This window comes from Papio anubis, chromosome 7 (genome assembly GCF_008728515.1).
Source record: "Papio anubis isolate 15944 chromosome 7, Panubis1.0, whole genome shotgun sequence".
Taxonomy (NCBI): Eukaryota; Metazoa; Chordata; class Mammalia; order Primates; family Cercopithecidae; genus Papio; species Papio anubis.
This window is the reverse complement of record NC_044982.1, coordinates 123,985,365-124,056,790: the sequence shown is the minus strand read 5'-3', so window position 1 is coordinate 124,056,790 and position 71,426 is coordinate 123,985,365. Positions and strand designations below refer to the sequence as shown.

Genomic DNA, 71,426 nt, shown 5'->3' with positions numbered 1-71,426 from the left:
AAAAACAGGCCAGGCACAGTGGCTCGCGCCTATAATCCCAGCACTTTGGGAGGCCGAGGCGGATGGATCACCTGAGGTCAGGAGTTCTAGACCAGCCTGGCCAACGTGGCAAAACCCAATCTCTACTAAAAATACACAAAATTAGCCGGGCATGGTGGCATGTGCCTATAATCCCAGCTACTCAGGATGCTGAGGCAGGAGAATTACTTTTTTTTTTTTTTTTTGAGACAGAGTTTCACTGAGTCACCCAGGCTAAAGTGCATTGGCCTGATCTTGGCTCACAGCAACCTCTGCCTCCTGGGTTCAAGTGATTCTTGTGCCTCGCCCTCCCAAGTAGCTGGGACTACAGGCCCACCACCACTCCCAGCTAATACTTGTATTTTTAGTAGAGACAGAGTTTCACCATGTTGGCCAGGCTGGTCTCGAACTCCTGACCTCAAGTGATCTGCCCATCTCAGCCTCCCAAAGTGCTGGGATTACAGGCATGAGCCACCACACCTGGCCTGTGTTTTTAAGCCCGTAAGACATTGTTATTAATGTTAATACAACATTTGTGTAGACTTACCCACGCATGTACCACTTTGTTCTATGTTCCTTCTTGTCTCTCATTTTTTCCATCTAGGATCACTTTTTATTTCTGTCTGCTGGTGGGCGAATACAGTTTTTGTTTGTATCATGTCATTATTTTTTCTTACTCTTAAGATATCTTTTCACTGATTTTAGAATTCTCTTAAACAAATTTTAGTGCCAATGAATTCTTACTTATTGTTTGTACCTACATTTGTATCCTCCAGCTGCTGTGCCAGTTTACACTACACCGTCACCTACCTCCTAAAGCACATAGCAAAAGAGGGCAAGGCGGATGTGCATGGTGGCTCAACACTGGTAATCCCAGCACTTTGGGAGTGACATTTTTCTCTTAAGGATAGGGAAATTGAGATAGGCATTTTCCTTTTCAGTCTGTTAGGAGGTAATGGTGTTTATATGTAGCTCACACATTCACTGGAGTCCCAATTTTAGGTTTTTTAGACTTCCCACCTCAGAGGAGCCCTGAGTTTCTCTCAGTAGTGTGTGTTGGAGTTTGCTCCTATCAGCTCACAAGAACCAAATATTTTTTGTGCCTGTTCTTCGTACCACTAATGGCTTGAAATCTATGGTGGGAACATTTACTTAATGGAAATCAACAAAAACTAAAACACTAAAAAATATGTGTACAATATTGTGCTTATAGTTAATACTGAACCGTACACAAAACAGTGCTTTGTTTTGTTGGAGAGCCAGTCACTGTCACACCACTGTGTGGTTCTCTCTAATCACTGACTCCCATGAGACCATGAAAATTCAAGTTCAAGTTTACTGAGTTAAAAGTTACTCACCGGACCAGGTTCAGTGGCTCACACCTATAATCCCTACACTTAGGGAGGCAGAGGCAGAAGGTTAGCTTGAGCCCAAGAGTTAGAGAACTGCCTGGACAACATAGCAAGACCCCATTCTCCACAAAAAGAAAACACAAACAGATAAATAAATAAATAATGGGCTGGGTGCAGTGGGTCACACCTGTAACTACAGCACTTTGGAAGGCTGAGGAGGGAAGATCACGTGAGAACTAGAAGTTCAAGACTAACCTAGCCAACATAGTAAGATGGGGAAACCCACCTGCCATGCTGTGAGGACACCCAGGCCACAGACAGAGAGTAAAGCCACATGTAGGTGTTGCAGCCAAAAGCCCACTGAAAACCAAGCCTGCAACCAGCATCAACTGCCAAACACGTACTGAAGAGGCTGAGATGATTCCAGCACTTGTGGATGACTGCAACCATAAGACAGACCCGGAGCAAGAGCTACCTATCTGGGGTTTTTTTTTTTGTCTCTACAAAAACAAAAACAAAAACAAAAAAATAGTTGGGCATGGTGGTGCCACTGCACTCCAGCCTGGGCAACAGAGCAAAACCTTGTCTCAAACAAAAAAAATTTTTTAAGTTTAAAATTTACAAAAATTAAAATGATAAAGTTTCAGTCATGCAAGATGAATAAGTTCTAGAGATTTGCTGTACGTATTGTGTTTATAGTTAATACTGAACTGTACACTTAAAAACTTGTTAAGAGGAGCTGGGCACGGTGGCTCATGCCTGTAATCCCAGTACTTTGGGAGGCCAGGGCAGGCAGATCACTTGAGGCCAGTTCGAGACCAACGTGGCCAACATGGAAAATCCCATCTCTACAAAAAATACAAAAATGAGTGGGACATGGTGGCACGTGCCCGTATTCCCAGTTACTCAGGTGGCTGAGGCACGAGAATCGCTTGAGCCTGGGAGGTGGAGGTTGCAGTGAGCCGAGACTATGCCACTACACTCCAGCCTGGGTGACAGAGCAAGACTATATCACAAAAATTTTTTTAAAAAATTAAAATTGTGACTAGGTTAGACAATAAAAAATAAAAATAAAATAAAAATGTCCAAAAGGCAAAAGTCAGTTTCACTGCTCAACTTGCCTTTGAATTCGTGACTTGTTTGGCCTGAGTATTCCTTACTTTCTTGCCAGCTCATCAGTGCATCAAAAAATAAGTACATTTTTATTTTATCCATAATTGTTTTCAGAAGTTTATTCAGGGTACTTAGTCCACTTTAGTACATAAAATATCTTAGTATCTTAATGTAGATATTGAAATAGCTGGACTAGATCAGTAGTTCTTAACATTTTTTGGACACAGACTCAAGAATCTGATAACAGAGCTTGGATAACGTCTCCTCGGGAAAATGCACATATACACAGATAAAATGTTGTATGTTTTTACTCCCCTGAAACTATCCATGGGCCCAAGAATAAGAAGGTTGCCCAGGTTGGTCTTGAACATGGCCTCAAGAGATCCTCCCACGTCTGCCTCCAAAGCACTGAGATTACTGGTAAGTGTGAGCCACTGCATCAGGCTCAGAGCTAACTTCTGACAGCCTCTCCATGTTTCCTGTCCTGAGTTGAGAGTTTCTGGGAGTCTCTCCTTGGGTGAGCCTGAGTTTCTGAATTGGGCCTTCCAGAATCTCCAAGACTTCTTGGGGGAGAAGCTGAGAGTTGTCAATGAAACCTTTCACAAAGCTAAAATACATGCAATGTTCCTTCAACCAGACCTATCCACATTTATTCATTCAGTGTTTATTGGCTCCTGTTCCAGCTATCTACTGCTGCATAACACATTATATGTAAACTTAGTGGCTTATAGAGTAATAACAATCAATTACATATTTCTCTCATGATTCTGGGAGTAACTGGGCCCAGCTAGGTGGCTCTTGCTCCGGGTCTCTCTTGCGGTTGCAGTCAGCCACAAGTGCTGGAATCATCTCAGCCTCTTCAGTACATGTGTGGCAGTTGATGCTGGTTGCAGGCTTGGTTTTCAGTGGGGCTTTTGGCTGCAACACCTACATGTGGCCTTACTCTCTCTATGTATGTGGCCTGGGTGTCCTCACAGCATGGCAGGTGGGTTCTGAAAGGGAGCATCCAGAAAGAGTTTTAAAAAACTTAAAAAGGGGCCAGGTGCAGTGGCTCACGCCTATAATCCCAGCACTTTGGGAGGCCGAGGTGGGCGGATCATGAGGTCAGGAGATCGAGACCATCCTGGCTAACATGGTGAAACCCCATCTCTACTAAAAATACAAAAAAAAAAAAAAAATTAGCCAGGCATGGTGGTGGGTGCCTGTAGTCCCAGCTACTCGGGAGACCGAGGCAGGAGAACAGTGTGAACCTGAGAGGTGGAGTTTTCAGTGAGCGGAGATTGAGCCACTGCACTCCAACCTGGGCGACAGAATGAGACTCCATCCCCCTCAAAAAATTAAATTAAATTAAAATTTTAAAAGAGGGTGAGCCAGAAGGAAGCCATATTACCTCTTAGAACCTAGCCACGGATGTCACACAGCATTTCTGCCACATTCTGTTAATTAGATACAAGTCATTAGACCAGCCCGTATTTAAAGGAAAGTCAGTTAGATTCTACCTCTTGATGGAAAGAATGTCAAAAAATTGGCTGGTCAGGCATGGTGACTCATACCTGTAATCCCAGCACTTTGGGAGGATGAGGTGGGAGGTTTGTTTGAGTCCAGGAGTTCAACACCAGCCCAGGCAACATGATGAAATCCTATCTCTACCAAAAAAAAAAAAAAAAAAAAAAAAATATATATATATATATATATATATATATACACACACACACACACAAAAATTAGCTGGGCATGGTGGTATGTGCCTGTAGACCCAGCTACTTGGGAGGATGAGGTGGGAGGATCACCTGAGCCTGGAGTTGAGGGGGCAGTGAGCCATTTCATTGCTCAACTTACCTTTGATTCATGATGGCATCACTGTACTCAGCCTGGGCGACAGAGTGAGACCCTGTCTTAAAAAAAAAAAAAATGCAGACATGGTTGGTTTTTTTTTTTTGCTTTTGTTTTGTTTTGTTTTGTTTTGTTTTGTTTTTGAGACGGGGTCTCACTCCGTTGCCCAGGCTGGAGTGCAGTGGCACGATCTCGGCTCACTTCAACCTCCGCCTCCCAGGTTCAAGTGATTCTTCGGCCTCAGCCTCCTGAGTAGCTGGATTACAGGCATGCACCATCACGCCCAGCCACCTTTTTTGTATTTTTAGTAGAGACAGGGTTTCACCATGTTAGCCAAGCTGGTCTCAAACTCCTGACCTCAGGTGATTCACCCACCTTGGCCACCCAAAGTGCTGGGATTACAGGCACGAGCCACTGCGCCCAACCCTGCAGACATGTTTTAAACCCACCACATCCCTTTTCTGTTTGTCAAGCACTGGACAAGGCACTTAGAATAGAACAGTGAATACTACAAACCATGCCCCGTGGTGCTTACAGTCGAGTGGTAGAGCTAAACATTAATAAAATAACATTACAAATATGTACACAATTATGAACTTTGATGGAGCTATGGAAGATGAGTCCAGGGATCCATGAGAATTTATATCACACAGTTTATGACCTGGACCAGGGAACCAAGACAGAATTCTCTGCATAAGAGACATTTGGATTGAATCTGGAACACCATTGGATGCTAACTCAGTGAAGTGGGTTGAACAAGAGCCTTCCAGGCTGAGGGGACACCAGGCTAAGGCTCTAGGGTAGGAGAGACAGCAGCCTGAGAGGCAGCTAGTATGTCTTGAGACAGTTAGCAGGGACAGGAAGTATGAAACAAGACCGCAGTGGTGGGCTAGGGCCAGGCCCCTGGGCACTGTAGGCTGGGTAACGGTATTGATCTTCTGCATAAAAGTTGTGGGAAGCTGGTTGGGTGCTGTGGCTTATGCCTGTAATCCCAGCACTTTGGGAGGCTGAGGTGGGCAGATCACGAGGATCGAGACCATCCTGGCCAACATGGTGAAACCCCGTCTCTACTAAAAATACAAAAAATTAGCCAGGCATGGTGGCGGGCGCCTGTAGTCCCAGCTACTCGGGAGGCTGAGGCAGGAGAATCATTTGAATCCCGGAGGCAGAGGTTGCAGTGAGCCGAGATTGCGCCACTGCACTCCAACCTGGGCGACACAGCAAGATTCCATCTCAAAAAAAAAAGGTGTGGAAAGCTGTTGAAGGGTTACATACTGGAGAGTGATATGAATAGATTTACAACTTAAAGATCACTTTGGCTGCTGTGTAGATGGCCCCAGCCAGACGCTGAGTCAGGCCTGGGAGGGCTGAGAACCTCCTATCTGCAGTTCCTCCCCTCCCCATGAGACTCTCCCACACAGGCTGAAGCCAGCTGCAACCTTGGCCCTATACTTCCTTGCCTGAGATTTCAGGCTGAACACCCTACAGTTAATCTACTCAGTCCCTCCTCCCAGACACAGGAAGTCCTGCCATTTTGCCTTACTTGGTGAGTCACCCCTTATTTGTCAGTCAGTGGGAGTAATGGATTAAAAGGTGGTCCCAAAAGACGTGTCTACATCCTAATTCCCAGAACCTGTGAATGTAACCAAATTTGGAAAAAGGGTCATCATGGATGTAATTAAGGATTTTGAGAAGAGGAGGACATCCTGGATTATCTGGGTAGACCCTAAATTCTATGTGTCCTTAGGGTCTTATAAGGAGTGAGGCACAAGGGAGATTTGATTAGAACAGAAGAGGAGGAAGTAATGTGACCACAGAGAGGGAGATTGGAGTGATGTGGCTATAAGTCAAGGAAGGCCAACAGCTGCCAGAGCTGGAAGAGTCAAAGAACAACATCTCCCCGAGAGCCTCCAGAGGGAGTACAGCCCTGCCAACACCTTGATTTTGGCCCAGTGGTCTGATCTTGAACTTCTGGCCTCCAGAACTGTAAGAGAATAAATCTCTGGTTGTTCTAAGCTGCCCAGTCTGTGGTAATTTGTTACAGCAGTCACAGGAAATTAATGCAGTTGGGTGCTTCTCAAGCTGCTCCTTCCTGATGAGCTGTACAGGCTCCCTCTCCTTCAGGGGACCTCTAAATGTTGGGGTGCCCCAGGCTCAGTTCTCAGACTACTTTTTTCTCTATTCTCTGTCCCTACATTATCTCTTCCATTCACTTGGCTTTAAAATACCATTTATTGGCCGGACGCGGTGGCTCATGCCTGTAATCCCAGCACTTTGGGAGGCCGAGGCAGGTGGATCACCTGAGGTCAGGAGTTTGAGACCAACCTGGCCAACATGGTGAAACTGTGTCTCTACTAAAAATACAAAAATTAGCTGGGTGTGGTGGCTTGTGCCTGTAGTCCCAGCAATTCAGGAGGCTGAGGCAGGAGATTCGCTTGAACCCGGGAGGTGGAAGTTGCAGTGAGCCAAGATCACGCCACTGCACTCCAGCCTGGCAACAGAGCGAGATTCTGCCTCAAAAAAAAAAAAAAAAAAAAAAAAGAAAAAGAAAAGAAAAAGAAAAAGGAAAGGAAAAAAAGTAAAAGAAAGAAAAAATGAAAAAGCACTATACCTATGACCTCCAAAAGTTTTCTCATGCTCCTTTGAAATCCAACTTCCCTTCCCCACCTCCCATCCCCAGGCAATCACTGATATGCTTTCTGTCATTACAGACTAGTTTGCATCTTCTGAATTTTATGTGAGAGAAAATAGTATGTACTTTTTTTTTTTTTTTTTTTGAGACAGTCTTGCTCTGTCTTCTGTGCTGGAGCCAAAGAGTGGCTTGATCTTGGTTCTCACTGCAAGCTCTGCCTCCCTGGTTCACGCTCATTCTCCTGTCTCTAGCTCCTGAGTAGCTGGGATTACAGGCACCCACCACCACTTTGTTTCTAATTTTGTATTTTTAGTAGAGATGGATTTCACCCATGTTAGCCAGGATGGTCCTGGACCTGACCCTATGATCCACCTGGCCTCCTACTCCCAAAGTGCTGGGATTGAGCAAGCATGAGCCACCGCCTGGCCAATTTTTTTTTTGTATACCAGGGATGGGCTCTCACCATGTTGCCCAGGCTGGTCTCAACCCTGGACTCAAGCAATCAGCCCCCAATCTCTGAGAAGTGCTGGAAAGTACAGGCTGGCTTCACTGTGCCTGGCCCATGTAATTTTTTATATATTAATTGATTTGAAATGCTTCCATGTTCATTGCATTGCATTTTTACTGCTGGAGGCTAAGCATTTATTGTATGAATGTACCACAAGTTTTTACCCATTCACTTGATGATGAACACTCTATTGTCCAGTTTTAGTTATTATATGTAAGTACTGCTGTAATCCATTCATGGGTGGTCTTTGTATGAGCTTCTGCTGTCAAGCTTTTTCCTTGAGGGGGCCACTTAGGAGAGGAGGACTGGATCATGTGGTGGTTTTTTTTTTTGGTTTTTTTTTTTGAGAAATTCAAGCAATTTTTTTTTTTTTTTTTTTTGAGACGGAGTCTCAGCTTCTTCACTTCCAGGCTGGAGTGCAGTGGAAAAGATCTGGGCCACCAAGCTCTACCTCCCAGTTCACGACATTCTTTCCTGCCTCAGCCTCTTGAGTAGCTGGGAGTACAGGCACCCGCCACCACGCTCGGCTAATTTTTTTTGTATTTTTAGTAGAGACCGGGTTTCACCATGTTAGCCAGAATGGTCTTGGTCTCCTGACCTCGTGATCCACCCACCTCAGCCTCCCAAAGTGCTGGGATTACAGGTGTGAGCCACTGTGCCCGGCCTCTATTTTTATTTTTTTGAGACAGAGTCTCACTCTGTTGCCCAGCCTGGAGTGCAGTGGTGCAATCTCGGCTCACTGCAACTTCAGCCTCCTGGGTTCAAGCAATTCTCGTGCCTCAGCCTCCCAAGTAGCTGGGACTGCAGGCGCACACCACCACGCCTGGATAATTTTTTGTATATTTTTAGTAGAGGTAGGGTTTTGCCATGTTGGCCAGGCTGGTCTTGAACTCCTGACCTCAAGTGATCTACCTTCCTCAGCCTCCCAAAGTGCTGGGATTACAGGCATGAACCATTATGCCCATCCAAACTTTTTTTTTTTTTTTGAGATGGAGTCTTGCTCTGTTGCCCAGGCTGGAGTGCAGTGGTGTCACAATCTCAGCTCACTGCAACCTCTGCCTTCCAGGTTCAAGTGATTCTCCTGCCTCAGCCTCCTGAGTAGCTGGGATTACAGGTATGTGTCACTACACCCAGCTAATTTTTGTGTTTTTAGTAGAGATAGGGTTTTGCCATATTGGCCAGGCTGGTCTCGAACTCCTGACCTCAGGTGATCCACCCACCTTGGCCTCCCAAAGTGCTGGGATTACAAGCATGAGCCACCATGCCCGGCCAGTTTTCTAAAGTGCTTACACATTCCTACTACTAGTGTAGAACTGGTTATAGTTGTTTCACATTCTTGCCAACACTTCATATGGTCAGTCTTTTAATTTTAGCTTTTTAAGTGGGTGTGCAGTGGTATTTCATTGTGTTTTAGTTTACATTTCTTATAACCGAAGAGGATCCTTTCATGTGTTTATTTGCAATTTGTGTGTCTTCTTTAGCAAAGTGTCCATTGAAAACTTTTCATTTTTTCACATTTGTCTTTTGTATTGAGTGTGTATATTTTTATGTATTCTAGATACAAATCATTTATTCTTCATATATACTAAGTATATAAGGAAGCTTTTTAGAAAATATATTCTAGATACAAGTCCTTTCTTGGATATATGTTTTCTCCCACTGATAGCTGTCTTTTCATTTTTCTAGTGGTATCATTAGAGAGCAAAAGTTTTAAATTTTAGTGAAGTTTATAAACTTTGTCACTGATTATTAGTGTTTTGCCCAACCTAAGGTTATAAAGATTTTCTCCTACGTCTTCTTCTAGGAGTTGTATAGTTTTTGCTCTTGTATTTAGATTTGTGGCCTATTTGGATTAATTTTTGTGTATGGTGTGAAGTAAGGATAGAGGTTCATTTTTTTTTGCCACAAGATATCCAGTTGTTCTAGCACCATTTGTTGAAAATACTATCTTTTCCCCAAAGTACCTTGTCACCTTCACAAAAAAATCAATCGACCATATGTGTATATCTCTATTTCTGGATGGTCTTTTCTTTTTCAGTGATCTATATGTTTATCTTTACATCAATACCAACTGTCTTGATTATTGTAGCTTTATCTGTAGTCTTGAAGTCAATTAGAGCCAGTAATCTAATTTTATAATTCTTTAAAAAATTGTTTTGGCTATTCAAGGTCCTTTGCATTTCCACATACATTTAGAATTGGCTTCTTGTTTACTACAAAAAAAACAAAAGATTGCTGCAATTTTGATAGGAATTATTTTGAATTTATATGCCAATTTCGGAAAATTGTAATCTTGAAAATATCACGTTTGGCCAGGCGCAGTGGCTCACGCCTGTAATCCCAGCACTCTGGGAGGCTGAGGCAGGCGGATCACAAGGTCAGGAGATCGAGACCATCCTGGCTAACATGGTGAAACCCCATCTCTACTAAAAAATACAAAGAAAGTAGTCGGTCGCGGTGGCAGGCGCCTGTAGTACCAGCTACTCGGGAGGCTGAGGCAGGAGAATGGCGTGAACCTGGGAGGCGGAGCTTGCAGGGAGCAGAGATTGTGCCACTGCACTCCAGCCTGGGCAACAGAGCAAGACTCCGTCTCAAAAAAAAAAAAAAAGAAAATATCAGGTCTTCTGATCCATGAACAGAGTATCTCTCACCACTTATTTAGATCTTCTTTAACTGCTTGCACATGTTTTATCAGATTTATCCCTAAATATTTTGGAGTTCTGATGGTATTATAGATTGTTTTTATAATGTCAATTTCCAAGTGTTTGTTGCTCCTATAGAGAAACACAATTACTTTTCATATATTAATCTTGCATCCTGCAACTTTGCTAACCTCACTTGTTCATTTTATTTATTTATTTATTTTTTGAGATGGAGGCTTGCTCTGTTGGCCAGGCTGGAGTGCAGTGGCATGATCTTGGCTCACTGCAACCTCTGCCTCCTGGGTTCAAGCGATTCTCCTGCCTCAGCCTCCCAAGTAGCTGGGATTACAGGTGCCTGCCACCACTCCCAGCTAATTTTTGTATTTTTAGTAGAGACAGGGTTTCACCATGTTGGCCAGGCTGGTCTCTAACTCCTGACCTCAGGTGATCTGTCCACCTCAGCCTCCCGAAGTGCTGGGATTACAGGTGTGAGCCACTGCGCCTGGCCCCTCACTTACTCATTTTAGGCTTCCCAGATTACTTAAGATTTTCCATATAGGTGCCATTTATAAATAAAGACAGTTTTACTTTTTTCTTTCCAAACTATATGGTTTATATTTTTCTTCCTATATTGCATTGACTAGAACCCCCAGTATAATCTAGAATAGAAATGATAAGAACAGATATTTTCTACCTCATTCTCAATCTTAGAGTGAAAGCATTCAATCTTTAACCATTAAGTACGATTTTTTTGTTGTTTTTAGAGAGTAGGTCTGGCTCTATTGCCCAGGCTGGAGTGCAGTGGTGCGATCTCAGCTCTGCAACCTCTGCCTCCCCAGGTTCAAATGGTCCTCCCGCCTCAGCCTCCCAAGTCGCCAGGACTACAGGTATGCACCACCATACCTGGCTAATTTTCGTCTTTTTTGTAGAGATGAGGTTTCACCATGTTGCCCAGGCTGGCCTCGAAATCTTGAGCTCAAGTGATCCACCCTCCTTGACCTCCCAAAGTGCTGGGATTCTAGACATGAGCGGCCGTGCCTGCTTGGAATATCTCTGTCTGGTTTTGGTATCAGGGTAAGGCTGGCCTCAGAATGAGCTGGTAAGTATTCCCTCGTTTTCAATATTCTGGAAGATTTTATATAAAGTTGGTATTATTTCTTCCTTAAATGTTTAGTAGAGTTCACTAGTGAAGGCATTTGGGCCTGGAGGGTTTCATTTTATTTTTTTGTGGGAAGGTTTTTAACTATTACATAAATTCCATTATATATTTATTCTTGAATGTGTGTCACACTTTTGCATAAACCCTCAGGGCCTTCCCCTCACTCCTCCCTAAGTCCTTACTGTGGATCCCAAGGCCCCGTCTCCTGTTTGGTAGGCTCCTGCCCTCCTCTGCAGCCTTTCCACATGCTGCCTTCCCCTTAGGCAAGAACCACCAAGAAGCTTCTTTCATAATATATAATATACAGATCACACTCTATCATTGTTTACTTACTATATTAGTCTGTTCTCACACTGCTAATAAAGACATACCCAAGACTGGGTAATTTATAAAGGAAAGAGGTTTAATGCACTCACAGTTCCGCATGGCTCGGAGGCCTTACAATCATGGTGTAAGATGAAGGAAGAGCAAAGTCACATCTTACATGGCAGCAGGCAAGAGAGCGTGTGCAGGAGAACTCCCCTTTATAAAACCATCAGATCTCGTGAGACTTATTCCTATCATGAGACCAGCACAGGAAAGACCCACCCCCGTGACTCAGTGATCTCCCACCAGGTCCCTCCCACAACACGTGGGAACTATGGGAACTACAATTCAAGAGGAGATTTGGGTGGGGACACAGCCAAGCGGTATGGCTTACTCTCAGTGCCTTAAGAGCAGGGATCTTGTCTGTCTTGTTTTTGGCTGTATCCCTTGCACCCAGCACAAGATCTGGCACAAACTAAGTGTTCAATGACTATCTGTTGAATAAGTAGACTAACAGGATGGCCTATTGGTCAATCAGGCTGTACATCACAGAAGCAGTGAGTCTCCTGTGAGCCTGTTGGTTGGTCTGAGGATTTGGTCAGCCTGGAGTAGGTCAGGCAGCTGTGGAGTGGGCCACTTACTCTGTGGGGTTGGTCTGTGCGACTGACAAGTCACTTGCAAAACCAGGCCAGGATGCTGGGGGGATACAAGAAGGAAAAGGCCCAGACCTACCCCCAAGAAGATTCTTGCCCACCTCTCTATTTAGAGTCTTACTGCTCCCCATTCCCTGGCCAGGAGGTGACATGGGGATGGCCTGGGGGAGTGAGGAGGCTATAGAGCCTGACCCAAACTGGCAGCTGCTCCTCAGTAATTCTGCTGCAGGGCTTTCAAACCCCATGAACCTCAGCTCGTGGCTGCATGGCTCAGGAAGAGCCTGTGGAGGAGGCACAGAGAGGGCTTTGTGGCTTCCTCCCCACCCCAGCTCCTACCTCCCCTGACCTGGGCTCTCTGCTCATGGAAAGTCCCCCTCTGGACCTGGCTGCCTAGCCCCAGGAGACAGGCTGTAGGGCATGTTGCCACTATCTGCTCTCTGCAGGGGCAGAACATGAGCCTGTACCTCTAGGGGCCACTCCGTACAACTAAACCCCTTCTATGTGCCCTTCATAGACCAGGGGAAGCCCAGCTGTCTGGCTGAGGGAGAGGCTTTGGATAGAAGCTGGATATGGGACAGTTAAGCCCAGATCTCGCCAGGAACACCCCTGCTGTGGGGTCATGGATGTGGCTAGAGTCCCATGGAGTATGTGTAGGAGGGTGTCAGAGCTGCTTGTATGGAAGCAGCTGTTTGCAATAACTGGGTTGCAGCACCCAGGCCGCCAGCAATCACCGAGCTTCCATCCTGCTCACTGACAAACTGCATGACCAGGAGGCCCCACTCATGGTGACCTCATCCCCTCGCACGCTGCTGAGGGAAATGAGCTCAGGGCAGCCATCAGAGGCAGCCTGTTTACTTACAGGGACCCTGGCCATCAGCAGCTATTTGACCAGACATTCCCTGTCCTGGCCAGCATGAAGCAGAAATTTCCTTAAACACATTACTTTGGCCACAACCCATTGCTTGCTCTCTTGCTTTCAATTTTTTTCAAGAGGAAAATTCCTAGTTCTGGCCCCAAACAGAGCAGCCAGATATGGTGGGGGGCCATCACAATGACCCCCAGGGTGCATTTTGCGGTTTCAGTTACTCCCATCTCTAGGGTAATCCCTAGAGCTCAGAGACCATCAAACCAATTCTCTGTGACCCACGTTGGGGACGGTCATTGGGGTGATCAGCATGACCTCCAGGCAGACCCTCTCCCTGCTTCCCTCAGGGCCTCAGCCACCCTGAGCTCACTTCCAGAGAATTTCCCAACTCAGCAACCCTGGCTGCACCCTAAACCCCTCCCTCAGTCCCTCCAGGTCAGGGATATTTTGGGAGAGCACAAGAGCTGCCAGTTTTAACAGGCTCTAGGGGATTCCCGAGATAGTCACCCCCAGCAACCCTGGTTGAGAGGCACTATCTCCAGACCACCCCCAACTCTCCTTGTACCTGCTGGAACTCAGTCATTCCAGAGGCCTTGAGGGTACAGGGGTCATGGAGGTCTCCTTGGTCTGTCAGGTGTTCTATGATTCTCAGCCACCTGAGCCAGGACCAGAGCGATGCCCTCCCAGAAATATCAATCATGGGAGGCAGATGCCCTCCGCCTGTCTGGATGTGTCCATCCTGGGGCTGGGCAGGCAGGCACAGACATGTCAGGGAGCTTGAAGACTTAACTGACCCAGCTCTGCCCTGTGGCCTGATCCGATTTAGCTCAGCATCCTGCCTCACTGGGTAGGGGCTCAGGGGCAGAATCAGGTCGGAAGAGGGTGTTGAACCTGTGTTTCATCGTACTTATCTGTACATAAGACTGAGAAGATGTCAAGGATCCACATCAGAGAATGGGGTGCAGGGAGTGGCTCACACAGATCTCAGCTGGCAACTTCTTAGAAGGTACCGAAGAAAGGGCCAGATTTTCTCCCCCACTGTCCCCACTCCCAACCACCATAGGGCCAGAATTCCCTAAACATGTGGTTTACATGAATTCAATGTGTCAACGTGTCTACTGAATCCAACATTTGTAAGATATGAAAGCTGGAAAGTCTGTAGATAAGAACAGAAGCTATTATTTATTGAACATCTAGTGTGTGCCTGGCATCATGCTCAACAATTTTTTTTCTCCAAGACAGGGTCTCGCTCTGTTGCCCAGGCTGGAGTGCAGTGATGTGATCATGGCTAACTGCAGCCTCGACCTCCTGGGCTCAAGTGATCTTCCAGCCTTAGCCTCCTGAGTAGCCAGGACTACCAGCACAGGCCACCATGCTGGGCTAATTTTTAAAAAATTTGTTGTAGAGACAGGGGTCTGGCTATGTTGCCCAGGCTGGTCTTGAACTCCTGACCTCAAGTGATCCTCCTGACTTGGCCTCCCGAAATGCTGGGATTACAGGCATGAACCACCATGCCTGGCCCATGCTCAACACTTTACACACGTTATTTTATTTAATCCTCACAACTATCCTGATGAGGTTAAAGAACTCCAAAGGACACAAAATACATATGGCAGAGCTGCGATTCAAACTGAGTTCTGTCTGAACTCAGAGCTTCTACAATTAGGCATCTCCCAATTTGACCTCTAAAAAGTAATTAATTAACTCAGGAATCAATCATACTCCTGTAAACCAAACAAGGCCTATACAGTTAATGATGAGGTACTCTAACCCTTTCGTTCTACAGATGAGGAAACTGAGGCCAGCTCACAGTGAGTCTAAGCTGAGCATAGGCTAGTGTCTTGGACTCTTAGGTCACTGCCCTCTCACCACCCTAGCCTGTCTACCCAGGCAAGGGAATGGATGGCTGGAAAGCTGTGAGTTCTACGGAAACACACACATGAACAATCACGCAGACACACAGAGACATGTATATACAGGCGATAACACACACAGGCACTTAGACCAGTGGATCGTTCTTATCTTTCTACTTTCCACAGTTCCTTTCCATGAGGCCCTTGTCCTGGGCCCACCCTTTAGATGGCCACACTCTGGCTCTACTCTGGCCACAGACACCTCTTCAAATTCCCAGTGCCTAGTGTGGGGACAGTCATAGAATAAGCACTTTAAAAATATTTGTTGAGTAAATTAGTAAATCATAAATCAAGAATGAGTGAATGAATGCTTCTGCACAAATAGGCATATGTGCTTTCCGAGGCTCACTGACATATTATTTATACCAAAATAACCTCACTTGAGTACCCCCACAAACACACGTAGGCAGGTGGTAAACCAATTCAACTATGCAAGCAGCAGAGGCCCACACTTCCCTCAGAGATACTCACATTCATGGGCTTGCACAGATGTGAATACTTACACACTGGGAAACACACAAGTACATGCTTTCTACCGAGGAACCAGCTGCAACCAGCAATGCAGCCGCCTTCACACACAAACCCAGAAGTCACACAAACCCACACTGACCTGCTCAGCTAGACAAAGGCAAAGCTGTAGGCCCGAAACAGACTGGGAGTGAGGCATTTGTCCACAGAGACCCCCGGGCTGCCCCTGGTTCCCACACTGTCTGCCTCCTTCCCCTTCCTGTCTGCGGCCAGAGGGGGTTCCTAGAGGAATTCCTTTTGCAGACTGGCTAAAAAAGCGGCTCTTCCTCCTCCCCCACAGACCCAGGCCAGAGTCCTAGGTCAGGGAAGCAGATGTTATATGTTGGGGGGAACTCCGCCTTCCCAAGGACTCTGCCCTTGGTCCCCAGTTGCCTCCCAAAGCCTGGCTGAGGCCAGGCTGGATGCTGGACACTGGACTCTGGACGGTGGCAGAGTACACTCAGGTTGCACTGCCCCAGCTCTACTGCCGAATAGATGATTTAGGAGCATCTAGTGAACAGCGCTTTTCCAGAAGCCTTGCTTCCTCAGGAAACAGCTCGGCCACCAGCCTGATCTTCAAAACAGGCCTAGGATGAAAACACTCCCGCTTCTCTGCAAAAACATGGGCAGCTCCTCTTGCTCAAAGCCCCTAGTGTCATCCTAACCACAGCATTTCAAGGCTGTAGGAATTAAAGGCCGAGGTTCTAGTCCTGCTTCTGTCTCAACTCTGTGGACTGTATCCACTTTTGTAAAATGAGCCATTTCAGTGTGATGACTTCAGATCTAGCTGGAATGGTGTAGCAATCTAATTCCCCAGGCAACCCCTGGGCGGGGGTGAAGGGGCTCCCACCCCAGGGACAGTGGCCCAGTGGGGGCCTCCTCTTAAGTGACAGTCATATTACAAACACAGGACTTGAGCCTGGAGTGGCTTGAGGCTGAGGTGCCCAGTACTGGGGCAAAATGGGGACTCAGGAGAAATGTCCCGTTTAACTGGAGATAGACACCTACCTTCCTTCTCCCTCGTACCCACTCACCAGATACTCAAAGATACTCATATACATGGGCTGACACAGATGTGAATACTTACATACAGGGAAACACACAAGTACATGCTTTCTACCGAGGAACCAGCTGCAACCAGCAATGCGGCCGCCTTCACACACAAACCCAGAAGTCACACAAACCTACACTGATCTGCGCAGCTAGACAAAGGCAAAGCTGTAGGCCCAAAACAGACTGGGAGTGAGACATCTGTCCACAGAGATCCCTGGGCTGCCCCTGGCTCCCACACTGTCTGCCTCCTTCCCCCTCCTGTCTCCAGGCCTTTGCTGGAGGTGGACGAAGGGCTGCAGCCCCACCCAGCCAGGCAGGCCCGGAGACAGGAATGCTGCTTAGCCCAGCTGGCCAGACAGGGGTGACTGTTTATTCCCTGATGTGAGGAACATCTCAGGCAATCAGGGGGATTTGGCTGCCAGCAGCCCCTGGATGCAAGGTCTCAAAAATTTCAACTTAATCAGAGCAGGCTGATGGCTTGAGCAGGCAGTGGGGGTGGAAGGGAGGGGCCATCCCCTTCCTGCCCCACATTCAGTGCCATGTGTGCCTCTGGGCTCACCTCCTGGGTCTGCAATGATGGGGCTGGGAAGGTTACAGGAGATGAGCTCAGAGCTCTGATTGAGTGGGTGTCAGGGGACTTCCCATGGTATCCACTTCTGACATTGCAGGTGCTTTCTGCTCACAAAACGGAGCAGAGCTCACAACCCCAGCCTGGAAAGAGAACTCATTTTCTATCCACTAGGCCTGGTGTCAGCACTCTTGTCTTCCTATGCCACCAGCCTAGGTCTTCTTTGCTCAGACAGCCCCTCTAGCTGCAGTCTTGCACCTGCTTGCCTTTTTTTTTTTTTTTTTTTTTTTTGAGACAGAGTCTGTCTCTGTTACCCAGGCTGGAGTGCAATGGCGCGACCTCAGCTCGCTGCAACCCCCGCCTCCCAGGTTCAAGCGATTCTCCTGTCTCAGCCTATCCAGTAGCTGGGATTGTAGGTGCATACCATGTCCAGCTGATTTTTGTGTTTTTTTTTTTTGAGATGGAGTCTCGCTCTATCACCCAGGCTGGAGTGCAGTGGCACGATGTCGGCTCACTGTAAACTCCGCCTCCCGGGTTCACGCCATTCTCCTGGCTCAATTTTTTGTATTTTTAGTAGAGACGGGGTTTCACCGTGTTAGCCAGGATGGTCTCGATCTCCTGACCTTGTGATCCGCCCGCCTCGGCCTCCCAAAGTGCTGGGATTACAGGCGTGAGCCACCGCACCTGGCCGATTTTTGTGTTTTTAGTACAGATGGGGTTTCACCATGTTGGCCGGGCTGGTCTCGAACTCCTGACCTCAAGTGATCTGCCCGCCTCAGCCTCCCAAAGTGCTAGGATTACGGGCGTGACCCACTGCACCTGGCCATGCCTGTCTTTCTTATTCCTGCTCTAGAGTCAGCCCTGGCTCTGCCTGTTTTCACCTTGCACGAGTCACCTCCAAACCTGTTTCTTCTGTAAAATAAACAGAATAGTATCTGCCTTGCAGGGATATTGTGAAGATTAAATAATTCTTTTAATATGCACATCATGCAGGAGGCACTTGATACACAGTAGTGTCCTTTTCCCTCATCCCTTCTCCTACTGTTGCAGACTGCATCTCTGGTCTTCCTGAGGGCCAGGCCACTCCAAAGTAGTTTATAGCCACAGCCCTGGTCAGACCAACCCATTGCTGCTTCCGGACTTTGATGTGCCCTGGGGTTTCTGAGGCCAGAAGCCAGTCCAAGCTGACCGAAGGAGGCACCTTGAGACTGAGGCTGCAGAAGGCCCCAAAACACAGTGGCTTTTGTGTGTGTGTTTTTCCCATCTCTTATTTATTTATTTAGAGATGAAGTCTCACTCTGCTGCCCAGGCTGGAGTACTGTGGTGCGATATTGGCTCACTCAACCTCCGCCTTACTGCAACCTCTGCCTCCCAGGTTCAAGCGATTCTCGTGCCTCAGCCTCCCGAGTAGCTGGGATTACAGACGTGCACCACCATGCCTGGCTAATTTTTGTATTTTTAGTAGAGACGGGGTTTCACCATGTTGCCCAGGCTGGTCTCAAACTCCTGACCTCAAGTGATCCACAGGCTTCGGCCTCCCCAAGTGCTGGGATTACAGGCGTGAGTCACCATGCCCCTGCCTCCCATCTTTTATTTTGCACAGGTTTGATTGCCTTGTGGGAATAGTCCAGGGGTCAGGACAGTCAAACTTCATCAATCCAGACTCACTAGTTTGGAATTCATACCTTTCTATAGTTAACAAAGGATTTACATTAGATATAATGATGCTCCAGGATGGCAAAGGGTGCCAGTTAAGATCTACCCACGTTTATTCCCTCTAAGACCCAACTTACTCTGTTAAATAAAAAGGAATGTATTGGTCACCTAAGTGAAAATTCTGGCTTTAAGCACAACCAGATTCAGAACTCAACATCATCAGGGCAGCAGCTCTGCTTTCTACTGTGTTGGCATCAGTCTGAGACTTTGCATGGCAGCAAGATGGCAGCCTCTCACATTCAGGACCACTAGAGATGCAAGTCTCTTTTCCAGGAGCCCCAGCAAAACTTATGGTTCATTTTGATGAGATACTATTATCTCATTAAAATATATGAGATACTATTATTATATCAAAATGAGATACTATTATCTCAAAACTCATGGCTCATTTTGATGAGATACTAGTTGGGTCACAGGCCTAGGTCTGAAGCAATCACTGAGGCCGGGAGAAGGTAACTCACTAATTGGCTTGGGCCTGAGTCAATGCTCTACTTGTAGAGTGTGTGGGTGGCAGTCAGTCAGCTTTCCAAGACCAATGAGAGTGGGAAAGGGAGTTGGTTCCCCAGAGAGGAAATTGAGGTATGGTACCAGGAGGGTGAATGAACCCTGGGTGACAAGAACAACAGATGGCCTTATCCAAAGGAAATCGATGGCCAAAGAACTAATAGGACAAATATTTTTCTAGCCCTTTAAAAATATAATTGATGTGCTAGTTTTAAATCCCTACAGACCTCTGATAGGCAATATATTATGGGCTCATTTGGGATAGCCTGCCCTTGCTCAAGAATAAAACTGTGGCCGGGCGCGGTGGCTCAAGCCTGTAATCCCAGCACTTTGGGAGGCCAAGACGGGCGGATCACGAGGTCAGGAGATCGAGACCATCCTGGCTAACACGGTGAAACCCCATCTCTACTAAAAAAATACAAAAAAAACTAGCCGGGCGAGGTGGCAGGCGCCTGTAGTCCCAGCTACTTGGGAGGCTGAGGCAGGAGAATGGCGTGAACCCGGGAGGTGGAGCTTGCAGTGAGCCAAGATCCCGCCACTGCACTCCAGCCTGGGCGACAGAGCAAGACTTGGTCTCAAAAAAAAAAAAAGAATAAAACTGCATCTTTAAAGCAGCCTGCGATCCATGCTTCCAATAAATTGAGACTGGCCTTCCTGACCCACCAGTGGGCAGTTTGACTAAACTAACCAATGTCACCAGCGATGGCTGGAAAGCCTGGCAGCACCACATGCTGTTTTCACTGGGGTCCTCCTTTGGCCAAACGGGATTAGAGCAAAGTTTGATTCCAGTGGCCCCACCCCTTGACATGGTCAAAGCTCCTGCCCTTGAATCCCTAGTGATTTCTCTTTCACCACCCTCCCCTAACCCATTACTAAAACCTGCTCTTAGGGAGGCTTTGTTATCAGTCATTTGCACATAGGTATGAATAAGTTTCAAGTTTAGACTCTCTCAGGATCATCTGCACTTTAAATAAAACGCAAGGCAGCTGGGCGCGATGGCTCACACCTGTAATCCCAGCACTTTGGGAGATCAAGGTGGGCGGATCACCTGAGGTCAGGAGTTTGAGACCAGCCTGGCCAACATGGTGAAACCCTGTCTCTACTACTAATACAAAAATATTAGCTGGACATGGTGGCGCGTGCCTGTAATCCCAGCTACTCGGGAGGCTGAGGCAGGAGAATCACTTGTACCTGGGAGGTGGACGTAGTAGCGGTGAGCCGAGATTGCACCACAGAACCTCAGCCTGGAGACAAGAGCGAAACTCTGTCTCAAAACAACAACAACAACAACAACAACAACAACAATGCAAGGCACTGTCCTTTCTACCCCACTAACCTCAAAAGGTATTTCTGGGGAAACAGCAAATGGGACTCCCTGAATTCAAGCAATAAATGTCCACAACCTTCTTTGAAACCCCCACTCATCCACAATGTCTTGTCAATGCATTTTTTTTTCCCTCAAGTCTAATTTCATTCTCTTTTTGCTGACATTCAACTATTACCCTCTACTGGGATAGGGAAGTTTCTTGTATCCTTGTACCCCTTTATTCACTCAACAAACTCTTCTCCAGCACCCACCATATCTTAAATACTTGGGTATACAAAGACTGCCTAGTCACTGTCCTCAAGGAGCTTGTAGTTGAATTTTAATGCAGGAAACCAAATTTTTTATTTGTCTGTCTGTCTGTTTGTTTATTTATTTATTTATTGAGATGGAGTCTCTATTTATTGAGATGGAGTCTCTCTCTGTCACCAGGCTGGAGTGCAGTGGTACAATCTTGGCTCACTGCAACCTCTGCCTCCTGGATTCAAGTGATTCTCCTGCCTCAGCCTCCTGAGTAGCTGGGACTACAGGCGCACACCACCACACCCGGCTAATTTTTGTATTTTTAGTAGATAGGGGGTTTCACCATGTTGGCCAGGATGGTCTCGATCTCCTGACCTCAGGTGATCCACCCGCCTCGGCCTTCCAAAGTGCTGGGATTACAGGTGTGAGCCACCGCGCCCGGCCTAATTTCCAGATTTTTAACACAAGCAAAGTCTAGCCCAGTGGCTGATATAAAGTAAGTATTCAATAAATGTTGCTTCCCCTTTTCAGGGCTGCAGTATGTGGGCACTACAGCAGAACACTGGAAATTTTCAAAAAACCCTTTCCAGTGGACAACGGCACCAGCCAGAGTGGGTGGAGATGGTGGTTTCTATCTTTACTTGGGAATGTCATGATTTGTTTTGGATGCTCCAAATGTCAGGTTGGAGATGCATGCAAAGGAGAGGGGCTTATTCTAACCAGATCAGGGCTAGAGGCAGCCCAGGACACTGTCTCCATGGTGCACAGCTCCAGACAGTTTGGAAACACACAGAAACCCATCCAGAGGCAGGAGATTGACAAAGGCAAAAATAAACAAAGGCCAAGAGATGGAAAACTCATGAGGTGGGGCACAGTGGAGAGGAGGGTAGTGGGGAGAGAGAAAAGTGGGGGCCGTGGAGGGGGCTTAGAGGGGTGTGGTCCTGTTTTTGTGTGAGCTAAATCCAGCCCCAGGGCCTAAGAATCACCATGGCAACGGGATGAATGCTGCTGACTCCATGCCAACACAAACCTCCTGGGCTTAGCAGGAATGGGCTCAGATGCGATGGGGCCACGTTCTCAAGAAAAATATCTGAATCAGGCTGTTTAAATCACAAACTCTCCACCTCTCTCCCGGTTTTGTAGGCAATCAGTGTTTAATGAAATGAACAGAAATGACATGGAACCACTTCCCCTACTCTCTCTCTCTCTCATACACACGTGCACTTATTCCCATAGAGCAAAACTCTTTCCCTTTCTGGTAGAAACTGACAGCTCATGGGATGCTGCACATTTTCAGAAGCGAGGACCTCACCTGTGAGAGGTTCCCCCTTACAATGGCATTAGTGACAGAGGACAGATGGGGTTGCTTTTCACAAGACCTAAGGCAGCTGGGGGCCCCTATGAGGTGGCTCCGACTAAACCACTTTTACCTTTCCCAGAGCGGCTTGGCCTATGGGATCTCCCTGAGATTTACGGTTGGTTGGTGCTAAATAGAATGTTCAGTCTTGTGTAGGGCTTGTCTCCTTCCTGCTTCTCCATTCCCAGGTACCCAGAGGTCTCACGCTATCCCCTAGTACACTAGTCCAGCGCTAACTCATCCATTAGACAGAGGAGGCACAGTGCCTAAGGCCCACATTGCAAAAATGTTTTGACTTCTTTTAAAATTAGAAGAAAAAAACTTTTAAGTGGAAGAAAATGGTTTAGTACATATTAATATATTCATCTTTATATCAATGCAGTAATAAAATATAATTTTAAAGAGTTTTTTATGGAGGAAAGGGGGCCCAGAAAGGCAAAAGTGCCCAGGACCCATGGAAGTCATAATGTGGCCCTGCCCTAGTCTTCCCTCCTGCCCACTCAAACCCTCTAGACTCCAGAGTTTTCCTTCCCCTATATCAAAACGTACCTGCTACCTCATGTCCCTCCACTAACCCTGGAGCTCCTGGAGGGCAAGACAATTCTTTATGTATCCTCTGTGCCCACAGTCATATCAGGTATTGCGTTACCATTTCTTCTTTTTGCGGGGAGGAGGGTTGGAGGTGGGATATATGGGGTGGAGCAGAAAATTCAGAAAAAAAAAGACAAGGCTAGGTTTGAAACAAATATTGCCAGAATGAGAGGCCCACTCCTCAGCCCTGCTCTCTAGAAGTAAGCTAATGTGACAGCAGAGTCAAGCCAAAGCAGGGGTTCTTCACTTGAGACATATGGCCAGGTCTCGGGGAGCAGAGAATTCCTGGAAACTGCAAAAACTTCCCATCTATGCAGTCTGACTTTGTCCACATCCCCTATACTGAACTCCACTGAAACTGTTCCTGCTGAGTTTGCCAATATCTCCAATCCAGTAAATCCAACAGACACTTCTCAGGTATAACCCTGGTTTCTCAGCACCTTTTGACACTGCTCATCTAGCCCTCCTCTTTGGCTTTCATGACACTTTGCTATCTCAGTCTCCTCCTATTTCTCTGGTCACTACTACTGTCTCCTTTGCAGGCTCTCTGCTCTGTTGGGCCCTTAAAAATAAGTAATAATAATAGCAGCAACTGATACTTATCAGTGATTTACTCTGCACTGGGCACTACAAAAGCATCAATCCTTTTAATCCTCAAAGTAATCCTAGATCTGTTCTCCAACCACCAGCTACAGTGATTCTTCTAAAAACCGTATCTCATCATTTCCTTGCTTAGAACCTTCTAATAGCTTTCCTCTGCCCACAGTTTTTAAAGTCTTTCAAGATCTGGTCCCTGCCTACATCTTCAGCCTGATTTCTCATCACTGCCTCTTCCTTTACAACCCGCCTGCTTTTAGCTTCTCCAAGAACTTCAGGTCTTTGCATGTGCTGTTCCTACTGCCTGAAACATTTTTCCTCCACTGTTTAGCCTAGAACCAATTCCTTTGGGGGAAGGAGACTGGTTATGTGATTGACACTGAAATCAGTCTGCCAGGTTCAACTCCCCGCTCTGCCACATCCTAGCAATAAAACCTTGGGCAAGCTATTAAATTCTCTGGGACTGGCTGGACATGGTGGCTCACACCTGTAATTGGGAGGCTGAGGGTGGATCACTTGAGGTCAGAAGTTCGAGACCGGCCTGGTCAACAAGGCAAAACCATGTCTCTACTAAAAATATAAAAATGGCCAGGCATGGTGGCTCACACCTGTAATCCCAGTACTTTGGGAGGCCAAGGTGAGCAGATCACTTGAGGCCAGGAGGTCATGACCAGCCTGGCCAACATGGAAAAACCCTATCTCTACTAAAAACACAAAAATTAGCCGAGTGCGGTGGCATGTGCCTATAATCCCAGCTACTCAGGAGGCTAAGGCAAGAGAATCGCTTGAACCCAGGAGGCAGAGGTTGCAGTGAGCCAGAGGTTGCAGTGAGCCGAGATTGCACCACTGCACTCTAGCCTGGGTGACAGAGTGAGATTCCATCTCAAAAAAAAAAAAAAAAGAAAGAAAGAAAATAAAAATACAAAAATTAGCCAGGCATGGTGGCGTGTGCCTGTAATCCCAGCTACAGGGAGGCTAAGGCAGGAAAACTGCTTGAACCCGGGAGGCAGAGGTTGCAGTGAGCCAAGATTGCACCACTGCACTTCAGCCTGTGAGACAGAGCGAGACTCCGTCTCAAAAAAAAAAAAAAAAAAGTGGATAAGGCCTATTGTGAAAATTGATCAGTATAGTAAGGTGCCTTGCAATGTTACATGTGTCACCTGAGTATTTTCTGACCCTAGACCATGTTAGGACTTCTTGCCAAGTATTTCCCTCAACTTTATAATACCATAAACTCCCAACTTCACTCTTGAAATGTTTGTCCATCTGCCCACCTTGCCAGGCTGGCAGCTCTGTGAAAGCAGGGGCTTTCTGACTTTGATCCTGCTCATATTCCTAGTGCCTAGCATACAGTAGGTACTCAGTTTGTTAAGTCGTTAACTAGAAATCCAACACCTCCTAGATATCATATCCTGGTGACATATGCTCTCCAGCAAGAAGCTAGTTTGAACAAGGAAGGATGGAAGATAAGGTTTTTAATGATAAGGCATACAGGGCAGACTCATGCTGAGGCTGAAAGCATTCACAAAGGCAACTTAAATCATTAAGAAAATATCTTTATTTATTATGAAATGTTCCAATAATCAATGTAAAAACTGTGGTAGTGGCTCTTTCACAACTTTACAAATTATAGAAAAATTATTTTTCACCTTCTTTGCAGAAATCTCACTCCCAAATTGTACAGGGCTCTATTATGGCTAAAACCCAGCAGGAAGAAGGGAGCAGAGAATACAGCAAGCAGGGCTCTGGCTCTCTGGGTGGCCAGAAGGCTTTTCCTACACATTAAAGCCCAGGTTGAGTCCCAAAGACCTGTGACCCCCTCTGAAGGAGGCTCCATTCACATGGTTCTGTGGCACACTGAGGCAGGCCTCTATCTCGAAGGCCAGTTGGCCACAGAAGGCCTGAAAGCATGGCACTCGTGGTTGCAGGCCACAGTCAAGGCAGCTTTGTGAGAATGAGAACAGGAGGCAAGCCTATAGTTCAAATCCCTTTCTCTAAAACACAGCCAGGAAAGAGGCTGTGGACACTGGCCAAACAGTGCACTAGGTTTAGAAATTTCCCCTTTTACTCAGCTCACAAAGACTAATTTGTCAAACAGCTATTAAAAAAAAAAATCAGAAAACAAACACTTGGTTCCATTTCAGCTATAATCAGCAGTTGGTAATTTTTAGAAAAAGATGACTTGAGTTGCTCATTCAGTCTGTATTTTTTGTCAGGCCCCTAACTCCTTTCTTTCCCATCCATAGTTTTTTGGGGAGGCGGGGAGGTACAGCTCTAGGAGAAGGCTGTTTGTTGATTTGAGAAAACTGTTAAAATGTTTTGCACTCACATACAAAGGCTGATGGAATTCAAAAATGATCCCACTGATTTTTATGAGAAACATGACTGTTCCTCTTGGGTGTCTCAAGTCAAAACAAGGCAACCGCCTAGTGATTTATAGTTCCCACATTTTCCGCCTTCCAGAAGGCATTAGAGAAAGGGCCAACCTCCGCCAGCAGAGATTGTAAACACACCACTGACAGCTTGGACACTTTGTTTTTAAATGCAGCAGGGCTTTTTCCTTTGGCCCTGGCTGAAAAGCCAACTCCCTAGGACAGTTTAAGAAGGAGCAGATGGAAGCGCTCCCCTAAAACCTAAGAGTGAGGGACTAGTAGTCCCCGTTGACTGGAGTGTGGCTAGGAACATCATCAAAGGCAATCGATACATTTAGGACATACGAAAATTGTCCTGTGGTTCCCCAACTGTTGGCCCCAGGCTCAACCCAGCTGGACATGAGGCATAGGAGGTACAGAACAAGTTACCATAAGGCACATAGTTGAGGTAGCCCCCACACCAGGCCCAGAAAGATTATCTTTTTGCACGATTCCAAAAGTGTTGGAAAGCAGAGGAGTTGATGACACTCACTATGAGCAGCAGCAGCAGATACAGGGATATCATGACGGTAAACCAATGGCTGGAAAACCAGGAGAGCTGGCTCGAAGCCCTGTTTAAGAGGGAAAAAAGAGTGGTGTTGGCAAAAAGAGAAAAACATTTTTTTTTTAAGTGTGTACAACAAGTCTGGCTCAAAGAAGACAAAATGATGAAGTTCATCCTCTGCCTGAGCCATGAAATGAAGCTTCGTGCCTCCTCGCTCAAGAAACCTGGGGCTGTTTGCCCGGGCACTGACACGCCTTTCAACAGGATATTTTCTAAATGCGCAAAGACAGCTATGCAATGAGCTCATCCTGATCTTCCCGTTTGCAGCTCCTCTTTTACCATTTACAACCCATCTTGATATCTATAACAATGACCTAGCTCAGGGTGTCTGCCCAGATGATGGCAGGTGGCAGGTTATTTAGCTAAAGTCTTTTCACTTTTAGACACATGCAGATATAAATCCAAGCTGGGGAAATCCTCTTTGGCCCACTAGGAGATGATCTAAACCACCCAAGTGTGCACTAAAGAGAGGCTCCAGGGAGAAGTGGGAAAGGAATGGAATTTTCAAGGATAAAAAGTCAGATGATTTTAAACCAAAGCATGATGTCACCCGGACCCAGGCAACTTATGTCGATTTCCCAAATTTGGGCAGGGGTCTAGAGGAGACTTTACTGGTTTATGAAGTCTGGAAGTATGGAAACCACTGGTGTGTACAAGCAGGAGTGGGGATTATTTAAAGTGACCCCTTCTCCTGTCATATCTACTCACCTGCTGCTGGCCCCTGCAAGAAGCACCAGCATGGATTCCAACAATGCAACAAAATCTCAAGAGTGGCCCCAAACCCTGGTGAGCCCCACACATACTCCCACACTGCAGAGATGGAACTAGGCATCCGCCAAAGCTGATAAGGTCTGAAGGCCCACATCTGCTATTGAGTTCAATGCTCTCATTTTAGAGATAAAGATGAAGCATCTCAGGTCCAGAGAGGGGCAGTCGGTGGTTCAGCAGCCACTGTGGGAAGCTACTGAGCCAGCCTGTGCACAATCCCACCCAGTGTCCAGTTACTGCCCTGCCTCTCAGCTTAACCTCATCGGTGGGTCTCAGACTGCAATCATGGGCCTAGTGGCTAAGGGGCCACACTGTTTAGGGCAGCCAATTTGGACTCAGTCAGTCCCTCATGCTATTTGTGTTTACCAATCTTTCTCTCTTCTCACTGGAATATAGTCCTCTTAGGGTCGAGACCACATCTTCTTCAGCTCTTATCTCTCACCCCTCACTGTGTCCAGCATGGTGCTTTACATACTTAACCCCTAGCGGAAGTCTAAAGCTGGGGGAGGGGAGGCTGATACCTACAACAACTAAGAAAGTCAGCACTGTGAATACAGCCATTAGTTGTTCTCCTGGACCTTACCTCTTGGGTGGCTTCTGTGAATACACCAGGAGGTACTTCACTCGCAGGAGCTGGTTATTGGTGACCACAAAGTACTTGGGGGGGATGTCTCCCCCTTCACTATGTTTGATTCTCGCTCGTCTGCGGTCTATCTCCTTGGAATCTGAATAAGGAGAGTAAAACACACCTTCACTGGGGGGAAATAGAACTAAGGAAGCACATTATGAATAGAAGTAAGTCAAGCCTCCTGGTGCTGAGGGGGAAGAAGGCCTGGCAGGCTGAGGAACAGACCTGTGTGTGCATAAAGCAGCACTGAAAAACCTAGAGAATCTGGCAGGCAGGCAAATGGGAGGCAGAAAAAAGGAGTAGGAAAATATAAGAGAAAGAAGGAAGAAAAAACAAAGCTCAACTGAGCGGGGAGAGCAGAAGGAAGAAGCAAATTGATGGCCATAGCAAAGAAATACGCTGGGACTGGGAGCTAGGAACAGGACTTGATCTGAACACGCTTCTTAACAGCATTTTATACATATATATATATATATCTTTTTTTTTTCTTTTTGAGATGGAGTCTCGCTTTTGTTGTCCAGGCTGGAGTGCAACATCGCAGTCTCGGCTTACTACAACATCCACCTCCCAGGTTCAAGCAATTCTTGTGCCTCAGCCTTCCAAGAAGCTGGGATTACAGGCGCCTGCCACCACTCCTGGCTAATTTTTTTATTTTCAGTAGAAACGGGGTTTCGGCCGGGCGCGGTGGCTCAAGCCTGTAATCCCAGCACTTTGGGAGGCCGAGACGGGCGGATCACAAGGTCAGGAGATCGAGACCATCCTGGCTAACACGGTGAAACCCCGTCTCTACTAAAAAAATACAAAAAACTAGCCAGGCGAGGTGGCGGGCGCCTGTCGTCCCAGCTACTCGGGAGGCTGAGGCAGGAGAATGGCATGAACCCGGGAGGCGGAGCTTGCAGTGAGCTGAGATCCGGCCACTGCACTCCAGCCTGGGTGACAGAACGAAACTCTGTCTCAAAAAAAAAAAAAAGAAACGGGTTTTCACCATGTTGGCCAGGCTGGTCTCAAACTCCTGACACCTCAGGTGATTGGCCTGCCTCAGCCTCCCAAAGTGCTGGGATTACAGGCGTGAGCCACTGCACCTGGCCTTAACAGGCATTTTAAATGAACCATTCTGGATTTGAGGTTTTTAGAACATTTATCTTCCACCCTTCATACCAAGACTTGTTTTAAAACAAACAAATAACCCTTTTCTTTTAATAACACAAAAAAGCTCTACAAAAAACAAAGACGACCAAAGCTGCGTGACAGCAGAGGTTGGAAGATTTTGTTGTTTAATGTCACGGTTTGCAAACTTCCTAAGAATTATAAATGCAAATATCCATGCCGTCTGGTTTGGAGGGTGGTGTCAGACCTGGGCCTGCATCTCAGAATTCCAGTTGTTTTACATTAGAGGCTAGAACACTTTTCTGAATTCTCTTGGAACCAACAAGCCAGATCTTTCTTTTTTTTTTTTTTTTGAAGTCTTGGTCTGTTGCCCAGGCTAGAGTGCAGTGGCACAATCTTGGCTCACTGCAACCTCTGCCTCCTGGGATCAAGTGAGTTTCATGCCTCAGTCTCCCAAGTAGCTGGGACCACAGGCACATGCCACCACACCCGGCTCATGTTTTTATTTTAGTAGAGAGGGTGTTTCACCACGTTGGCCAGGTTGGTCACGAACTTCTGACCTCAGGTGATCCGCCCAACTTGGCCTCCCAAAGTGCTGGGATTACAGGCGTGAGCCACCGTGCCTGGCCCCAATAAGCCAGCTCTGGAGACTGGAATGACAGTTCTGTAACTCTTCTGCCTTTGAGGAGAGCCACACAGTGGTGGGGGGAGACAAGGCGAACAGTCTCAGGGACACAGTAGGGGAGTGGGAGGAGGTAGCTGGCTAGTCATCACTCTGGAGAGCCCAGGACTCCCCAGCGCCTTGGCTGCCCTTCACATCCTGGAGGGCTCTGGCACATGCCAGTGTAGATTGGAGGGTCTGGACCCAGTGCCCTTTGCTTCATTTAGCAAATATTTATTGAATATCAAGTACGTACCAAGGCTTTCTGCTGATACCAGGTGCCCAAGAATGAATGAGACCTCATTCCTACCTTCAAGGGGCCCATGCTCTGGCCTCATCATTCACTTTTTTAAAAACATAAAATCTCTCCTCCTCCCACAAAGCTTTCCCTGGCTGTTTGGACCCACCATGATTACCACTTCCTCTGAGCTGTCTCTGTGGACCTCATCAGCCTCCTTACCTGGCACCCCCTACCTACCCCCTTGTAGCGAATGGTCTCCATTGTGTGTTCAATCTCTAAGAAAACTGCTCACTCCCTGGGCAGGACTCTGTCCGGCACTGCCCTGGATCCAACCCAACCCTTGGGCATGCAATGGGTGCTCTACCCAACAGCTGGGCCAGCAAGAGCCTGCACACCCAACAGAGGCCTGTAACCCAGGTCTGGGCCAAGTGCCCACTCACCCTTCTTCTTGGTTTGGCACTTGACGTCTGGATGGTCAATGACCTCACACACGGCCACACAGCTAAGGATGGGGCCAAGGAGGCTGTGCTGCCACCCATGGCCGTGGGGGCTGTATATGAGGGCCAGGCTCAAGTCACTGGTGAGGTAGGTCCCCTCTCCGAACAAGGATGTCTGCAATAGCAAGGCCAATGGAAAAGAAACACAGATGGGTGAATGTACAGTGGCACGACAAGACGACACAGGTCTCTCTTCAAGAGTTGTAAACACAGAATTTATAACCCCCACCTTTGTCCCCCAACAAGACACAGGATCAAATAATCCTGTGATATCATCTTAGGGTTATTACTAAACACATTCCTGCCTGACAACAGTTTAACTGATTGTGGATTTGGCCATCTGGCCTGGCAAACTAGCAGTTCCTTGTGGTCAAGGCTGAGTGAGAAAAGCATAGGTATAAGCATCCAAACCGACCTCAGTTTGAATCCTCCAGCAAGTGGCAAGTTATATAAACTCTCTGTGTCTCAGTTTCTAGATCTACAAAATAATGTTACTAGTAGCTCCTTTACAAGGTTGCCAGTGAGGATTAAATGAGGCAATATACATAAAAGAGTGGGACACCTGGCACATGTAAATAAATGAGGGGCCAGTACTCCATTGCAGGCTTTTATGTTCTAGTATATAAAGTAATTCCTGTTACATGAATGCAGTAAGCATGGTTACTCTGATGGGCTTGAAATGCAAAGTCACACCCTTAGGTACAGGGAAGGGGTCCCACCTGAGAAGGGAGGTAATCTGAGTCATTACTTGAAAAATAAATGAGTCTCTCACAAATAAAGAAAAACAAAAATTAAAAATAAATACATTAGAAATTAGTCTCAGGCTGGGCGCGGTGGCTCAAGCCTGTAATCTCAGCACTTTGGGAGGCCGAGACAGGTGGATCACGAGGTCAGGAGATTGATACCATCCTGGCTAACACGGTGAAACCCCGTCTCTACTAAAAAAATACAAAAAACTAGCCGGGCGAGGTGGCGGGCGCCTGTAGTCCCAGCTACTTGGGAGGCTGAGGCAGGAGAATGGCGTAAACCCGGGAGGCGGAGCTTGCAGTGAGCTGAGATCCGGCCACAGCACTCCAGCCTGGGCGGCAGAGCGAGACTCCGTCTCAAAAAAAAAAAAAAAAAAAGAAATGAATCTCTTAGACCAGAAACTACAACCAAATGAGGGAGGCCTACATGCAGGGCAAGGTACGTCTTACTCTTTGTATTGGTGTTGACCAAGAAAACATCTAAAAATCTAGGCAGTATCTCCCTAGTGGTGCCCTCCATGAGGAAGCATGCCAGGTGAAGGACCTGTAACTTGAGGCTACAGCAGGCATAGTGAACACATCTTTGCCCATGGTAGATGACCAATAGTCAACCACAATCTCCAACACAGTAATATCAAGCATGGCACTTATTCCTAATGATCCAGAATCCTCAACTGAACATTCCAGGTAGCTGCTACCAATGAATGGACACTGACACTCAAGTTGAAATTCATCTGCTATCCCTGGGCCACACGATCAGTATCTCAAGATGATAAGCGGACTTGAATAGCTCACAGAAGAATATCTTGGCCGGGCGCGGTAGCTCAAGCCTGTAATCCCAGCACTTTGGGAGGCCGAGACGGGCGGATCACGAGGTCAGGAGATCGAGACCATCCTGGCTAACACGGTGAAACCCCGTCTCTACTAAAATACACAAAAAACTAGCCGGGCGAGGTGGCGGGCGCCTGTAGTTCCAGCTACTCAGGAGGCTGAGACAGGAGAATGGCATGAACCCGGGAGGCGGAGCTTGCAGTGAGCTGAGATCCGGCCACTGCACTTCAGCCTGGGCGACAGAGCGAGACTCCGTCTCAAAAAAAAAAAAAAAAAAGAATATCTTACGCTCTGGAATTGAGAAATGTTCTTTTCAGTGGCACCAGGCTTCCAAAATCCTAAATCTGTTAAATGAAGCTTAGGAGAAATGAAACAAACCTTTGCTTGGCCTTTGGGAAGCTCTTTGCCAAGTTAGGCAGGGTCTCCATCTCTCAAAAGCTGACACAGACCTTCTCCAATGACACTGGACGCCCTCTGATCTGACCCCACATCCATTCTCTGCTTATGCCATCATGTGTTCACCCTTCCTTGAGAACCCCATGCAAGGCTGCCATGAGCAGTGGTGCACAAGAGTGGGAAGCTCGGTGTATCTCTGCCATGAAAACAGTATCAGTATCAACTGGCAGATGGACTCCCTCAAGCAAGCCCTTCATTGAAAACCCAGGCAGAGGAGGCCATAAGAGGATTGATATGCTTTACCAAAGCATTTTTATAAGATGCCTGTAAGCAGCAAACTTCTTGGGGCACTGAAATGAAGGTTTAGTGTACAAGAGTGTAATCCGCAGGCAACTTTTCCAGGCCAGTACCAGTGTAATGGGGAAGCCCCCTGGATTCCAGTACCCTGGACATAATGGTACGCTGAGAGCCAGTGGTGGACTGAGAGACAGTGACTAACTGTCATCCTTTTACACTAACAAGCCCGTCATCCTTAGCAAAACCCAACGACATTAATCAGATACAACAGGGAAATGTCTCCAGTCTCAGGGCGGCAGCAGCCACAACTGAGCCCATGGCTCATGGAGCCAACTCGTCACAGACAAGGCAGATACTGCCATGACTGGGGGAAAGGCCTGAAGCTCCTCCAACTACCCTAGGTGCCCATCCATCAGCATATAAAAGCAGCAACCTCTTCCTTGGTACTTAGTACACAAAGAGCCCTTTGCATATATGAACTGTTTCAATCCTCTGACATATGAGAAGGAGGGTAATGGTGTCCTTTTTCACAGATGAAGAACCTGAGGCTCAGAGAGTTTAATTTACCTCAGGGCCATAGAGTTGCTAAATAAGTCTCTATAGCTCCAGGGTCTGTCTGTAATGCTCCTCCTATGCCTGAAGGGTAAAATAAAGGCCTGCAGAGAAGTGGGTAGGTGACTCTGTTTTGACTCATAAAAATGGGACAAAAGAAGCTCAAGCCGGGAGGGAGAGGACCTCTGCTCAGTGCATCTTGGCATATCCTTCGGTTTCTCCAAGGGCTGATTTCCTGGAGTGTGGCCCCCAAGGAAAGTGCTTCTCAAACTTCAGTGTGCATACAAATCACCTGGGGACCTTGTTAAAGTGTGGATTCCGTTCAGGTGGTCTGGGGCTTGAGATTTGCACTTCCAACAAGCTACCAGGTGATGAAGATGCTGCTGGTCCAGGGAACACACTGAGGAGCTAGGGTTGGCTACACATTGGGATCACCTGGAGAGCTTTTGAAGCAACTGATGCCTGTGCTCCACTCGGAGATTCTGATTTAATCGGTCTGGGATGCAGCCAGGCATCTGGGATTTTTTATTTTTTATTTTTTTTTTGAGATGGAGTCTCGCTCTGTCACCTAGGCTGGAATGCAATGCCATGATCTCAGTTCACTGCCACCTCTGCCTCTCAGGTTCAAGCGATTCTCCTGCCTCAGCCTCCTGAGTAGCTGGGACTACAGGCACCCACCACCATGCCTGGCTAACTTTTGTATTTTTATTAGAGATGGGGTTTCACCACGTTGGCCAGGCTAGTCTTGAACTCCCTCAGCCTCCCAGAGTGCTGGGATTACAGGCGTGAGCCACCAAGCCCGGCCTGGCATCTGGGATTTTTAAAAGCTCCCCGAGTGATTCTAAATATGCAGCCAAGGTCGGGAACTATCTTTAAATCGATGCTTCTCAAACTATAACCAGTGCAGGAATCACCTAGAGATCTTGTTAAAATGCAGGTTCTGATTCAGAAGGTCTAGAGTGTGCCCAAGTTTTGCATTTTCACAGGCTTCCAGGTGATGCTGCTACTGCTGGTCTGCAGACCACATTTTGAGCCAGAAGGTGTTAGTAAACCTACCCACCCCCCCCACCTCTACACCCCACCTGCAAACTCCTAGGGTTCTGAATCTCCCCCTCCCCACTCTCCCACCTCCATCCCTACTTCCCCACATCAGCAGGCTGTCCCTTAGGCCCCACCTTGTTCAGATGGCAGTGCAGGCCATTGTGGATAATGGAATGGAAGTTTTCTAGGCGACTACCATGAAAGGCATATATTAGGTCTCGTTCTCCTTTGGTCTCATAAAATTTGGCGTTGGCTGGGTCAAAGTACTCAATTTCAAACAGGAAGTCCGGTGCGGGAACAGGCGTGTGAGGAGCCCCAGTCAGCTTTTGGATCTTTTCAAACTTGAAAACATGAAGAGGGTCAAAATTTTATTTGGGGAGCTGGTAAATGTGCTGCAAAAATAGCCCCCTAAACCCTCAGGTTTAACTCCCATAGACTCTGCTCATGAGAACAACAGGTTTCATGAGGATAGAGACATAAGCAAACTCAAGAGCTTATAGCACAAGACTGCTTTCCTTTAATGACATTTTTTCCTGGCCGGGTGCGGTGGCTCATGCCTGTAATCCCAACACTTTGGGAGGCCGAGGCGGGTGGATCATCTGAGGTCAGGAGTTTGAGACCAGCCTGACCAACATAGTGAACCCCATCTCTGCTAAAAATACAAAATTAGCCAGGTGTGGTGGCTAATTTTAGTCCCAGCTACTTGGGACTTTATAGTCCCAAATAGTCCCAGCTATTTAGTCCCAGCCCTTTAGTCCCAGCTACTTGGGAGGCTGAGGCACAAGAATCACTGGAACCCAGGAGGTGGAGGTTGCAGTGAGCCGACATCACGTCATTGCACTCCAGACTGGGCAACAAAAGTGAAACTCCATCTAAAAAAAAATAAATAAATAATAATATTTTCCCCTACAGGAGGCTGAGAAGCATGAATTGCTCCTTCTAAGTGGAGATCACTTCTAATTTTCCTAACAATTTTACATCTATTTCCTGCATTCCATTTTTACAATAATCTCATGATTATTGTAAAAATTCCCTCTCATCCTTGTCCATGCACCCCTCTGCAATGTGATTTTGCAGGTGAGATTCTATCAAGATCCCATCAAGAGATGGAACTTACTTCTCCACACTTGAAACTGTGCTTGGCCATGTGACTTGCTTTGGCCAATGGAACATTAACATATATATGGCAAACACAGACTTGAGAAGGGCTTGTCCTTCCTTGTTTGCTGCTGAGAACCCCTCACCATTGTCCTGGCTTGTCTCCTATGGCGTATGAGCGTCACAGAGGAAGGCTTCCAGCATGGTGGCCATCCCAGCTGAAGCCCCAGAAATGTAAGTGAGGCCACCCTAGCTCATCCAGCCAAGCCCAGAACCACCCAACCAATCCACAAAATCATGAGAAGCAATCAGCATTTGTTGCTGTTGTTTTTGAGACAGGATCTGGCTCTGTCGCCCAGGCTGGAGTGCAGCGGTGCGATCATAGCTCATTGCAGCCTTGAACTCCTGGGTTCGAGCAATCCTCTATCTTCAGTTTCTTGAGTAGCTGGGACTATAGGTACAACCATTATGTGCAACTAATTCTTAATTTTTTCATAGAGAGAGGGTCTTGCTATGTTGCCCAGGCTGGTCTTGAACTCCCAGGCTCAAGCAATACTCCCACCTCAGCCTCCCAAAGTACTAGGATTACAGGCGCAAGCCACTGCCCCTAGTCTATTTAAGTGGTTTTTTTCTTTTTTTTTTTTTTGAGATAGAGTCTCAGTCTCTCTCTCAGCTTAGAGTGCAGTGGCGCCATCTCGGCTCACTGCAGCCTCCACCTCCCAGGTTCAAGCGACTCTCCTGCCTCAGCCTCCCAAGTAGCTGGAATTACAGGCATGTGCCACAATGCCTGGCTAATTTTTGTATTTTTATTAGAGACAAGGTTTCAACATGTTGGCCAGGCTGGTCTCAAACTCCTGGCCTCAAGTGATCCACCTGCCTCGGCCTCCCAAAGTGCTGGAATTACAGGCATGATCTTGTAGAGTTTAGTATTATTTGGAATGGGGACTGTAGACCTGTGAATTTCCTCTCCATAGTGCTTACACCTATAGTACCAGTTACTCAAGACAAGCCAAGACAATGGGTCACACCTGGCCCATTTTAGTGGTTTTCTTTTTTTCTTTTCTTTTTTTTTTTTTGAGATAGAGTCTCGCACTGTCACCCAGGCTGGAGTGCAGTGGTGCGATCTCGACTCACTGCAACCTCCACCTCCCAGCTTCAAGCGATTCTCCTGCCTCAGCCTCCCAAGTAGCTGGGATTACAGGCGCCCGCCACCATGCCCAGCTCATTTTTTGTATTTTTAGTAGAGATGTGGTTCCACTATGTTGGCCAGGCTGGCCTCAAACTCCTGACCTCATGACCCGCCTGCCTCGGCCTCCCAAAGTGCAGGGATTTACAGGCATGAGCCACCGCGCCCACCAGTGGTTTTCAAATAGGTCATAGACCAAAGCCAATCTGTGGCAAAGTTTTCTCTGGATTATGACTGAATGAGCAAAATAAGGGCAATATAACAGATATATTGATGTAAGGTTGCCATGTACCTTTCTTTTGAAGAACAGTTCTTTATTCTGAAGTCAAGGCCATCCTCCTTTCTTAGTGCTATAATATCCTTTTATAAAATGATGATATATGGTAGGCTAACATACTTGGGCAATACAAAAAGTTGTCAATCCTGGGTCCCAATATCCCACATTTTAACAGAAATTTAACCGGTCCAAAATCAAAAGTCTAGGAGCTATTTACTGCCTTATCTACTTTAGCACCCAACATCTAGTAGGTGCTTGATGCCCATATTATGAGTGAGGTAAGAATAAATGAAAGAATAAATTTGAATTCAACAGATGACAACAGTGAAACCCAGAGATTCACTAGGAATTAGCCACCCAGCCTGGACCTGAATACAGATCTCCTGACTCCTACTCCAGGGCTCTTTATGGTGTTTTAACATCTAACACAGAAGAATGTCCCTTAGATACCAGAATCCAAGGTACGCCACATATGGAAGATTTGTGTCTTTGGCAGGAGCTTGTAAAACTGAATACTCTTTTTTTTTTTTGAGACGGAGTCTCGCTCTGCCGCCCAGGCTGGAGTGCAGTGGCCGGATCTCAGCTCACTGCAAGCTCCGCCTCCCGGGTTCACGCCATTCTCCTGCCTCAGCCTCCCGAGTAGTTGGGACTACAGGTGCCCGCCACCGCGCCCGGCTAGTTTTTTGTATTTTTTAGTAGAGACGGGGTTTCACCGTGTTAGCCAGGATGGTCTCGATCTCCTGACCTTGTGATCCGCCCGTCTCGGCCTCCCAAAGTGCTGGGATTACAGGCTTGAGCCACCGCGCCCAGCCAAAACTGAATACTCTTAAATTGAAATGAATTAAGTGATGAACGGTATGGGTAAGGGAACAGCACCAGAGCAGGAATCAAGTCCTACACCCTGGTCCTTGTCATCCAGCCTGTCCCTGGGAGACCCCAGCCAGGCAAGGTAAACCAAATTATGGAATGTCTGACTCGTGACAGAAACTGTGCTGGGGGGGGTGACACACATTTTATCATTGCCCAACTTGGAGGTAACTATCAGTATCTCAATTAACAAGTGGGAAAAAGGAGGCTCTTTTTGATAGAAATGGCATTTGAACCCAGAGCATGAGGTTTTCCACTCCTCTGAGCTCTGCCACTCCGTCTCCTGACAACTGACCCAGGTCAGTGTTTCTTAAGGTATGGTCAGGGTCACCCTTATCAGAATTACCAGCGATGCTTGTTAAATAAAGTGAATCCCAACACATACCAAGCCCTTAGTATGTGCCCTTAGGCATTATTCAAAGTGTGAAAACTCATTCAATTCTCATAGTCAGTGCCCTGAGGGAAGTATACTATTATCATCCTGATTCTACAGATGAGGAAGCGGAGGTACTGAAATGCACCTGGTACCTACTCAAGGTCACACAGCTGAGATGAGACAGAACTCAGCTTTGTACAGCCAGTGGGAAAGTTCCTGGGCCTGACTCCAGACACAGAAATAGAAAGTCTAAAGGTGAGGACCAGGAATCTGCATTCTCAAGCTGCCCAGGTCACTGGTACACAGGGAAGTCTCAGAGCCACTGGATTCAGTGCTGTCCTAGAGCCCTTAGGCCCCTAAAGTCTGTGATCCTAACGGAAACAAAGTCTCACCTCTGCCTTCCCTGCACTGTGGATTGTCAGGATCTTTGAGGATAAAATCCAGCTCACCAGGTCCCAGGCCCGTTTGTGGTTGTCTCCAGAGGACTGGAGAAGTTCTTTCAGGTTAGGTAACTTGCTGGCATCTGCGAGCTGAAGCAACAGAAGAACTTCCATTAGCAAGGATCCCAGACACAGTGATAGTCAGGGGCCCTCTAGTGGAAAGGCAGGCAACGTTCACTCGTTGCACATCTCAAGGGATCTCCTGAGAGGAAATTCACAGGTCTACAGTCCCCTTTCCAAATAATAAACTTTACAAGCTCTAAAATCTGAAAGGTATTTTTTTTTTTTTTTTTGGTGGGGTTTTGTTTTGTTTTTGAGACAGGGTCTCACTCTGTCGCCCAGGCTGGAGAGCAGTGGTGTGATCTTGGCTCATTGCAGCCTCTACCTCCTGGGTTCAAGCAATTCTCCCACCTCAGCCTCCTGAGTAGCTGGGACTACAAGCGTGTGCCACCACGCCCGTCTACTTTTCATATTTTTTGGTAGAGATGAGGTTTCACCATGTTGGCCAGCCGGCTCTCGAGCTCCTGACTTCAAGTGATCTGCCTGCCTCGGCCTCCCAAAGTGCTGGGATTACAGGCCTGAACCACCATGCCCAGCCTTGGTGGTGGTGGTTTTTTTTTTTTTAAACTCTTTGGGTACCAAACCTGACCTGAGCTGATGGAGGTTTAATCTTTACCTATCCCCTTCCTGTTAGGATAGATGCATTCTGCTGCAGGAATATTAACATGCCATGAGTATGGCATGCCACCCACTGCAGGTGTGACTGAATACATGATATACGCATATGTGGGTAAAGCGCTACAATACAAAGCCTTTTCCCTTCTGTGTGAGAATTAGTTAACTTCTGTTAACTTGTCCCCCTGGAGACGGGATAAAGGTAGTATGACAACTACATACATAACCAGGCAACACTGCTTAAGGTGAAAATGACCCAGCATAGTACACGGCATCTGGCCTGGGAGGAACTGTAAATGGGGAATGCACAACTTTGGGTTTCCCAGAGTGTGACAATGTTTTGTTGGAACCCTGACAGCTTTGTTGATGACATTCTCAAGAGTGAGACCAGCCTCTGAGGAAAATGGAGCTTCACTTAGGCCAGAGCAGTTCCTGCACACACCCCATGTGGATTTTGTCAGGCCTCTGAGCCCAAGCCAGGCCATCGCATCCCCTGTGACTTGCACGTATATGCCCCAATGGCCTGAAGTAACTGAAGAATCACAAAAGAAGTGCAAATGCCCTGCCTCGCCTTAACTGATGACATTCCACCACAAAAGAAGTGAAAATGGCCGGTCCTTGCCTTAAGCGATGATATTATCTTGTGAAATCCCTTTTCCTGGCTCATCCAGGCTCAAAAAGCTCCCCAACTGAGCACCTTGTGACCCCCACTCCTGCCTACCAGAGAACAACCTCCCTTTGACTGTAATTTTCCTTTACCTACCCAAATCCTATAAAACGGCCCCACCCTTATCTCCCTTCGCTGACTCTCTTTTCGAACTCAGCCTGCCTGCACCCAGGTGAAATAAACAGCCATGTTGCTCACACAAAGCCTGTTTGGTGGTCTCTTCACACGGATGCGCATGACAGATTTCATCTCTTTACTCCCAAGTTTTCACTTCTTGGGGCAAAGACTAGCTCTTGGACCTCTATGTGGACCACTGCAAGGACTTCCACAGAAACAGAATGGCTGATGCTGTGCTGCTGAAAGCTGTCACTAGTCCTAGAGCCTTCAGATTTAGGCTGATGCCTGGTGGGACCTGTGATAGGACTCAGCCTAGTTGTCATTGCAGCACATTATTTACCATTCTAAAATCAGGAAGAATCGGAATCCTGAAACATATTCAGTGTCAGGATTTCTGATAAGGGACTGGGGACCTGGACTAACAGATAGCAACAAAGTATCTGTAGCTTTTGCTCAGAAGTTATGACTGACTAGAGGTCAAACCTCTCCAGCATGGCATTTAAACACCTCTAGCCTAATCTCAACCCCTTACCATCCCCTCCATCACAGACTGGTGCTATCCAGGAACATGTCTTGTTCCAAGAATATCCCTTCCCCCACCTCTACTACCTGGGCGCTTCTGGCCCAAGAGACCATTCTCTCCTCTAAGTCCCTAAAGCCCATTGCCCCAGTACTCCCTTCCGAGTATGCCCAGACTCCTGGAGGTCAAGAACTGTCTTATATATTTCCAATTCTCCTCTTTCCTGGATGCAGAGGAAAGAGCATGAACTCTGGAATCAGATCTCAGTTAGAATCTCTGTTGAGCTTCTATCTTCTCTCCAACAAGGGAACCTCTCACTACCTCCCCATGGGGTTGTCAGGAAATTGAAGAAGGTCACAGAATCTCAGGGCTTGGTCTATATATGTCCATTTCTTTTCTTTCCATTTACATTTCTCCCCAGACAACACTGTCCTCCCAAACCCTGGGCAACCTTTCCTTCTGCTTTGCTAGGGATGTAGTTGGCACTTCAAGAATACTTGTGGTGGCCAGGCGTGGTGGCTTACACCCGTAATCCTAGCACTTTGGGAGGCTTGGGGGTGCGGGTCACAAGGTCAAGAGATTGAGACCATCCTGACCAACATGGTGAAACCCCGTCTCTACTAAAAATACAAAAATTAGCTAGGCGTGGTGGTGGGTGCCTGTAGTCCCAGCTACTCAGGAGGCTGAGGCAGGAGAATCGCTTGAATCCGGGAGGCAGAGGTAGCAGTGAGCCAAGATGGCCCCACTACACTCCAGCCTGGTGACAGAGGGAGACACTGTCTCAAAAAAAAAAAAAAAAAAAGAATACCTGTGGTTCTTTTCCATTTTTCTAGAAAATTTTTACTGACTTCGGGAGTTTTTCTTAGCTCTGCAGTTGAAAACTAGAAGCAGAGCCAGGTGTGGGGGCTCATGCCTATAATCTCAGCTATTCAGGAGGCTGGGGTGGATTTCTTAAGGCCAGGAGTTAGAGACCAGCCAGGGAAACACAGTGAGATGGCTCCAAAAATAAATAAAAAAAAAGAAAATTAAAAACGTCTTAGGACCACTTTATTTGTATTTCCAAAGATTCAATCAATAGCCTCATATATTGTAATGAAACTATCTCAGGTCGGGTGCGGTGGCTAATGCCTGTAATCCCAGCACTTTGGGAGGCTGGGGCGGGTGGATCACCTGAGGTCGGGAGTTCAAACCAGCCTGACCAACATGAGAAACCCCGTCTCTACTAAAGATACAAAATTAGCCGGGTGTAGTGGCATATGCCTGTAATTCCAGTTACTGGAGAGGCTGAGGCAGGAAAGTCGCTTGAACCCAGGAGGTGGAGGTTGCGGTGATCCGAGACCACACCACTGCACTCCAGCCTGGGCAACAAGAGCGAAAGTCAGTTCCAAAAAAGAAAACAACAACAACAACAACAAACTATCTCTACAGGCCTCATGAGGTATCACTGAAAATCTAGTATTTATTAAAAGAACAAAATTCTGTCAAGGAGCCACGCTTAATCCCAGAAAAGACTTTGAGGCCGGTGCATGGATTCACAAGGTCGTGAGATCGAGACTCACGGTGAAAACCCCGCTCCCCTACTAAAAAATACAAAAAACTAGCCATGGTGCATGGGCTCTGTAGTCCCAGCTACTCAGGAGGCTGAGGCAGGAGAACATGGTGGGAGAGTGAGTTTGCAGTGAGCCGCAGATCGCTACCACTGCACTCCAGCCTGGGCGACAGAGGAGACTGCCTCAAAAAAAAAAAAAAAAAAAAATTTTTGAGACAGGGTCATGCTCTGTTGCCCAGGCTGGAGTGCAGTGGCACAAACACGGCTCACTGCAGGATCCATCCCACCCCCACCAGAAGTGATTCTCCCGCATAGCTGGGACTATAGGCACATGCCACCATGCCCAGCTATTTTTTTTTATTTTTAGTAGAGATGAGGTCTTGCTATGCTGCCCAGGCTGGTCTCAAACTCATGAACTCAAGTGATCCTCCTGCCTCAACCTCTCAAAGTGCTGGGATTACAGGCATGAGCCACCAAGCCCAGCCTACTTTTTTTTTTTTTTTTTTTTTAAACGTATGTGTGAGCCCAGGTATGGTGCTTTACGTCTATAATCCCACCACTTTGGGAAGCTGAGGCAGGCAGAACTCTCCAGCTCAGGAGCTCAAGACCAGCACGGGCAACATGGCGAAACCGCATCTGCACAAAACAAAACAACAAAATAATTAGCCAGGCATGGTGGTATACGCCTGTAGTCCCGGCTACTTGGTCTGAGGTCAGGGGATCGCTAGAGCCTGGGAGGTAGCAGATGCAGTGAGCCATGATTGTCCTACTGCACTCCAGCCAGGGTGACAGAGTGAAACCCTGTCTCAAAAAAAAAAAAAAAAAGGATGTGTGGAGTGTAAATGCTCCATGAGTATTGGTACTATTTCTATGCCTTGCTTACTGTTCCACCCCGCCTGCTTCACCCCCAGGCTGCATGGCCTTGCATTATTCAGGGAGCATTTACTAAGCATCTACTTTGTGCCAGGCCCTGTGCTTTTAGGAGGAGACATTAGATTTAAAATGGGCCCCTTAATCAAGTGGGGAGGCAGAAAGGTAAATAATCATGACTTAAAAGTATTCATTGTCGCCGGGCGTGGTGGCTCTCGCCTGTAATCCCAGCACTTCGGGAGGCTGAGGCAGGCGGATCATCTGAGCTCAGGAGTTCAAGACTAGCCTGGCCAACATGGCGAAACCCCATCTCTACTAAAAATATAAAAATTAGATGGGCGTGGTGGCAGGCGCCTGTAATTCCAGCTACTCTGGAGGCTGAGGCAGGAGAATCTCTTGAACTCAGGAGGCAGAGGTTGCAGTGAGCCAGTGAGCCACCACTGCACTCCAGCCTGGGTGACAGAGCGAGACCCTGTCTCAAAAAAACAAAAAGAATTCACTGTCATAACAAAGTTGGATACAAACTACTAAGAGGACAAGGTGGGACTTCTGTTGGGTAGGGGCTAAAGGAAAAGTGGGTGGGGTTGGGACCAGCTTCACCGAGGAGGTACTGTATGATCTGGGTTTGCTATACAAAACCACAGAAGTATGAAAACGCAGCATGTAGCTGGGGAAATGGGTGTTGGCATATGATTAATTGTGCAGTTCTCCCAGGCATCTGGGGCTCTATTCCTCTACTAGCTGCGTGACCTTGAGTGAGATGTTTGACTTCCTGTGTCTCAGCTTTCTCAAATACATAATTGGGATAATATTAGTAGCTACTTCATAGGGTCCCGGTGGAGATTAATCAAGTTAAACAAGTGCTCAAACCAACAGGAAAGTGTTACGTACTCTAAAGTTACTGTGACTGCAATGACTGCCATCATTAACAACAGGTGATTCTGTGTGGCTGGAACCTAGAGTGTGGGGAAGTGGTTGCCAAGAGGAACAGTGGGAAGGTGACCTCAAGTGAGGTCATCTCAAATGATCCTGTGAAGGACCTTGCACTCCACTTGGGAACCCCGAGCTTTGTTCTGTAGGTTATATACGGAGTCACTGAAGACACATCCCAAACGGTGTACCCTCAGGTAGCTAGCTACCCATACAGGACTGCTGCCTGCACAGTCCAAAGGGCACTCATCCCCCTTCCCTCTTTTCTATTCCTTGTTATCTCAGAGCCAGAGCTGAGTCGTCTTCTCTCCCAGGATTACTACTATTCCCATCACTCCTGTCTTCACATCCCACCTGTGAGCCACAGCCCTTGTCAACAGTCCATATCTGGGCCCAGAGAGCCCCACAAAAGGACAGTCAGCTAGCCAGGCGCCTTTCAGGAACTCAGTCTGGACAAAGGGGACACCTCCCAGCTCCTAGCTGGACCCAGGCCTCTTCCAGGCCCTCCCACTGCATCTGCCCAGACAGGGTCCCTGCTGCATCCTGCCCTCCTGGCTCCCCACCATCTGTCCACACTCTTTAACTCCTCAACTGACCTTCTTTATGTTCCATTTCACTTTTCATGTTACTCTGAAAAATAAATCTGCTTTAACAATTTAATAGGATTCTTCCTCTTGTGACTAAAACCTGTCTGCATTTTAGCAGGGCCTTTTGGGAACCAGGCACACAAGTAGGGTTGCCATTTAAAATATGCTGTGCCCGGTTAAATTTGAATTTCAGATAAACAACAACAACAGCAAAAGCTCCTTTTTTTAAAAAAGACAGGGGACAGGGTCTCATTGTCACCCAGGCTGGACTGCAGTGGCAAGATCACAGCACACAGCAGCGTCGACCTTCCAGGCTCAAGCAATCCTCCCACCTCAGCCTCCAGAGTAGCTGGGACTAAAGGTATGTGACATCATGCCCAGCTAATTTTTTGTAGAGACAGGGTTCCACCATGTTGCCCAGGCTGGTCTCAAAACTCCTGGGCTCATGCAATCCACCAGCCTCAGCCTCACAAAGTGCCGGGATTACAGGCATGAGCCACTGTGTTCAGTCAACAAATTTTTTTTTAATGTAAATAACCCATGCAATATTTGGGATATATTTATACTTAAAATCCCAGCACTTTGGGAAGTCGAGGCAGGTGGATTACCTAAGATCAGGACTTTAAGACCAGCCTAGTCAACATCGTGAAACCCTGTCTCTACTAATAATACAAAAAATTAGCCGGGCGTGGTGGCGGGCACCTTTAATCCCAGCTACTTGGGAGGCTGAGGCAGGAGAATCGCTTGAACCAGGGAGGTGGATGTTGCAGTGAGCCAAGATCACGCCACTGCACTCCAGCCTGGGGAATAAGAGTGAAACTTCATTTAAAAAAAAAAAAAAAAAAACTTATTGGTTGCTCAGCTGAAATTCAAATTTAACTAGGTGGCCTATATTTTTATTTGCTAAATCTAGTACTCTTACCCTTAATAAGTCCCTTAGGAATCCAGTCTGGCCTCTTAGCCTAATAGTACCTCCTGCCACCAGCTCCCTCCCCAAACCCAGTGCTATTCCAAGTGACCTATGGCTTTCTTCCTCTGTGCTTCTGTGGCTGCCTAGCATGACAACCCATTAAGTCTTCAAGGCCAGCAATCACCTCCCATGTGAAGCCTTCCCTGACCACCTACAATCTCTGTACTCAACAACTGTGTTCTATGTTCAGCAATTACAGCAGAGCCCCATGTTGGCACCTGACCCTCTGGGGCCAACTCAAATCTGATTGGGACAAACATTCCCTGAGGCCAACCACATCTTACTTACCCTGGAGCCCCATGCCAGCCTGGAACCTGGCATGAAGTTAAGAACAAAGAGTAATAGCAACTATTTATTTGAACCCTTACAGGTGCCAGCCACCAGAATAAATGCTTTGCATGAATTTATTCTGTTATCTCGTGTTATTCTCACAACCTATTTTGAAGATGAGGAAACTGAGGCTTGAGATGCTAAGCACCTTGCCTAGCGGCACACAGCTATTCAGTGGCAGGGCAGGGATATGAAGCCAGGGGGCCCAACTCCGGAGTCTATTCTCCTGCCATACCCTTCTACCAAACGAATGGAGAAATTTAGTGGTGGACTGAATATTTTAGCCCAAAGGAACAATTCCGGCAGAACTTTTAAGAGGCTGCTTTGGGAAGCTAATCAGATATGATATTGGAATTCCTCCCAATCCCAAAATAATACAACTGAGACAGCTACTGGCTGTGCCTAAACCAAAGGTAGGGAGAAAGATGTATGTGATATGTAGTATAGGGGTATGTGGAAGAAATCACCATCTAGGCAAGCATTCTGAATCACACATCAGTACATGGCAGTGGAAGTCATTTGCCAACTGGTCCAGGAGAATAACTGTTGAAGAGGAAGGCAGGCATTTCCAGGGATGGGGAGGGTTTCCCACTCCAGGTGGGAAAGAGCATGGCAGATGAGCAGAGAAGTGAGCAGTGTGTCCCAAAAAGTGCTCCTAGGCTCAAATGTCCCCCAGGGCCTGAGAGGTAAAGAAAATGAGTAACAGGGGAGTCCGGGAAAGAGTTGTGAAGACTGTTGAACTCGTGACTCCGGGCTCCATTAATAGCTAAGGCCAACCAACCCTCAGCTCCAACTTCTTCCTGCCCTGGGGCAACCTCCACCAAAGGCGGCAAGGCCTCCGATTTTTGTTTCAAAAAGAAATCAACAAGCTGTCTTTTTAATTTCCCTATTTCTAAAAAAATAGAGGACAAACAAAACCCATCAGCTCACAGGCAACACATCTGCAGCCTCTGCTATGGGGAATAAGGAAGGATATAGCTGGAGAGATAGTTGGGGGAATCTGAATGGTGAGCAGAGCTGAGAGTTTCAGGCGTTTGGGAAGAGAAGCCTCTTAGGAAAAAGGTAGTTTGGGTGAATAGGCCTCACGGAGGAAAGAGAGGCCCAATGAGCCACAAAGAGGCAACTCAACCTCCTTGCTTTCAGCAGGAGCAATCACCTCGATCACAAGCTCCTGGGGAGGAGGTGGCCCAGGAATCTGTGTTTACAGATGTGGGTACAAGTGATTCTTATCAGGAAAAGCTGGAGATACTCACGTTTAGATCTTAGACAATGTTGTCCTAGAAAGTTGTGGTAGGCCGGGCATGGTGGCTCAAGCCTGTAATCCCGGCACTTTGGGAGGCCAAGACGGGCGGATCACGAGGTCAGGAGATCGAGACCATCCTGGCTAACACAAAAAAACTAGCCAGCGAGGTGGCAGGCGCCTGTAGTCCCAGCTACTAGGGAGGCTGAGGCAGGAGAATGGCATAAACCCGGAAGGCGGAGCTTGCAGTGAGCTGAGATCTGGCCACTGCACTCCAGCCTGGGCGACAGAGCGAGACTCCGTCTCAAAAAAAAAAAAAAAAAAGAAAAGAAAGTTGTGGCAGCAGGAAAGAATAAACATCTGAAAAACATACTTGTCTAGGAAAGTGTCAGAGGCCATAGTTACTAGATGTGGGTGGAGGTGCTGCGAAGGAAATGAACCAAAAGTCTGCTAAGGTCACCATTTTCGGGACCACGGTGACACCCAGAACAGTGGGGCAGGTGCGATGATTGGAGCTGGGAGGCTGCTGAGATGAAGGCTGAAGAGGTGGACACCGCAGGTACAATTTGCTTTGCACAAACCTACAGTATGAAAGGCCAGATTTGCCAAAACAGATTAGGGATCAGAGTCTACAAAAGAACTCTTCACAGGAGGAGCCAGCATGGGGACCCTAAAGGGTTCTCCTAGGAACTTTTAAAAGTCCCGGTGCCTGGGAGCAACAGTGGTGTGCCATCACCACATCCAGTGATTAGCTGACGGTGATGAAGATAATAATAAAACCTACAACCCTGAGTTGTTAGGAGGACTAAATGAGCTACGTGTAGAAACAGCTCAGACAGTGCCACACAAACAGTAAGTGCTATTAGTGGGGTACAGGTGTTGGTTGCTATATTATCAATCAAATGCCCCCTCTCTGCTGCTCACCGATCTGCTGAGGAAAGGTCTGCATTGCTGGGATGGTTGGGAAAGAAAGAGATGGCTAGTCCTGGAGGGATGGATCCCACCCCTTCATCCTCCATATCACCATCCCATTAGCTGATATCTTTCTAGACACACACCTACCCACTGACAGTCACATCATATTACATGTATCTATGTCTGTATTCGTATATTTTCAGACCTGTGTACTTTTTCTCCTCCACTCTTCAGATGCCATCTTTGAGAGGAGCAGAGAAATAAAAAGGTAATCTGAGAGACCAAGAATCTTACCTTGAGATATCAAGTATAGACCTAACAGGCATTTTTATTATTAACAAATCTAATTGTTATCATTTCCTCACCATCCAGCAGGTATGGGTGCTCATTAAAATGATCAAATCAGTTAATAGAAAAATAGAAAAGCTACATATTATCTGTAAGTAAACAAACAAAAAATCTCAATGTCCAGGCTGCACTTCAAACCAATCAAATCAGAATCTCTGAGGATGGGGCTCGGACGTCAGGGTTTTTTTCCTTAGTTTCCCACGTGATTTCAATGACAGCCAAGGTTGAGGCTTGTAAAGAATGATCTTTCCAAACTGGGCTCAGTGACACAACTTCTGCTTGAGACCAGGAGTTTGTAGAACAGCCTAGGCAACATAGCGAGACTCCTGCCTTTTTTCTTTTAATCCAACAACAATAATAATAATAATGATCTTCCCCAGTTAATGTCAATATTCAACTTCCAATATGGAAATTAGCACTGAAAGCCTTCCTTAGAAAGGTTAGCCATAAGCCAGGTGCGGTGGCTCACACCTGTAATCCCAGCACTCTGGAAGGCTGAGACAGGCGGATTGCTTGAGTCCAGGAGTTTGAGACCAGCCTGGGCAACATGGTGAAAACCCATCTCTACTAAAAATACAAAAATTGGCCAGGCGCAGTGGGTCACACCTGTAATCCCAGCACTTTGGGAGGCCGAGGCGGGCGGATCACGAGGTCAGGAGATCAAGACCATCCTGGCGAACACGGTGAAACCCCGTCTCTACTAAAAACGCAAAAAACATTAGCTGGGCATGGTGGCGGGCGCCTGTAGTCCCAGCTTCTAGGGAGGCTGAGGCAGGAGAATGGCGTGAACCCGGGAGGCGGCGGAGCTTGCAGTGAGCGGAGATCGCGCCACTGCACTCCAGCCTGGGCGACAGAGCGACTCTGTCTCAAAAAATAAATAAATAAATAAATAAAATAAATAAAAATAAAAATACAAAAATTAGCCAGGCATACTGGTATGTGCCTGGAGTCCCAGCTACACGGGAGGCTGAGGTGGGAGGATCGCTTGAGACCAGGAGGCAGAGGTTGCAGTGAGCCAAGATCACGCCACTGTACTCCAAATTGGGCAAGACCACGTCTCAGAAAAAAAAAAAAAGAAAAAGCCATGAACCAGCAATTTCACCTCTCAGAATGTATCTCAAAAAGACAACAACAGATATAAACAATGATTAATGTAGAAGGATGCTTATCAAAGTATTATTTATAAAAGCAAAATTTTAAAATTGTAAAGAAACCCAAAGGAAGGACTCCTCACTGCTAGGGAGTGGAGGCACAGAATAAGGTGGAAATTTCAGGTGCATCTTAAAGGACGAGAGGGAGTTTGCTTCAACAAAGATGGGAATGGCATCAGGAGGGGTCAGGACAGAGACAAGCTTATATGTGCTTTAACCCAGACACTGGGGAGTCACTGTGTCTAGACAGTGCAAGCCAGAAACCAGAAAGAAGAAGGAAAAAAAAAAAGAGAAAGACTTCTTACTCCTCCAGGACCAGAAGACCCAATTAGAGCAGTCTGGCACCCCAAATAAGAACAGGGTAAGCTTAATGCAGTGCTTTTCAGACTTCACTAAGTGTACAAATTGCCCAGATTTGTTAAAATGCAGATCCTGACTGGATAGGTCTGGGGCAGGGCCTGCTTTTCTTTTTTTTTTTTTGAGACAGAGTCTCACTCTGTCACCCAGACTGAAGTCCAGTGGCGTGATCTCGGCTCACTGCAAGCTCTGCCTCCTGGGTTCATGCCATTCTCCTGGCTCAGCCTCCTGAGTAGCTGGGACTATATGCGACCGCCACCTCACCCGGCTAATTTTTTGTATATTTAGTAGAGACAGGGTTTCACCATGTTAGCCAGGATGCTCTCGATCTCCTGACCTCGTGATCCACCTGCCTCAGCCTCCCAAAGTGCTGGGATTACAGGTGTGAGCCACTGCGCCCGGCCAAGGCCTACTTTTCTAATGAGCACCCAGGTGAGGCTCATGTTGCTGGTCCTCAACCACACTAAGCAGCGAGGGCCTGGAGCTAACACAAAGAAGCCCTTCCCACCCACTTCCCACCCCCAGAAAGGGTCTATAGGCTAATGGAGAACCAGAACATGCTATTTTGGGGGGCAGGGGGGAACAAAACAAAAAACTTTACCGCTGCGACTGTGTCAAGTGACAAACCTGACGTTTGGGGGCCAATGGTCAAGGGGTACAGGGAATCCCAAGAATGCTACGTATGAGTTCTTTCATCCAACCCCGGTCCCAAAAAGCAAGGTGAGAAATCCTGAGACCGGGTATTCAGCACACACACAATGTGATTCCTCAAACGTTTGATAAGTACTTCCCAAGCCAGGCACTGGAAATACCAAGAGCTCCCAGTGTAAAATCAGAGAGCTTGCCAGGCGCGGTCGCTCATCCCTGTAATCCCAGCAGTCTGGGAGGCCGAGGAGGGCGAATCACCTGAGGTCAGGAGTTCAAAACCAGCCTTGACCAACATGGTGAAACCCCATCTCTACTAAAACTACAAAAAAAATTAGCTGGGCATCATGGCATCTGCCTGTAATCCCAACTACTAGGGAGACAGGCAGGAGAATCGCTTGAACCCAGGAGGCAGAGGTTGCAGTAAGCCGAGATTGCACCATTGCATCACTCCAGCCTGGGCAACAAGAGGGAAACTCTATCTGAAAAATAATAATAATAATAAATCAGAGAGCTTATCGGCACGGAAATGGTCTCAAAACAAGACACCTCAGAGATAATCCGGGACTTTGGGGACAGTGATAAGATAATGCTAGATCAGACCTAAAGCCAAGAGCTTGGTTCAGCAGTGGGGAGTTCTCAGGAAATCATCAATCAATAAAGTAATTTAAGTCACTGCTCTAATTTTTGGAAACTGCAACCCTTGTGTTATAGGTGTGTAATAACACCTCACATGTGGAGAAAGATTTAAATGACTGAAAATGGCAAACTTTCACATTACTTCCTAGTGCTTTTAACTAAACAAATGAAAGTGAGAGACTTTTTTTGAGACAGGGTACCACTCTGTCACCCAGAATGGAGTGCAGGGGCACAATCACGGCCCACTACAGCCTTGACCTCCTGGCTCAGGTGAACCTCCCACCTCAGCCTCCTGAGTAGCTGGGACTACAGGCATGCACTACCACACAGGCTAATTTTTAAAATCTTTTTATATAGACAGGGTTTCGCCATGTTGCCCAGGCTGCTTTCAAACTCCTGTACTCAAATGACCGACCCGCCCAATCCCAGAGGGCTGGGATTACAGGTGTGAACCACCGTGCCCGGCCAAGAGATTTTTTAACAGCTCCACACTTTTCTTCTTCAGGTAACTACAAAATGATCTAGTCAGTCAAGTCCAGACCTGATTCCCTTTTCTTTAAAAGTTAGACTTTGATTCAGATACAGGTCCAGATGCCCACTTCTCTGCATCATTTCAGTAACTCATGCGACATGTGGCAAAAGGAGGCCTAAAGTGTGTTTATCTAAGAATGTATGTATGTCCCCAGAGATGGTGCCGGGCCCCACCAGTGAGCAGCCTTGCTGCTGACAGCCATGCCTACAGCCAGCCAAGAATCTATGTGGTCTGGGCTATTTTCCTCAACAGTGGGTGCCCAATAAGGAATATGGCAACAGAACTGGATGGTAAGAATCTGTGTTTCTCCAGTAGCCCTCAAGAGAAAGGGTAACTGTCTGGGACTGGTACAATAAGCCCCATGGGAGGGACAGTCTGTCTCTTTAGAGGAGGCGGCTTTTTGGGGTAACCGACATTGCTGATGCTCTTTTTTTTTTTTTTTTTTGAGACGGAGTCTCACTCTGTCGCCCAGGCTGGAGTGCAGTGGCGCAATCTCGGCTCACTGCAAGCTCCACCTCCAGGGTTCATGCCATTCTCCTGCCTCAGCCTCCCGAGTAGCTGGGACTACAGGTGTCGGCCACCATGCCTGGCTAATTTTTTTGTATTTTTAGTAGAGACGGGGTTTCACCATGTTAGCCAGGATGGTCTCGATCTCCTGACCTCGTGATCCGCCCGCCTCAGCCTCCCAAAGTGCTGGGATTACAGGCATGAGCCACCGCACCCGCCCAACTGATGCTCTCTTAAGGGATTACAAGTGGGGCGGGGGAGAGAGGGGAGGATGTGCCCTAAACAGAGCAACTAATACCTTTGCAGAGGGCTAAGGGATAGAGTCAAATCTATTAGGAGCACGTTTACTTTACTGGTATCGTTTGAACTTTTTTATAATGAGAATATATTCAAACATTACTTGCATAATTAAAAATAAATTTTAAAAAGCATGATCAAAACAACTCCACAGGTCCCTTTGCATGTATCCCATATTCACCAAACAAACCTGGTTCCGTTGGCCAAGACCTTCCAGCAGAAAGAAAATAAGTTGAGCATTCTAGTCCCACTTGGAGGTATGTTTCTTGATGAAAATTAAAGTTGCACTGCGGCCAAGTGCAGTGGCTCACGCCTGTAATCCCAGCACTTTGGAAGGATAAGGTGGGAGAATTGCTTGCGCCCAGAAGTTCAAGACCAGCCTGGACAACATAGCGAGACCCCATCCTAATTTTTTTTTTAAAAGCTGCATTGTGAGTTTGATCCCTCTGACCCCAAACACTCCTCCCAAACAGGTCCCTCTCTCACCTGCCACCATGGGTGTCTTTCTGGATCTCACCCCAATACCCTCCCCTGCCCAAGGACAAAAATCTCCACAACTTAGCAGGACATGTGTAGCCCTGCATGCTCCATAGGCTGGCCTCATTTCTTCCTGTTCCCCACAACAGTTACACTAAAGCAGTCTTGTCCTTCTCTGTAAGCTCACACCTCCTGGCTTTCTGACTATCCTGCTGCTCCTCCTGGAATACTCTTTCCCTCTTTTCTGCTCTTGAAGTTCTGCCTTGGGACTCAGCAAAGCATCAGCCTCCACCCCTAGTTGGTGTTCCCAGAGCCTGGCCCACAGCTGAGAGCTTGGGGGTATCCTTGCTGTGGGCTTCCATGTTGTACCGCGCTTACCTAGTATAGCTGAGCACACTGTTAACCTCTTCAAGGGTCGATCCTGTATCCTTAGCACCTGGCCCATAGCAAACACTCCATAAGTATCTGTTGCCAAAACCGAAGGAAGTTTCGTTCCCAAGGCTCTGATATAGCACACTTAGAAAACTGAGTATCTGAACCTGCAAGAACAAACCTCAAGGGAAGTCAGTGATCTTGCCTCTTTCTCCAACCTCACACTTCCAGTACCCAGAAACGCCTGTGCACCATGGTCACCACTTGAGATGCCCTCAACACATCATTAGGTGGGCTACCAGGACCAGGCGGGGCCAGGAGGCTCAGCCTTTGTTTGTCCCTCAACCTCCTAGGAATGATAGCAAAGGAGGAACCAAACACTGATGATTTCATCAGAGATAACGCTAAACACGTGTTGATTATAAATACCTCCTTTAATCTAGCAATATGGTGCCTGTCATTAATTGATTGCCTAATGTTGAACTAATTTTGCATTCCTGGGATGAACCCAACCTGGTCATAAGGAATTACCCTTTTTTATAAATTGTTAGCTTTAAGATCCTAATACCTTGAAGATAATTTTTGCAAAAAAATACCACATCCTAACTTTAGAGGTTATATATTTGCCTTGCAAAGGCTAAAACAAAAGGACCAACTTTCAAAAATCCATCCTTAAAGATAATTTTTGCATTTATACTCATGACATTGGCCTATAATTTTCTTTCCTTTTTTTTTTTTTTTTTTTAATAGACAGAGTCTCGCTGTGTTGCCCAGGCTGGAGTGTAGTGGCATAATCTCGGCTCACTGCTACCTCTGCCTCCCAAGTCCCGGTTCAAGCAATTCTCCTGCCTCAGTCTCCCAAGTAGCTGGGATTACTGGCACGTGCCACCATAATGGGGAGATGGGTTTTCACCATATTGGCCAGGCTGGTCTTGAACTCCTGACCTCGTGCTCCACCCGCCTCAATCTCCCAAAGTGCTGGGATTACAGGTGTGAGCCACCACACTCAGCCTATAATTTTCTTTTTTTTCCATCAACCTTATTAGATTTAGGGTCAAGGTTTGCTAGCCTCTTTTTTAATATTCTGTGTAACACTGGGAATTACTTATCCCCTCAGTGATTGCTAGAACTCACTAATGACACCAGTTATGTCCAGAGTTTTCTTTCAGGGAAAATCTCTGACTACTAATTCAATGGTTTTTTGTTTTGTTTATTTTTGTTTGAGGGAGAGAGACTTGCTTTGTTGCCCAGGCTGGAGTGCAGTGGTGTGATCACGGCTCACTGCAGCCTCAACCTCTTGGACTCAAGCCATCCTCCCGTTTCAGCCTCCCAAGTAGCTGGGACTACAGGCACACACCACCACACCCAGCTAATTCTTAAATTTATTTTTTTGTAGAGACAGGGTTTCACCATGCTGCCTAGCCTGGTCTCAAACAATCCTCCTGCTTTGCCTTCCCAAAGTCCTGGGATTATAGGCGTGAGCCACCCAGCCTTTTTCTTCTTTTTCTACAATAGTTTAGAAAAGTTCGCCCAATAACCTGGCACCCTCCAGGTTTTTTGTTTTGTTTTGCTTTTTTTTTTTTTTTTTTTTTTAATGGAGTTTCATTCTTGTTGCCCAGGCTGGATTGCAATGGCGCAATCTTGGCTCACCGCAACGTCCACCTCCCGGGTTCAAGCGATTCTCCTGTTTCAGCCTCCAGAGTAGCTGGGATTACAGGCATGTGCCACCATGCCCAGCTAATTTTTGTATTTTAATAGAGACGGGGTTTCTCCATGTTGGTGAGGCTGGTCTCAAACTCCCGACCTCAGGTGATCCGCCCCCGCCTTGGCCTCCCAAAGTGCTAGGATTACAGACATGACCCACCAAGCCCGGCCCCTCCAAGTTTTTAACAGTGAAGAATGTTACTTGTGCAAGTCAGAATCTGATACCAATTAAATGGTGACAGCTTTGCTGATGAACAAGAATGTGCTCTTCCATGGCTAGGAAGGGAGACTGCCACACTTGACAGTTCCCAAAGATACATGGAGTTCGGTGTCTTTAATGAATATCAGCTATTGGCTATTTCAATATTCTGCTTTTTACTGAATCGATTTTGGTAAGTAATTTTTCTAGGCAATTCGAAACATTTGGATAAGGATAACTGATATCTTGAATGCTGACCCAGAGGTGAACTCTGCAAAAAAAAAAAAAAAAGTGCCTGGTGAATCAGAGAAATAACAGCTGACATACGTACTGGATGTTACAGTTTATAAAAGCACTGCCCATAGATCACCTCATCGGAAGACCAAGGTCTGGGTGGCTTTGGTGACTTTTTGGTGTCTATTTGTAAACGGATGGGTAACTTTCTAGCTAAGCAAAACAGCTGATTCACATCAACCCTATTTCTGGCCAGGCTAGAAAATCTGTGGAGGACTATGCAACGATTCCTGATTCCTCACTTCAGTCCCCGGAGTCACTTGTCATTGACAGGAGAGAAGCAGCCACCAAGTGCCTTGGGAGTGAGAGTTGACATGAGGGTGTTAGGAGTGTTCTTAGCTAATGGAAACCTTCCCCAAGGCAAGGCCATGCCAAGCTGGGAATGAAAAGTCTGGGGGCTGTCATGTTTACTAACGCGGATGGAACTGCCTGTACCTCTGGTTCCACAGGGCACTTGGTCCAGGACGCAGTGGGCAGCGCCAGGACAAAGCACACTCACCAGGGCTTCAAAGTCCTTACAGTCGCCGCGGGCGTAGGACGCGGGGAAGGGCCGCAGCACCGAGTCGCGCTTGTAGCTCTGCAGGGCCGAGGCGAAGAGGCTGCACCGGAGGTCGGCAGCCAGCATGTCGCGGCCCGCCGCCTCCCTGGCGGCCGCCCAGCCTGAGGGCTGCATCCCAGGTCACTGCGCGTTGCCGGGGGAGACGCGCTGGTTAGGGGCAAGGGCGAGCGTGCGTTCAGCGCGGGGACTGGGCCCGCGGACAATGGGCCGTCAGGGGCCGGGTTCCCAAGCCTGGGGTGGAGCTAGGCAGGGGGCTGAGATGACACGGGTGAGAACGTGCCGACGAGGGTCCTCTGCCGGGGTCTGGGCCGCGGCTCGCTGCCGAGGAGAGAGGCCGAGGCCGGGTCCGCGGGGAGGTTGGGCCCAGGGATAATGGGGCCGGAGTTGGTGGCTGGGAGGGGTTCCCGGCCTGGGGGAGGGGCTATGACAATGGAATGACACCCGCGGGAACGTGCTGACACGTGTCCTCCGCGGAGGCCTGGGGCGGGAAGCAGCCCCCGGGAGACGACGGGCAGAGCCCACTCTCCGCGACTGGCGAGGCTGCTGCGCCGCGCGCGCTTTCCTGCCCCGCCTCCAGCCGCGCCGCCGAAGCCCCGCCTCTCGCCCGGCTGCCCTCGGCGCCACCTGTCTTCCGCCTGCAGCGCACGTCCGCTTGCCTCGCCCGGCCTACCTCCCCTCCCGCCGCCGCGCTCCCACGCTGCTTAGCGCTCCGCCCGGCCCAGCCGAGGGCCCGCCCCTTCCCGCGCCAGCCAGCTCCTCTGTATGGGTTGTGCCCGCACCGCCCAGACCCCAATCAGCCGCAGCTGCGAGAGGTGCCGCCGCCAGTGTGTGCCGGGCGACGTCGCCCACGCCCCTGCCACCCATCCTCACAGCAGCGCCTGGTAGAAACTGATTTGGGCACCCTGTCGACCCGCCCCTGTACTTGTCTTTGTCCCAGCTCGGCGGGCTGAGCCTACTTCTCTTCCTTGGGGAATTAATGCTACCTGTTGTCTCTCTCTTGAATCGTTTCCCTCAAAAACTGCACAAAAGGAGCCATTTAACACCCAGGGAAACTGAGGCTTAGAGTGCTGCAATGCTTGCCCAAGATCCCACAGTCAGATGAGTGAATCTGGGATTCGCACCGAGGTCTTTGGAAAAACAAAAGACTTCCTCTGCTTTTCAGCCTCCAGAATTCTCTGAATTGCTTAAGTCTCTGGCCTCAAATGCCCCAAGATCCTCCTTGGGAGGCCTCTCTGACAGGGAGCTTGGGGAAGAGCAGAGGGGCATTGACTTAACTCCCTAGTCAGAACCTTCATTAGAAGAAAACCCCGAAGTGTGACCTCATGGTCACGTGCAAATCTAAACACAGACCATTGTGCTTAGACCAACACAGTGCACACACTCCTACCCTGCAGGATCTTCTGAGGAAGAAACTTCTCCTTCGGCATCCAGGCTGTGCTGGGCCCTGGGCTCAGAGGAGAGGTTGTCCCATGCCATTGGATTGCATATATGACTTCGGGAGGTAGGGCGAAGACTGATACCCCAGACACCACAGAACTTCCCATCTTTTTTTTGCCCCGTAAAGGTTGGGGGCTGCTCCCAGGAGCCCACATCAAATCTCTGTTTGCTCTGAGGCCTAGAACCACAAGGCCCCTAGTGCTTCAAAAGCCCTAGGGGTTCTCATGGGACCCAGGAACTCTAAGGTGGCTTCTGAAGCTCAGACCCCAGGAAGGGAGAGCTTGGAGTGGGGCAGGAGACCAGGGAACCATCTCTCATTCCACCTCTTCTTCATTGCAGCCCTTAGACAAAAGCCACCCTCTGATACCTCCTTGGCCTCAAGAATTGTTTGTTGGGTGGATATATAAAATATGCTTATCTGAAGATACTTCTCACATATGGTATGAGAATCATAGTGATAATATTCACATCACAGGGTAGTGTGGAAGGGCCTCTGATGGCCAGCATTCTCATGACTTACCTCATGCAGAATATTATAATTCTTTTTAAGTCTTGTCAATTCCATAGACACAAAGTTGAATTTCATTATAGTTTTAATTTGCATTTACTTAATTGATAATGATGTTGAATGTTTTTATGTTTACTTCATTCTCCTAGATTTTATCAGAATTTGCTAAGGTGGTCTCAGAACCACATTTCTTGTGGAGGGGTTTCAGCTCTGCTTATATACATTTGATATAATCCACAGACCATACAATTCACCCATTTAAAGTGTACAATTTAATAGTTTTTAGTACATTCACAGATATATGCAACTGTCACCACGATCAATTTTAGAACATTTTTATCACCTCAAAAAGAAACTCTCTACACTTAGGCTATCACTGCTCTACCCACACCACCATGTCGCCCACTCCTAAGGAATCACTAACATACTTGTTTTTTGTTTTTTAAGAGACTGGGCCTCGCTGTGTTACCTCGGCTAGAGCGCAGTGGCTATTCACAAGCATGATCATAGCACATTGCAGCCTAGAACGTCTGACCTCAAGTGATCCTCCTGGCTCAGCCTCCTGAGTACCTCAGACTACAGGCTCACACCACCACACCTGGCTTAGAGAACACATTTTGTTTACTACTGTCCTTTGAAATTCATTGAGGTTTCTCTGTCTCCTAGCATAAGGCCTATCCTGGAGAATGTTTCATGTGAATATATATTCTGCTGTTGTTAGGTCAAGTGCTCTATGGATGTCTGTTAGGTCTAGTTGATTTATATTGTTTTCAAATCTTAGATTTTCTTGTTGATCTTCTTATTCATTATTGAAAGTGGGGACCGGGCATGTGGCTCACACCTGTAATCCCAGCACTTTGGGAGGCCGAAGCGGGTGGATCACCTGAGGTCAGGAGTTCGAGACAGCCTGGCCAATATGGTTAAACCCTGTCTCTAATAAAGATGCAAAAATTAGCCAGGCACAGTGGCACGTGCCTGTAGCCCCAGCTACTCAGGAGGCTAAAGCCCAAGAATCGCTTGAACCCGGGAGGCGGAGGTTGCAGTGAGCGGAGATCATGCCACTGTACTCTAGCCTGGGTAACAGAGCAAGACTTCGTCTCCAAAAAAAAAAAAAAAAATCACTGACAACAAAGATATCCACCTGAACAGGTTTTTAATGCAGATGAACGTGCCCTATTCTGGAAGAATATGCCACAAAAGACGTTTATTAGTAAGGAAGAAAATCAAGCACCAAGATTTAAGGCAGAAAGGGATAGTCTAACTATTGTTTTGTGCAAATTTGGTCAGGTTTATTATCAGAACTTCCCTTATCTGTAAAGCTGCTAACCCCCAAGCTTTGAAGAGAAAAGATAAACAAAAGCTGCCACTCTTTGTACAACAAGAAGGCCTGAACAACAAGAACGCTTTTTCTGGATTGGTTGAATGCTTTGTCCTTGAAGTCAGGAAGTATTATATCTTGCCAGTAAGGAGCTGCCATTTATTTATTTATTTATTTATTCATTCATTCATTCAATCATTCATTCTTTATTTAAACGGAATCTTGCTCTGTCGCTCAGGCTGGAGTGCAGTGGCGTGATCTTGACCTTGGCTCACTGCAACCTCCACCTCCCAGGTTCAAGCAATTCTCCTGCCTCAGCCTCCCGAGTAGCTGGGATTACAGGTATGTGCCACCATGCTTGGCTAATTTTTGTATTTTTAGTAGAGACAGGGTTTCACTATGTTGGCCAGGCTGGTCTCGAACTCCCAACCTCAAGTGATCCACCTGCCTCAACCTCCCAAAGTGCTGGGATTATAGGTGTGAGCCACCATGCCCGGCCAGCAGGAGCTTCCTTTTCAAGTTCTTTTGATATTGGACAATGATCTTGGCCACCTGGAACCCCTTGAGTTCAACACCGAAGGTGCAAGTGGTCTACTTGCCCCTAAATACGATGTCTGTCATTCATCCTCTAGATCAAGGGGTCATAAGGACCTTTAATGCTTATTACACCCCGTACTCTATGGAAGGGATTGTCAACACTATGGAAGAGGACCTCAACCAAGAGAACATCATGAACGTCTGGAAGGATTACACCATTGAAGATGTTGTAGAAAAACTCGTGAAGGCCATCAAACCTGAAACAATAAATTCCTACTGGAGAAAAATTGTGTCCAGATGTTGTGCATGACTTCACAGGATTTATGACAGAGACTGTCAAGGAAATCACGAAAGACATTGTGGAAAAGAGGTGTGTGTGGGGTGAAGAGTTGTGTAGGGTGAAGGGTTCAAGGTACGAATCTTGGAGAAATCCAAGAACTAATAGATATCACACTAGAGGAACGAATAGAAGATGAGTTGGTGGAGATGAGTGCCTTCAAACCAGTGCAAGACGATGAAGAAGATGTAGAAGATGCAGTGCCAGAGAACAACTGACATTAAACAATCTGGTAGAAGTGTTCCTAGTATTCGAGACCGCTTTTACAACATGGACCCTTCTGTGGTATGGGCACTGAAACTCAAGCGAGTATGCCTGCCTCTCCTGCCTCCCTTCTACCTCTACCTCTTCCTCCTCTGCCACTCTTCAGACAGTAAAACCAACCTCTCCTCCCCCTCCTCAATGTACCAAACATGAAGACAATGAGGAAGAAGACCTTTATGATGACCCACTTCCACCTGATGAACAGTAAATATATGTTCTTTTTGTTTATTTAGTGGGCTTTTTAAAATAGTAAATATATTTAAATATATTTTCTCTCTCTCTTTTTTTTTTTTTTTTTTGAGACAAGATCTCACTCTGTTGCCAGGCTGGAGTACAGTGGTGTGATCTCACTGCAACCTGTGCCTCCCAGGTTCAAGCAATTCTCGTGTCTCAGCCTCCTGAGTAGCTAGGACTATATATATAGATGCATGATGCCATCTCCGGCAATTTTTTTCCTTTCTTCTTTTTCTTTCTTTTTCTCTCTCTTTTTTTTTTTTTTAGTAGAGACAAAATCTCGAACAGGCTGGTGTTGAACTCCTGGCCCCAAGTGATCCTTCTGCCTCGGCCTCCCAAAGTGCTGGGTTTACAGGTGAAAGTCACCATGCCCAGCCTATTTTCTCTTCTTCTTTAAAACATTTTCCTTCCTCTACCTCATTTTGTAGTAAGAATACAGTATATAATATGTTTAACACACATAATATGTGTTAATCGACTGTTATCTGTAAGGCTTTCAGTCAACAGTAGACTATTTGTAGTTAAGTTTAGGGGGAGTCAGAAGTTATATGCATCAGCGAGGTGGCTCACACCTGTAATCCCAGCACTTTGGGAGGCCGAGGCGGGCGGATCACTTGTGGCCAGGAGTTCTAGACCAGCCTGGCCAACATGGCAAAACCCTGTCTACTAAAGATACAAAAATTAGCTGGGCATGGTGGCATATGCCTGTAGCCCCAGCTACTCAGGAGGCTGAGACAGGAGAATCACTTGAGCCCAGGAGGTGGAGGTTGCAGTGAGCTGAGATCAAGCCACTGCATTCCAGCTTGGACCACAGTGAGACCCCATCTCCCCACCAAAAAAAAAGTTATATGCAAATTTTCAACTGCGAGAGGGGTCAGCAACTCTAACCCCCCATGTTGTTCAAGGGTCTACTGTATATCTGTTGTTTTTCCTTTTTATTCTTTTTTGAGATGGAGTCTTGGCTGGGCACGGTGGCTCAAGCCTGTAATCCCAGCACTTTGGGAGGCCGAGACGGGCGGATCACAAAGTCAGGAGATCAAGACCATCCTGGCTAACCCGGTGAAACCCCGTCTCTACTAAAAAATACAAAAAACTAGCCGGGCGAGGTGGCGGGCGCCTGTAGTCCCAGCTACTCGGGAGGCTGAGGCAGGAGAATGGCATAAACCCGGGAGGCGGAGCTTGCAGTGAGCTGAGATCCGGCCACTGCACTCCAGCCTGGGCCACAGAGCGAGACTCCGTCTCAAAAAAGAATAAAAAAAAAAAAGAGATGGAGTCTCGCTCTGTCGCCAGGCTGGAGAGCAGTGGCATGATCTTGGCTCACTGCAACCTCCACCTCCCGGGTTCAAGCATTCTTCTGCCTTAGCCTCCCGAGTAGCTGGGACTACAGGTGCGTGCCACCATGCCCAGCTAATTTTTGTAGTTTTAGTGGAGACGGGGTTTCACCATGTTAGTCAGGGTGGTCTTAATCTCCTGACCTCATGATCCACATGCCTTGACCTCCGAAAGTGCTGGGATTACAGATGTGAGCCACTGCGCCCAGCGCCTTTCTTTCCCTTCCCTTCCTTCCTTCCTTTCCTTCCTTTCTTTCCTTTCCTTCCTTTCTTTCCTTCCTTCCTTCTTCCTTTCTTTTTTCCCCTTCCCTTCCCTCCCCTTCCCTTCCCTTCCCTCCCCTTCCCGTTCCCCAGGTGGGAGTGCCGTGGTGTCATCTCGGCTCACTGCAACCTCTGCCTCCTGGGTTCAAGTGACTCTCCTCCCTCAGCTCCCGAGTAGCTGGGATTACAAGCACACACTGCCATGCCCAGCTAATTTTTGTATTTTTTGTAGAGACCCAGTTTCACTGTGTTGGCCAGGCTGGTCTCAAACTCCTGACCTCGTGATTCGCCCGCCTCAGCTTCCCAAAGTGCTGGGATTACAAGCGTGAGGCACCATGCCTGGCCTTTTCTTCTTTTTGAGACGGAGTCTCTCTCTGTTGCCCAGGCTGAATTGCAGTGGGGTAATGTTGGCTCACTGCAACCTCCATTTCCCAGGTTCAAGCAATTCTCATGCCTCAGGCTCCCGAGTTGCTGGGATTACCGGCGCCCTCTGCCACGCCTGGCTAATTTTTGTATTTTTAGTGGAGATGGAGTTTTGCCATGTTGGCCAGGCTGGTCTCGAACTCCCGGCCTCAATCTTCCACCTTGGCCTCCCTAAGTGCTGGGATTTCCAGCGTGAGCCACCATGCCCGGTTTTTTTTAATGTTTTTATGTTTTATGCGTGTTTTTCTTTATGTTTTATGCGTGTCTTATATATATATTTTTATGTTTTATGCGTGTTTTTCTTTATGTTTTATGCGTGTCTTATATATTTTATGCTCCTTAAATAGGCACTTCACCAAAGAAGATACATGGATGACAAGCGCTTGAGAAGATGCTCAACATCATTAGTCATTAGGAAAATGCAAATTAAACCACAGAGATACCACTACACACCCAGTGAAGTGGTTTATTTATTTATTTATTTGAGACAGAGTCTCCCTCTGTCGCCAGGCTGAAGTGCAATGGCACAATCTCTGCTCACTGCAACCTCTGCCTCCCAGGTTCAAGTGATTCTCTTGCCTCAGCCTCCCGAGTAGCTGGGACTACAGGCGCACACCACCAGGCCCAGCTAATTTTTCTATTTTTAGTAGAGACTGGGTTTCACCATGTTGGCCAGGATGGTCTCGATCTCCTGACCTCATGATCCGCCCGCCTCGGCCTCCCAAAGTGCTGGGATTACAGGCGTGAGCCACCACGCCCAGCCGAAGTGGTTTAAAAAATAAAACAAACAATTCTACATGTTGGAGAGGATATGGAGTAACTGAAACTCTTATATATTGATGGTGGGAATATAAACTGCTAACTACTCTGTAAAAACAGTTCTTTTTTTTTTTTTTTTTTTTAGAGAAGAGCTTTGTTTTTTGGCCCGGGGTGTGAGGTCGGCTCACTGCAAGCTCCGCCTCCCAGGTTCACGCCATTCTCCTTCCTCAGCCTCCTGAGTAGCTGGGACTACAGGCGCCTGCCACCACGCCCGGCTAATTTTTTGTATTTTTAGTGGAGATGGGGTTTCACCGTTGTCTCGATCTCCTGACCTTGTGATCCGCCCACCTTGGCCTCCCAAAGTGCTGGGATTACAGGTGTGAGCCACCGCGCCTGCCCAAAAACAGTTCTTATAAAGTTAAACATCCACCTACCATAAGACTTAGCAATACCCACTTCTAGGTGTTTAGAGAAGTGAAAACTCTTGCTCAGACAAATATCTGTACAAAAATGTTTATAGCAGCTCTGTTAGCAGTCACTAAAAACTGGAAATGACAGGTGGATGGGTAAACAACTCATGGTACAGCCATACAGGAACAGAAAGGAATGCAACAACATGAGTGAATCTCAAGGCATCATGCTGAGCACAAGAAGCCAGTTCAAAAGGGTATGTACTGAATGTTTCATTTAAATGTCGGAAATGGCAAAACTAGTGATGGAGGACAGGTCAGTGTTTGTAAAGGATTACAAGTAGAGGAAGGTGTGACCACAAAGAGCAGCATGAGGAAATTTTGGAGTGATGAAACTATTTTGTATCTTGATTGTGGTGGTGATTATGCAAATCTGTATATATGTATAAAAAATCTTAGATGCACTCAGTATGCAGTGAGGATAAAATAAAAAAAAATAATAAATTTAAAATCATAAATCTGGTCAGGTGTGGTGGTGGGTCACGCCTGTAAAGAAAATACAAAAAGTAGCAGGACATGGTGGCTTGCACCTGGAGTCCCAGCTAAGACCTGGGCAACAGAGAGACCGTGTCTCTTACAGTGGCTCATGCCTGTAATCTCAGCATTTTGGGAGGATGAGGTTGTAGGATTGCTTAAGGCCAGGATTTCGAGACCAACCTGGGCAACATAGGAAACCCGGTCTCTAAAAGAAACAAAACAAAACAGGCAGTGGCTCAAGCCCGTAATCCTAGCACTTTGGAAGGCAGAGATGGTCGGATGGCGTTGAGTCCAGGAGTTCTAGACCAGCCTGGGCAACATGGTGAAACCCTGTCTCTACTAAAAATACAAAAATTAGCCTGGCATGGTGGCCACAACTGTAGCCCCAGCTACTCTGGAGGCTGAGGTGGGATCGCTTGAGCCAGGGAGGTAGAGATTACAGTGAGCCGAGATTGCACCACTGCATTCCAGCCTGGGTGATAGAGTGAGATCCCGTCTCAAAAAAAAAAAAAAAAAATTGTTTTTAAGACAAAAAAAAATCATAGATCTGTATAACTGAAGAATTCAATTTTACTGATAGATAATTTAAATTTAAATTTAAAAATAATTGCATGGAAGCATTATTTACAATAACCAAGAAGTGTAAACAACACATGTCCATCAACAAATGAATGGGTAAACAAAATGTGGTGTACCCATATAATGGAATATTATTCATCCTTAAAAAGGAATAAAATTCTGGGCGGGCGCGGTGGCTCACGCCTGTAATCCCGGCACTTTGGGAGGCTGAGGCGGGCAGATCACCTGAGGTCAGGAGTTCGAGATCAGCCTGAACAACATGGTGAAACCCCATCTCTGCTAAAAATACAAAATTAGCCAGGTGTGGTGGTGCATGCCTGTAATCCTAGTTACTCAGGAGGGTGAGGCAGAAGAATCACTTGAACTCAGGAAGAGGAGGTTGCAGTGAGCTGAGATCACGCCATTGCACTCTAGCCTGGGCAACAAGAGCAAAACTCCATCTCAAAAAAAAAAAAAAAAAAGAATAAAATTCCAATGCATGCTACAACATAGATGAACCTTAAAGACATTATGCTAAATGAAATAAACCAGAGACAAAAGGACAAATGGACGAATATTCCAGATTCCACTTATATGAGGCACCCAGAAAAGGCAATATCATAGAGACAGAAAGTAAAATAGTGGTTGCTAGGGGCTGAGAGAGTGAGAATGGGGCGTCATTATTTAATGCGTTTTGGGATGATGAAAAGTTCTGAAAATGAAAAGTAATGATGGTTGCAGAACAGTGAATATATTTAATGCCACTGAACTGTACACTTAAAAATGGTTAAAATGGTAAATTTTATGTATATTTTATCACCATTAAAAAAAGAAAAAAAACTTTAAAAATTTAAATGCAGGCTAGAAAACATGTTAAAATACACTATATATAATATATATTATATATACACTATATATAGTGTATATATAAAATACATTATATATAATATATTATATTATTTATTATATATACACTATATATACTATATAAAATATATAATATATATTATAAATTATATATGTAATATATATTATATGTGTAATATATATTATATGTAATACATTATTTTATATATTATATAGATGCAAAATCTCATGGAGAAAGTGAAAGAAGAGCTGGCGGCTGTGTCTCACGCCTGTAATCCAGCAACTCTGGAAGCTGAGGCAGGAGGCTTGCTTGAGACCAGAAGTTTGAGACCAGGCTGGGCAAGAAAGCCAGAACCCGTCTCTACAAAAAATACAAAAATTAGCCAGGTGTGGTGGCGAGTGCCTGTGGTCCCAGCTAGCTGAGAGGCTGAGGTGGGAGGATTGCTAGGAGGGAGTTTTCTAATAGTTGGGGCGAGGAGGGGCAGTTAAGAGCAAAGGAATGGTTAATACAAATTCCAGATAGTGACTACCCATATAGTGAGTGAGGGGTATGATGGGGAAATGGGCCAACGAGGGCTTCAAAGATGTTAACAATATACTTTTTGAACTGGATGGCAGACATCAGTTATTACTTTTCTTTGAATTATGTATGCACATAGACTATATGCATTATGTGCGAGATATACTTAAAAATCTTTAAGATGTTTCTATTTTTATTTTAGAGACAGGGCTTAAAAGTCCTGGGCAATTAGCTGGGCTCAGTGTCTTGCGCCTGAAATCCCACCTACTTGGGAGGCTGAGGCAGGAGAATCGCTTAAACGCGGGAGGCAGAGGCTGCAGTGAGCCGAGATCGCGCCACTGCACTCCAGCCTGGATGACAGAGACCCTGTCTCAAAAAAAAAAAAAAAAAAAAAAATCCTGGGCAGCAAGGCCCCCACTTCGCCCCCTAAAGGTTGCCCCAAGAGCACCGTGTGACTACTAAGGTATTTCCGGAGTCTAAAGACGATTATTCAGGATCATTTGCATACCCATAATACATTGCAAACAGTATTTTTTTTCTGAAAAAAAAATTCTATATTGCTTGACATTTCTAAGTATGAGAATTGTACATGCAGAATTTTTTTGTATGAACTTTCTCAGGTAGTAATTCTTGGGATGAGTAGACACCATTAGTGTACTAGGAATTGCAATTACTCCAGACTTGAGTTACAGTGTTATCGAGTATACTCTGGTTTCTCTTCAGATCGCATAAATCTTTCGCCTTTTACTAAAGATTTCCGTGGAGAGGAACAACTCTGAGTCTTAACGCAATTTTTTGAGGCCTTGTATTTTGCAAGGCTGTATATGGTTGTTTAATATTAGAAGTGTGTTGGACAAAGTGTTTTGTGTTTGTTGTTCTGTATCACACAGGGTGCTGTGATGTGTCTTAAACATTGGTTGGCACATCCTGTGTGGTAGAAGCATTGAAACCTACTTAGTTTTTTTCTCCCTACCTTGCTTGTAATTATTTCTGTGTGTACTCACCTATGTTCCAAGGAAATGTGTCTTGTATATTCATGCTTTTCAACTTTATGTGATAGTCAGTTGACACACAAGTAGTACCTCCTCTGGGGTCTTTTCTTAGTCAAGGCTGTTTGGTAGATGCATGTTTTTTGTTACCTGTAATATACAGTATTCAGTTCATTTTCTTTGCAGCATTGTCTGGTTGAAATACAATGCAAGGTAGAGGTGGAATTTTTAATTTTAATAAGCCACATTAAACAACTAAAAAGAATGGAAAAATCCAGTAATCCAAAATACTATCATTTGCATATGTAATAATTATAATAATTATTGAGATATTTTACCTTATTTTTTGCCCATACTGTAGTCCTTGCTTTGGTAAGTAGGGCTAATCTTTTTTTTTTATTTTTTGAGACAGAGTTTCACTCTTGTCTCCCGGGCTGGAGTGCAGTAGGGCGATCTTGGCTCACTGCAACTTCTGCCTCCCAGGTTCAAGTGATTCTCCTGCCTCAGCCTCCCGAGTAGCTGGAATTACAGGCGCCCACCACCATGCCCGGCAAACTTTTTGTATTTTTAGTAGAGATGGGGTTTCACCATGTTGGCCAGGCTGGTCTCGAACTCCCGACCTTAGATGATCCGCCTCGGCCTCCTAAAGTGCTGGAATTACAGGTGTGAGCCGCCGCGCCTGGCCTAATCTTATATAAATAAGAGACTTAATGCACTGTCTTATCAGCTGTTTCCTTTCTGCAAGCCATTATTTGTAGGAGTCACTCTTCTGTTCCAGAAGTTGCTTTGCTTTGCTTAGTATGAATCTTCAGCTTTTATGCTACTTATTTTGGAGACTGTTTTAAAATTTTCCACATCTAAAGCGTTCTGTATATGCAGTGCCCTTACGAAACGCCTGTGGGTAACCGAACTCCAGGATATTGCCAGCACATGCACTCCTGCCCCTTCCTGGCTGCAATCCTTTCTCTAGCCCATAGAGCCAGACACTAACCTGACTTTCGGGCTATCCCCCCTTTTTTTTAAGACAGGGCCTTGTTCTGTTGCTCAGGCTGGGGTGCAGTGGCGCGATCATGGCTCACTGCAACCTCCACCTCCCGGGTTCAAGCAAGCCTCCCGAGTAGCTGGGACTACAGGCGTGTGCCACCACACCTGGCTAATTTTTGAATTTTTAGTAGAGACGGGTTTTCACCATGTTGGCTAGGCTAGTCTTGAACTCCTGGCCTCAAGTGATCCACCCGCCTCAGCCTCCAACAGTGCTGGGATTACAGGCAGGAGCACCGGCCTAAATTTTTAGTGATGTAACAGTTTTGAATGTTAATATTAAAATGCACAAAATACTCATCCTTTGCATCTATTTAAACTTATATTGTAATTTATCACGAGAAAGCTGTAGACATGATCTTTAAAATGTGCAAGAGGAACATAGATTTTCAAAGTTCTTTTCGGATTTAAGGGAAGAAGATATTTGACCCCACGACCATAACGGGTGGGCCTTGTGGTCAGAACTGAGCACTAAATGGAAGCTGCGCCCTCTTGTGGCCATCGCGGAGGCTGCAGCAGAAATGAGCAAGGAGTTCCAGAACGGAGGTAACTCTGGTAATAGGAGCTAAGACCTAGAGGCCCCCCACTACCTTCCCTGTAGGGAGAGTCTCTCTTTACTGAAAAATTTGAAAAGATTGAATGTTGCTTCTACAAGAGAACCTACTTCTTGTAACTGTGGGCATCTGGTCACAACAAATAGAAACCAGAAAACAATCTACAAGAATGATTTAATGTTAATCTGTTACTGTAGCCTGGACACAGTGGCTCACGCCTGTAATCCCAGCACTTTGGGAAGGCGACGCGGGAAGATCAGTTGAGGCCAGGAGTTCAAGACCAGCCTGGCCAACATAGTGAAACCCCTTCTCTACTAAAAATACAAAAATTAGCCAGGTGTGGTGGGGCGCGCCTGTAATAATCCCAGCTACTCAGGAGGGTGAGTCAGGAGCATCGCTTGAACCTGGGAGGCAGAGGTTGCAGTGAGCTGAGATTGTACCACTGCACTCCAGCCTGGGTGACAGAGTGAGCCTCTATCTAAAAAAAAACAGGAGAATCGCATGAACCCAGGAGGCGAAGGTTGTGAGCCCAGATCATGCCACTGCACTCCAGCCTGGGTGACAAGAGCAAAATTCTATCTAAAAAAATATATAAAAAATAAATTAAATTAAACAAATAAACAAAAGCCCCATTAATTTGTTAGTGTAGATTGATCAACACTATATGAGATTAAAGCAAAATCATTTGGTAATCCTATGAATGCATAAGCATATTGATAAAATTTATATATAGTATAAAATCTGTCCATTTTATATATAGTATATATAGTGTATATATATAGTATATAGTATATACTATATATAGTATATATTTATATTATATTATATTGCATTATATTATTTTACTTTTGATACAGAGTCTCGCTCTGTCATCCAGGCTGGAGTGCAGTGGTGCAATCTAGGTTTACTGCAACCTCAACCTCCCGGGCTCAAGTGATCCTACCACCTCATCCTCCCAAGTAGTAGAGACTACAGGCTCGCACCACCCCACCTGGCTAATTTTTGTATTTCTTTGTAGGAACAGGGTTCCGCCATTTCACCCACAGGCTGGCCTCGAACTCCTCGGCTCAAGCCATCCTTCAGCCTCGGCCTCCCAAAGTGCTGGGATTACAGGCATGAGCCACCAAGCCCAGCTATGTCTTAATCTTATTACAATAGGAATAGATGGGAATCTGCTTAAAGTAGAATAACAACCAAAAACATCACACATAACCGAAAGTATTGTCAACTTTTTAGAGTCTGGAAGAAGACAAAAATAACAGTATCACTGCTTCCATTCAATTTTTCACTAAGGGCCTTGCCAGGAAAGTAAAACAAGAAAAGTCAGGGGGAGGGAAAAGTATAAGGAATGAAAAAAGAAAAACACAATTATTGTTATTCTCAGTCCATATGATTATATTCATAGAAGATCCAAAAGGATTTGGAAGTATATTATTCAATATGGTAACCACTGGCCACATGTGGCTATTGAGCATTTGAAATGTGGTCAGTCTGAATTGAGATGTACTGTAAGTATAAAATACACACTGGATTTTTTTTTTTTTTTTTTGGAGATGGAGTCTCGCTGTGTCACCCAGGCTGGAGTGCAGCAGCACGATCTTGGCTCACTGCAACCTCTGCCTCCCGGGTTCAAACAATTCTTCTGCCTCAGCCTCCCGAGTAGCTGGGACTACAGGCACATGCCACTGCACCCCGCTGATTTTTATATTTTTAGTCGAGACAGGGTTTCGCCATGTTGGCCAGGCTGGTCTTGAATTCCTGACCTCAGGTGATCCAACCACCTCAGCCTTCCAAAGTGCTGGGATTACAGGTGTGAGCCACCGTGCCCGGCCAGTTATTTCTTAAATTAAATTAGCGTGAATTGTTGCTGGAAATGGAAGTGCAAGCCACACCATAAATAATGGATCAGGGTGAGTCCAGGCTTTGGATTCACAAGTTGTAGAAACTCTATGACCCTTTATGGAGACTGGTATGGCTAAAAACAAGTTAACTTTCCTTTCAGTTCTCTAAACAGTGAAAGCTATCCAGGACCCTTCCAGAGTGAAGCGGAGCAAAGGCCAGCAGATGAATGTCCCGTAAAACCCAGGAGTAAGGAAACAGTCTCTCCCAAGGCTCAATGCGGGGAGAGCTCAGTGTTCAGGGAACCCACCCCTTAGCCTGTCCCCTTAGCCCCTGTGGCTAAGTCCTATGAAGTGTAGGTATTATCATATGGTGAGGACTTTGCATCTCTACGGGTCTCTTTAACTTCTCATTACATTATGAAGATAGCAAGCATGCAAGACTATCAAAACAGATGTATGCTGCCTGGCACAGTGGCTCACACCTTTAATCCCAACACTTTGAGAGGCAGAGGTGGGAGGATCCCCTGAGCCCACCAATTTGAGACCAGCATGGGCAACATGTCTTTCAACATAGGGAGACCCACCCATCTCTACAAAAAATTAAAAAATAAAATAAAATTAGCCCGATGTGGTGGCTCGCTGACTGTAGTCCCAGATACTCGGGTGACTGAGGCAGGAGGATTGCTAAAGCTGAAGCAGCAAGTGCTTAAGCCCAGCAGTTTGAGGCTGCAGTGAGCTATGACTGCCGCCCTGCCCTCCAGCCTGGGTGACAGAACCTGTATCAAAACAAAAACAGGCCGGGCGCGGTGG

General features: G+C 46.7%; 1 protein-coding gene and 2 non-coding genes across 4 annotated transcripts; 1 reads left to right on the top strand and 2 right to left on the bottom strand.

The window, feature by feature from the left end:
• Positions 1 to 24,994: 24,994 nt before the first annotated feature.
• PARP16 (poly(ADP-ribose) polymerase family member 16) lies at positions 24,995 to 56,449 on the bottom strand. Of its 2 annotated transcripts, XM_003901070.4 has the most exons (6): positions 55,831 to 56,449; positions 38,392 to 38,529; positions 34,330 to 34,536; positions 30,276 to 30,447; positions 27,782 to 27,923; positions 24,995 to 26,437 (listed from the first exon to the last, which is right to left on the bottom strand). In XM_003901070.4, exons 1-6 carry the CDS (start codon positions 56,002 to 56,004, stop codon positions 26,302 to 26,304), a joined length of 969 nt encoding a protein of 322 aa, XP_003901119.1. In that variant the 5' UTR covers positions 56,005 to 56,449; the 3' UTR covers positions 24,995 to 26,301. The 2 variants fall into 2 exon arrangements, with proteins under 2 accessions (XP_003901119.1, XP_009208677.1); XM_009210413.3 differs by lacking the exon at positions 34,330 to 34,536.
• On the bottom strand, positions 55,032 to 55,162 carry LOC116276216. The gene has a single exon (XR_004185646.1). It is a non-coding gene; the product is annotated as a small nucleolar RNA SNORA24 (small nucleolar RNA).
• A 10,445-nt stretch (positions 56,450 to 66,894) lies between the features above and the next one.
• On the top strand, positions 66,895 to 67,011 carry LOC116275972. The gene has a single exon (XR_004185438.1). It is a non-coding gene; the product is annotated as a U5 spliceosomal RNA (small nuclear RNA).
• The last annotated feature ends 4,415 nt before the right edge of the window (positions 67,012 to 71,426 follow it).

Coding starts and splice junctions, on each gene's coding strand:
- PARP16 (XM_003901070.4), bottom strand. CDS start 56,004: ATGCAGCCCTCAGGCTGGGCGGCCGCCAGGGAGGCGGCGGGCCGCGAC. Junction 34,537..38,391: donor ACAGTGCAGGGAAGGCAGAG/GTGAGACTTTGT, acceptor CATGTTTTCAAG/TTTGAAAAGATCCAAAAGCT. Junction 27,924..30,275: donor GTGCCAAACCAAGAAGAAGG/GTGAGTGGGCAC, acceptor CTCCTTATTCAG/ATTCCAAGGAGATAGACCGC.